Source organism: Myiozetetes cayanensis, unplaced genomic scaffold (genome assembly GCF_022539395.1).
Source record: "Myiozetetes cayanensis isolate MyiCay16 unplaced genomic scaffold, myiCay2020 scf15, whole genome shotgun sequence".
Lineage (NCBI taxonomy): Eukaryota > Metazoa > Chordata > Aves > Passeriformes > Tyrannidae > Myiozetetes > Myiozetetes cayanensis.
Window position 1 is genome coordinate 16,034,051 of NW_026087159.1, and position 60,948 is coordinate 16,094,998.

The window sequence follows — 60,948 nt, forward strand, 5'->3', positions numbered from 1 at the left end:
GCCTCAGGCTAAAGCCAAGGGCTTGTCCTTGGTGCCATCTCCTCTGTGCCACGGTGCCATCACCATCACCTCTGTTCGGAGGGACCCAAGGGCCGGGCTGAGGGCAATTTGTCAGAATGTTTCATCCCTCCAAACACTTCTCACTGTTACAACACAGCACCTGTGAGTGGACAAAAAGTCCTCAGATGTACTCAGTCTTGCCATCCTAGCCCACAGCGTGGGATTTCCCTCACGTGCCCCTGGGCAAAGCCAGCCAGGGCTGTACCCCATCTCCAGCCCCCACTCCTTCCCCTGCTCTGCTCTGGCCGTGCTGTGCCCCAAGGAATCCCCCCTGCAGGGGTCCAGGCACTGCCCCTCACTGCCTGCCCACCCTGACCCTGCTCCACACCGGACCAGGCCCTGCTCCCAGGGCACCTGCCTGTCTTGTGCTCCTCTGGAGACTCCTTCCCCAAAGCCTCCCTCCTCCTGGCCAGCCTTCCGCCATCCCTGCCCTCTACTGCTCTCCTGCTGGCCATAAAAATATATAGAATATAGAACATTATTTTATGACATACTATAAAAAAAAACCAACCTGGAACTAGGAGACACGTGCCAAACCTCAGCAGCACATGCAGGAATGCCTTTGTCCCAGCTGTTGCTGGATTGCCTGAGCTCTTCCCAGCAGAGCTGAAGGCTTTTAAGGACAGGAACCTTGTTTTCTTGATTTATTGATCTTTTTCCTGGCACGGGGCAGCAGCGGTGGCTGTGGCTGCACAGAGTCAGTGATGCCATCTGTCCTTTGGGTCCCATCTCCTGAGGTGCTGCCCAGGGCTCCCCAAACCAGGCATACAGAGAGCATGGAGAGTGGGTTTAGGTGGAGCTGGAAATCATGAGGAGGGCGAGAGGCAGAGGTCTCCCATTCCCCAAGAGAATGCTGCCTGCAGTTATTGCTCCTCAGCTCTTGTTCCTTCATCTGCCACAGCCCTCTCCCTCCTTCCCCAGGGCTGAGCCTCCCTGTGCCCATCCTGAATCCCTCAGTTCTTCCTAGAGTTTCACTGAGGCACTGGTTCCTGCACGGGCAGTTTGGGGAACCCAAGGGCAGGGAACTGTCTGTGTTCCCTATCAGGGCTGACATCAGATCCTTAAATCACCGAGGGATGCCATCCCACACCGGTACCCACAGCCCAGGGCACCAGTGCCCACACCCTGAGGTGCCAGCCCCTGGTCCTCCCTCATTTGCTTTCCCCTCCTGGGCTGGTGAAACTTCCCAACAGCCTTTCAGCCCCAGCTCCATAAAGCTCGCGATTCATTCCGCAGATATTTCCTGCGCTGGGGCTTTCCGCAGCATCTGCTGGTTTGAAGTGCTCCGTTTATTCGTCCTGGGGGCACCATTACTTTCTGCTTTAGCAGTTCTGCCTGTTCTGAAGTCTCTGCCAGGCTCCATCTACGGGAGAGAAAATTGGTGAAAGAATAATAATGATGATTGTTATAAATATATATTTCATTGCGGTGGCCCTTGGTGCACGTGTTTGTCGCTGACGAGGAGACCAGAGGGTGAGGGGGGAACACTCGGCTCCCAACAGGCTCCCAACAGCAGATGTGTGTCCTCACCCTGCTGCCTCCTCCTCCTCCTCCTCCTCCTCCTCCTCTTGCTCCTCCTCCTCCACCCAAGGCACTTGTCACTACACCCCCATCTCTTTTCCCCAGAAGGTTTCTGGTGGGTCAGGGGTCCAGAAGTCCTGGAGAGCTCTGGAGGTGGGTTCCTGTTGTTCCTGACTGTGAGGGATGTCCTGGGCAGGCTGGAGCCACTTCTGAGATCATCCATCCATTGGGATGGATGGAGAGAACAGCTGAGTGGGGAATAGTGTGCAAAGAGCTTTGCACAAGGGGCATGGCAAAGAGGTGCACAGCCGTGTCTCCCGGCTTCTGCTTCAGTTTCTCCATGGATTTTTGCTCTTGTCTGGCTGAGTGAAAACATAAATCACTGACAAATGATCCACATCAGCCCCAGCAGCACATTTCACCTCTCCTCAGGGGATTATCCAACCAGGGCCTTTGTGAGGGAGTGCAGAGGATCTTTGCCCTTGTTTCACCATCTGTGCTCCACCATCATGTGGATGATCCCCTTCCCTCATGTCCTCAGCCGCTGCAGCCTGAGGATGCTCCAGGCCTGTGTCCCAGCCCTCGAGGCCACTCAAACTCCTCCACTTCCATTTCCTGCTGCAGAGAGTTTCAGGTATTTCCTGTAGACACTTTAAAATTCCTCGAGGGCTTCTCCATTTCCCCCGCAGAGGGATGGCCTGGAAGCAGGACAGCAGGAGCCGTGCAGAGTGGGGTACCTGGGAAGACTTTGTACAGATCAGCATTCCTTGGCTCATTTTCCACTGGCCTTTCCACTTGGAGCAGCCCTCCCCTCCCTGCAGATCAGATCAGATAGTTGTACATGGGCCCTCCCGGGTCTGAAAATCAGTAAATGCAATTCCATCTGCCGTGAGGATAACGTTACCACTGCCAGATCATCCCTGCTCCTGGGCTGCAGCTCTGACCAGAAACCATCTGTATGGCAGGGGCTGTGCCGGGGACACACAGGGACCCATGGAGAGCACCAGCCCTGCACCAGTGGGTACTGTTACCTACAGATGGAAATTCGTCTCTGAGGTACTCGATCTTCCCTAAACTCCTTTGCTGTAACCCTTTCAGGGGACATCTGTTAAATCCCTCCAGGGATGGTCATTCCACCTCTGCCCTGGGGAGCTTCTTCCAGTGCCTCACCACCCTTTTGGGGAAGGTTTCCCTAATATTCAACCTCAGCCTCCCCTGGCACAGCTGGAGGCCGTTCCCTCTCCTCCTGTCCCTTGTTCCCTGGGAGCAGAGGCCGAACCCCTCTGCCCCCACCACTCCTGTCAGGGAGTTGCAGAGAGTGAGGAGGTCCCCCCTGAGCCTCCTTTTCTCCAGGCTGAGCCCTCCCAGCTCCCTCAGCTACTCCTGGTGCTCCAGACCCTTTCCCAGCTCCCTTGCTGGACAGGCTCCATCCCCTCAATGTCCTTCTTGTCTCTCCAACCCCACATTGGAGCCCAGGAAGGTGGGAGAAAGAGATGGAAGTACATCAACCACCAGAGCTCGTGCAACCATAAATGCAAAGTCTGGGACTTGTTTTTCCTTATTTGCTGTTAGATAGGCCATAATCTCTTCTGGAGCCTCCTCCCAGCTTGATCAGAGGTGGTAGAGCTCTCCTGTTCCCCCTGGAGTCACAGGATTCTTCCCTGCCTCCCATGCTGCAGCTCCCAGCAGAGCATCCTGCTACGGCCATCCCAGCCTCACACTTGCCAGGAGAGCCCTCCCAAACACCCCAAGATCTGTCTCCAAATGTAAACAGACATTTTCATGGAAAACCCACAGCTTGGCTCAAGCAGCAGGTCAGGGATGTTGGCTGACAGGCTGCTTTGGAGCCCAGAGAGACCAACACAGCCCAGAGGGTCTCGGTTTCCCTTTTTTGCTTACGAGGAAGTTGGTTCTTATGGCAATTTGTGCTTCAATAAACGTGAAATAAAATCCATTCTGCCCTTTCCCAGCTGGCGTCATCCCCCTTTCCCTCTGTTTATCACATCATATCCATTGCCCTGGCAACCACGGCAGCCAGGAGGGGATGCTGGTGGCAGGTGGGGCGTGCGCCGGCCCCGCACCCCGAAACAAAGATGCCGCTCTCACACGGGCGTCTCCAGCGAGACGGACCGGAGCGAGGGAGACTGGGAACAAACCCGAGATGGGGGCAAAACAGCTTCGGAAGGGGATGCTCTTGGCAGCAGCAAGAAGGGGATGCTCTTGGCGCTGGCCCCTGCAGCACCCACGAGGGTGACTCTGGAGGTGCCGTCCGTGGGATCTGCGGGCGGGGACGCCCATCCCGGCTCCGGCTCCGGGCAGGACACAAACAGGAGCCCCAGCTCGGAGCGGGAAGTCTGCGAACAGTCTGGGGACCTGGTCCCAGGGCAGGTTCCTCTCTGCACCCCCTCGTGGGCCCATCCTCCTCCTGCGCTTCCCCTGTCCCGTCACGCTCCCAGTTCCCCCCTTCACCCCCTCAGTGCGCTCAGAGCCCATTTCCGCCGCATTCCTTCCCTTTAGCCCCGCGTCGGTCCCACCGCTCCCCGGAGAGCCCCCGGCCCCTCCGAGGGGAGCGCAACCCGCGGGGCTCCCCCTGCTCCGCGTCCATCCCGGAGAGATTCCCGCAGGACCGGCAGCCCGGCCCCACGCGCCTCCCGCGGTCTCCGCCTGCCCCCGCGCGGCGGCTCCGGGCACGGACCCGCACCACGGACGGACACACGGACAGACCCACGGACGGACCGCACCGGGACCCGCACCACGGACGGACCGCACCGGGACCCGCACCACGGACGGACACACGGACAGACCCACGGACGGACCGCACCGGGACCCGCACCACGGACGGACCGCACCGGGACCCGCACCACGGACGGACACACGGACAGACCCACGGACGGACCGCACCGGGACCCGCACCACGGACGGACACACGGACAGACCCACGGACGGACCGAACCGGGACCCGCACCACGGACGGACACACGGACAGACCCACGGACGGACCGCACCGGGACCCGCATCCACGGACGGACCAGCACTGACCCGCACCACGGACGGACACACGGACAGACCCACGGACGGACCGCACCGGGACCCGCACCACGGACGGACACACGGACAGACCCACGGACGGACCGAACCGGGACCCGCACCACGGACGGACACACGGACAGACCCACGGACGGACCGCACCGGGACCCGCACCACGGACGGACCGCACCGGGACCCGCACCACGGACGGACACACGGACAGACCCACGGATGGATCCTCACCAGGACCCACGCCCACAGACAGACCCACACCCATGAAGGACCTACAGATGGCTCCACAACAGTTTGAGACAGATGAGGGACATGGGCAGGGAAACACAACGGGAAAGAACAGAAGGAAATCCTGAACCACCGGGGGAGATTTACTCAAGAGAGAAAACTGAGACTGCTCAGAGGGTGCTGAGGCCCTGGCACAGGTTACCCTGAGAAGCTGTGGCTGCCCCATCCCTGGAATTGTCCAAGGCCAGATTGGACAGGGCTTGGAGCAACCTGGGCTAGTGGAACGTGTCCTGCCTGTGGCAGATGATCTTTAAGGTCCCTTCCCAACCCAAACTATCCTGTGATTCCTTGATTCTGAGATGGGATGTAATCATCTTCAAAACCATGAACTTTGGGGCTTGTACCTTGTAACTTCCGCTACTTGTGGCAGTGGGGATGAGATGGGCCCTGTCTGTGCTGGGAATGGGATCTCCTGGAGTGTCCAGAGCCAGCCTCATCTGGGCTGGCCCTGCAGGCAGCTGCCTCCTCTCCCTGCCCCACACTCTCTGTGGGCACCAGAACCCCACTGCCATGTGGCCAGGAAGGACACAAGGACTGTCCAGCAGCCAGTGGAGGGGGTTGAATGCCGGGGGTCCCCAGGGGAGCCTTGTGCAAGACTCACTCTGGCACAGTCAGTGAATGAAGATTAAACAGCCCGGGGAAGTTGCTTCACCTCTTATCAGAGAGTTGCTCTCCCCTCTGCTGCAGTGACTCATGCTCTGCTGAGCCCTTCCCACCTCATCTGGGATGTGTTACAGCCCTGGACCCCACTCCCTCTCCCTACAGATGGGGATTCTCATGGATTGTCTGCCTCCTCTTCCTCTTTCTTCTCCTCTCCAGTGTTTTTGTTCCTCAGGTGTCCCCTGCCCACATAACACAGCTGTCCCCTAAACCAGGCTCCCTTTGGCTTGTCCCCAGCTCTGGAGCCAGCACTGGAAAGGGGATAGTCCCCAAAGGCTCCCATTTTTCCAGAAGTTGTCCCTGCCCACTTCTGCCTGCAGGCCCCAGCTTTGCCTGCCTGGGTTGGCTGCAGGTCCTCCCTCAGGCCAGTGTAACTCTGCCCTGGAAGGGGAAAGAGGCAGATATCCAGATTGCAGGGAGCGAGCCCAGACCCACTGGAATCCTCAGGACGAGCTGGCAGCTGACATTTCAGAGGGGACGAGCACGTGCGAGGTTGAATTTCTCTGTCTCAGAAGCACACACATCTCTCAGAGCCGGGGACAGCGGTGACTCGAGGAGGCAGCAGAGCTAAATCAGATGCCAAACACTGATTCCTCCGCACATCCCCAGGGACTGACAGCTGGAGTCACTCTCACCATCTGTCTTCCCACTGCAACCCCTGGAGAAGGTGCACTCCTCCAGCTAACGATGGAGACAGTGAGAGAACAAATGCATTCATTTCCTGGCCTATGGATTTTCCATTCAGGGACTGCAGAAACACACTGCACTGGGGAATGTGTTTTGCTCATCCCAGTAATGCAGCTCTTGTGCTTTACTGTGTAACAGGTGACACCGATGGACCAGCTCCTCCCCATCTCCTGTCCAGTGCATCCTTCAGGCAGATGTGTCCGGGCTTTCTGATCCTTGGAGGAAAAAATGTCTGAAAGACTGGATTTATTGTTCCTCATGATCTTGCCCTCATCCCAGGCAAGCTTGGAGACCAAGGGGTTGGCCAGAAATTTGGGACACATGATAAAAGCATTTTGTTTCCAGATAGGACAGATCTTCATGAGAACGAGCCCAGAATTAATAAACCATCAACCTGCAGCCAAGTGTGCTGTGTTAACTCAGAAGTAATGAGGTCGTGGTGAATCACTGGGAGTGGGGGACATGGGGGGAGAAACCAGCTCAGAGAAACACTGAATTAGACCAAACCTGGATATAAACCTCAATTCTTTCTTCATGGCTGAAACTACTGAACAGTTTGCCTTCCTCTCGTTAGAGCTCCACTGCAAACTCCCAGGAAAGTGGGAGGGGAAAACCGCAGGGAACCAGCCCAGCCCGGGGGGATGCAGGAGATGGGAGAGGGGGCGGGGGGCTTGGGCAGGTCTGGCATCTGGCCCCCTGGCAAAGCCCCCCAGGGGGATCCCAGAGCCCTGCCCTGGCTCTGCAGGGACCTGTCCCCGCGGCCGGGGCCGGGGGTGATGCTGCTGTGCCGGATAAGTCACGAGGGAGGGCTGTGGGCTCTGCCAGCCCAAATCACCCTGGAGACAGGGAGGAGGAAGAGGCTGGGGCACCTCAGCTGGTCCCCTCCACAGCAGCTGTTCCCAAAAGGGGTTCCATTCTTCAGTGGCAGAGCACTTACAAAATGTGGGCCTACATCCCTTTTAGAAGTTTCCGCTTCTCTTTGCAGAAGTTTTCCAGGTTACAGGGTCTGGGACTTTGGGAAGCTAGCTTGATGATGGAGTGACATCCAAGTCATAGTTCTCACATTGCGAGGGAGCTATGGTGGGAAAAACCCTTCTCCCCAGCTTTGCATATTAATTTATTATGATTTACAGGCTAATCCTGTGCCCCTCCCTGCACCCTGACAGCCTCAGCACCCACCAGCACTTGAATTACCTTTTTCCATGCAGAGTCTGGCTTAGACCACCAACGGGAGCACCAAGGCCTCCTCCACCCCCTGACCTCCCTGTCTCAGGGAACCCCCTTCCTCCCTGCATCACCCGAATGTGGCTGGGAGCAAACCCCAGCTCCCAACATGCCTGTGCTTGGGGGGCTCAGCCTCAAACCCCAACCATGGCCCAGGCACTGCTGCTCTCTGCTCTTCTGCCTTTACTCAGCTGTGGCCCTGCCATGCTCTTCCTCAGTCCTTCTTCCCCTGCTCATGTTCTGGCAGGTTTTCCTCACCCCAGACCTCTCTTCCTCAGCCCCTGCAGAGGTGCAGAGGCGTCTCTGTTTGCACAGGCACACCAGGCATGCTGGCACCTCATCTTCCTCCTGTCTTCCCTGCAGGTCCCCGACCTTCTCCTGCACTACCCCCATCCCAGTGGCTCTGCTCCCTGGGCCAACATTCCCACAATCCTCCACTACCAGCTGCTTGGCTCACTTCACACCTTAATCCCCACCTATACCTGTCTGACAACACTTGCCCTTTGGTATTTGCACACCCACACTCCCCACACCCGTATTTAGCTGTGCCATCAATGGTATCCATGAATCCCTCAGGCACTGCCTGCAGCAGGATCATCCCTAAGGCTGGTGGAAATTCCCAGAGGCTGCTGGACAGAGGGTTCCTGTGCTCATGCCTCGGAAACCCTCTGCCTTTCCTTGGGAAAAGCACTTGGGCAATCCCAGCACCGTGGTGGTTAATCCCCAGCTTCTTGGGGGTGAAAAACATGATGGGAGAAGGGATTTATCAGCTCTTCCAAGCTGCAAGAGACAGCAAACCTGTTGGATCAAGGGTTCAGACATGCCCCACTCAGACCAGCAATGTTTTATTTGGGGCTGATTTGCAAGTCTCTGCATTCCCAACGATATTGAAATGACTCTGGTTTGCAGCAATGGCAAAGCCAGGCTTAGGCAGGCCGGGAAGGAGCTCATCTGCTCCAGACTGCTCAGCTCTCCTGGCATTTTACACTAGAGCAGAGAATAGTTCTGCAAACAATGAGCTGAAAAGTGACATATCGCCCTCCCTTGTTTTCCCATCCATCAGCTGACTTTTGCCTTTTCCCTAATTCCTGAAAGGCTCTCCTTCTAATTCACTTCCCCGAGCACGTGAGCCCCACGGTGCTGGGAGATGCCTGGCCATGGAGGTGGATGAGCCGGTCAGTCCGTGGGGAGCTGCCCTGGGCTCTGGTAACTCCTGCCCACCCTGGCCAAGCCTGGCACTCCCCTCGCCCCAGCATCTCCCTGCAGGTGTGGACACAGCTGGGCTGTCGGGAAAGGGGCAGGGGCTGGGCTCCCCCACGACACTGCCCACCCCAAGCCCCGAGGACTTGTACCCGGGCAGCTCTGGCAGCTCCCTCATCCCGGGGCTGTTGTTCAGTCCAGATGCACTTTTTATTGGATTTTGTTAAATTAAATGTATGATCCCATATTATCTGACCCAGCTCCAAAGTCTCCCAGGCCCAGGCAAACTCTGCTGCCTCAGCTTTCCATTTCCATGTTTATTTACTGCCTTTCAGATTGCCTGGGCTGCACAGTGCAGCCTCTGATGAATAAATAACCGGTGCCCTTGCAGGCCAGATTGATTAGATGGATTTAATTAATGAGCCCAGCTCCCCTTGAGGACTCTCCCAACTAAAATACTGGAACCAGCCAGTGTGTGACAGCACCAGGACCCTTTGATTTACGGGAATATTAACGAGGGATCACTTAGTGACTTCATCGATGCTGTAACAAGGACACCCCTGAGGACGGGAGAGGCTGCCAGGGGTCAGGTCACGGCTGGTTCACCACACGGGGATTGTTCCCCTGGCTGCTCGGCCACCAACATCCTGCAAACGTTCATCTGTCCTCCCCATCCCAGCTGCACCCGTGTGGCCAGGGAGACAGGGAGCCAGAGCTGCCAGCTCGCTTCCAAGGGCACTGGGGGCACACGGGCACTGGAAACAACAGGGGAAAAGGCACAACCCTGAGAGGACACAGTGGGGGTTGCTCCACACCAAGGCCAACCCTGGGGGAATTCAGGAGAGGGGAAGCAAAGCAGGAGAATGAAGCCCACGCTGGGTCAGGATGAGGGGAGCTGGGCAGGGCCAGGGGAAGCTGCCAGGGCCAGGGGAAGCTGCCAGGGCCAACCTGAGCCCCCGTGTGCCAAAGGCCACCTCTCTAATGGAGACAGACGTGTGACAGGGTGCTCAGCCCAGCTGCCCCCCACTCCCCCGCTCCCAGAGCCATGGCAGATGGCAGCCCCCACACGGACCTCTCCCTGCCAGCCTCCGCAGCATCCCGAGAAGGTGCCGCATGGGTTTATTAATTAGTTCATTAAATTATTGCTGAAGTTAATTGAGACCCACATGTTCCCCCCTCCAGCTGCCTCCCAGCCGGCCGTGGCACGGGCAGGAGCTGTTGGTAGGGTCGGGAGCAGGTAAAGAGCTGCCACAGGGAGCATCCAGTGCTGAGCATGCCGTGCCACCTGCCCTGTCCCTGTGCCACCTGCCCTGTCCTTGTGCCACCTGCCCTGTCCCCCCTCTGCCTGGCACAGGCGGCTGCCGGACTCATCACAGTGATGATTGTCAAGTTTTAATTAGTCTCCAACACGATTCCTGTCACAAACACTCTGCTGGGGGTTGTTTGTTTTAATTTGATCAGGGACAGGCACAGAGAGGGGGAAGGCGGAAGGTAATTAAATTTGACTAAAAATCTTGGAATGCCATTAAAGCGGATGTCCTCATTTGCATAATCCGCTCCCCGCGGCGCCCAAAACTGCCACCAGTTTATTGTGGCTGATTTTCCCCCCAAGAGGACGCTGCCCACCCGCGGAACCTGCCGGCACGGCCGAGGGAGGGCGGGGATGTGCAGGGAGAGTGGAAGAAGTCCGTTGGGGAAAGGGAAAAATTCCTGGCTTGCTTCTAGCAATTCGGGGGGCTTGCAGGGGAAGTTGTTCGAGTACCGACAGCTGGGTTGGGTGGGTAAAACATCAGCACCTGGGGTGCTCCTGTACCGGAGCCTTCTGGGAATGGGGCTCCAAAGCTCTCCCAAAGTGCTCCAGAGCAGCCTGGTGTGCATGTTCGAGTGCCAGCCCAGGGACCAGGGGAGAAGCAGGGTGCCATGTCCTGCTGTGGACAGGACACCAAGAGCAGGGGCAGAGCACCAGGACAAACACAGCCGGCTGTGCCTGCGGATCCCAGCCTTGGGAATGCCGAGGCTCCCGGAGCTGGGGGTTCAGTCCCCTGCACGAGGCCAGACGAGCAGCAGGTGGGTGGGGTCAGAACGACTTCATTTTGTAGCTTAAGCAACAACTTTTGCGCTTTGGTGCTGCTTTTCCCTACTTGTGTTTCCCTGTTTAACATGGAGAAAACGCTGTTTGCATTTCCTCCTTGGCTGTCCGTGGAGTAATTACCTGGTAATTATTTCTGCTCGTTGGCAAGTTGGTTCTAATGATGTTTGCTAAAGGTTTGATTACTATTGCAAACGTTGTTTCCACATGTGGAGTTAGGGCTGGGATGCCAGGGGTGTTTCTGGGAAAAGCAGGTTTTCCAGGGAGGGGCTGTACTTTCTGGAGATATTACAGTCAGAGCCGGAGGTTGTGACGCTGTTGGGTTTCGGGATTTTATTGTTATATTGATAAAATAATGAAGATTCTAAACTGTCACCAGGTGACAAGCAGGGATTTGATAGTAAAAATCCTGGATAATTTGGAAAGGAACACAGAGAAGAAGAAGGGACAGGGGTGTTGCGGGAGCAGAGACAAGGAGGGACATCTGCTTGCTGTCCCTAGGATGTGTTTACAGCCAAGAAGAGTGCTCTGGCTGTTTACAGCAGGAGCAACCTGCCAGAAATAAAACCTTGGAATGAAGGAAGGGGAGAAACAATGCAGAAACAGAGCTTCCAGGTGCTGGGAAAGCCAAGGGGTCATCAGTGTCCATCCAGGTGCTGTTAGAATAGGAGAGGCTCTTGCAATATAAATACCACGCAAAGAAAGGACTAAAGAGAGCCAGGACTGGATAAAGAGGCTGAGCCACCACAGGGGCCCTGGAGGGGAAAAAGGGTCCTGAGGAAAGTGTTGGAAGCTTTTAGCAGCCAAGGGTGGCTAGACCAAGGTGGGGAAAGGGAAATGCCACCAACTCCCAGCTGGGCTCTAGAGTCAGCCCTTGGGAGGGCACCCATGGGAGAATTGCCTCTTGCAGTGGCACTGAGGAAGCTGTTCCTCTCCCTGCAGTGTGATGGCAGAGCGGGCTCAGGGCAGCAGGAGCCCGGCTGTGCCAGGAGCACACACACCTCTGTCAGGACTGGGTGTGCTCCTTCCCTGAAAGGAGGAACAGATTCGTGTGTCATGGCCCCAGCAGAAACAGGATGTCATAAAAATGGATTGCACTGGGGATGTGTTCTGTCACTCTGGCTGTGCCCCTGGGGAGCCGCCCCAGCTCTGGGCAGCGGCCACGTGTGCTGAGGATGGACCGGCTGGGGGATGGGGAGGATGGGATCCCCTCGTGGCTTCTGCAACACAGCGAGGGATCCACAGGGCTTGGGATCCCACTTAAAAACCATAGGACTGCCGTGTTGGTTGTAACTAAAAGGAGAACTGGAGCATCCTCTGAGCACCTTTCCCAAATGTTCTTGTAGTTGTGCTGCCTAAAACATATCCTATCTCCAAAGAAAGACTTGGTCTCCCATTTCTTCCAGTCCCCATGTCCTTCCCCTTCCCACAGGGACCATCTGGCTTCACTTACATGTTCTGATCAGATTTATGCAGTCTCTGTTTCGAGAGCGACTCTGCCCACGTTCCTATTTCACTTTCAAAGCACCAGTCAAAGCAGTGTTTTCTCCTATTTGCCCTCCTCCATCTCCTTTCTGCCTGGAGGAAGGATCCCCTGCTAGATCTGAAGACAGAAAAGGAATGCAGGGCCCAGCTGAGGTACTCCCAGCTGGGGGTTGCAGATGGGTAATCTGTGTTCTGAAGTGGGCTGATCCCTCAGGATTCCTGCTGGGACCACTCACTCTCCCACAGGAGGCCACGTGGCAGGCCCCTCTCTGATCCCATCCTGAGGAGCCGTGTCCATCCATCCCAGCCGTGCTGGGGCAGGGCTGGGAGCGCTGCACGGGTTCACAGCACTTTCTTTTATATGAAAATGACCACTTTTGCCCCAAACATCCCGTGGCTGGGGTCAGGCAGTGAGGATGCCTGAATTCCCATCTTGTCCTTGGACCAGACAATGTTTGTTCCACAGGGATGCTGGAACCAGTGTGCCTGTTTGCATGACTGCCATCCCAGGCAGGCAGCATGGGTTTCTTCCAGAGGAGGAAAAAGCACCAGGGAAGCCAGGCCTGGGTGAGAACCAAGGCATTATCCCACTGGAAAAGAAAGCAAAAGGGAAAAGCTGGCTTGGTTTGCTCAAACATAACACTGCCCAGGGGTGTGGCCCTGCGGGAGCTGGCGCTGCCCGGCACATGAGTGTGGAGCTCTGCCGTGGAGGTCACACCTCTGAAATCCCGGGATATAAATCTCTGCTACACGGCTGCACATCCCTTCCTGAGCCCCTGGGTCTGTACTGTAACATTGCAGGGCTGCACCGCCCAGGGACTGAGCCCGTGTGGGGAGGTGTCCAACACACAGCACCTGGGGCTTGGAGGGAGCCGTGATCCCAGGGTCTGGACAAGGATCGCTGCCAAAGGGTGGGAAATTTCTGGCCCATTAACAAAGCTCACATTAAGAAATACAAATGCGGTGTAAAGATGCTGTGACAGCGATTGTACTGGGTATCTTTTCATTAGTATTATTAGTTTGGGGTTTTTTAATTATTGAACTTCCATATCTCAACCCACAAGTTAAGAAATTCTCTTTCCCATTCTCCGCTCCTTGCTGGGGTTGTGGGAGAGAGTGGCTCTGAGCTGCTGGCTGGGGTTAAAACCAAAATGTGAGTGCAGGAAGGGAAATCAGTTCACTCCTAGTCCCTGAGAAAGTTATCCCAGCCCACTGAAAGGCCCCCAGCATGAGGACAATGCTTAAATCCCCTGGGACAAGAGGGTCTGTCCTGGCTGGGGCTGATTTAGGGTAAGGGAAGCATTGTGCCCATGTGGAGGGAGAAGTTGTGGAGCTGTGGGGGCCCATCCTGGTGCAGGTGTGATCAGAGTGATGGGTATTCCTGAAGGTGCATGTTGGATAGGTGGTGGGGGTCATGTCGATACTGGGTAGGTGATGGGGCCAGGTAGACTCCACCAGCCAAGACCCCTGGGTGCTGAGAGCCGTGGTTGAGCAACTCCATTAGAGATTCTTCTGCCTGGGCTGAGATAATGACCTGAGGACCCCAAGGGTGAGCAGGCAGACAGGCTGGACGGGCACCACTCCTGGGGTGGGGATGGCCCACACAGCTGTCTGTGAGGGCTACACTTCTCTTTGGAATGAGAAAAAAAATCAATTATTTTCCCCAGATACACATTTTCAAGGATGTGTAATGAAAGACAACTGTGTGTCTTCCTCCCTGTAATTGGGCTGTTTGCACTCTAAATACAGTACAGCTCCTACCTGACTGGCTAATAAGGAATGATTTTCTCTCCTTTTATCTCCAATTAAGCTGAACTGAGCCTGGCATCGCCGCTCTGCAGTCATTTCCCAGTGTAGAGGTTTGCTAAGTTGTGGGGGTTGGCTTTTAGAAGGCTTGAAAAGATTAATCTCAAATAATGTGCAAGGGAAAAAATGTGGATCTGTGTTAATGGGACTTGGAGGATTTCAGTAAGGAATTGATTTTTTAAATGTTAGTTTGTGCTAATCAGGGGTTGGAGGAAAACACTCTTGGACTGATCAGGTGCCGGTGCCGAGCAGAGGTGGATTTGGGAGCGTGGCTGGGGTATGTGAGCCCAGAAGCCCTGGCGTGCCTCCAGCTGGCTTTGCAGAGGCTCTTGGGTGTTATTTGATGTCTGCCCCCAGTGCAGCACTGTGTAGTGGGGAGAGCCCCTTTGTTCAGCTACGCTGGGGGCTTGGGAGCTGGGCACGGATGTGCAGCAGGACAGGGTTCCCTGTGGGAGTGCCCACACAGCCCTCTGTCTGCTCCAGGGACTGTGCCAGCACAAAGTGGTTCTTCATCATCTTCACTGTTGCTTGACTGATGCTGGATGCTCATCTTCCTCCTCAGGCTGCTCTCCCTACAGCAGATGGCAATGGCTGTGAACCCCAACCCCTGGAAAGACCCTGGAGCACAGCTGGATGTGGGAGCTGCTGGGTTTGGGTCCCTTCACCCACATGTGGGCAGCCCCAAGGACATGCATTGCTCAGCCCTGGGCTGCTCCAGTGCTGTTGAACCTCTGAGCACGAGGGTTTCTTCATCAGCCAGCAGATCTCATTAGTATTTTATTAATTGCACAGATGGGAAGAGCAGCCCCCATCCAAGTCAAACAATTGTTGAAGTTTTATATGATACAAAACAAGTCCCTTAAGTACAAAATATCTGGCTCTAAGTGAGCATCACCTGGTGCTGAGCTCTGCCACCAGTTATATATTAATATTCCACCTGTACAAGTATTTATAGATAGAAAAAAAGAAACACTTTAAAAAAATATCAGGAGAAAATTCACTCCCCCAAATGTTAGTTATATTTATATATACATGTATATATAAAATACATATATATAAAAACACAGAGGCTGATTTGTGCTTTTTTTCACCAAAAGACAGACAGGACATGTTAGGGCCAAACTGACACTGGGGGTCCCCAGCGCGTGGGTCGCGTTGCCTTCCAGTTGGAACAATGTCAGGGAATTTGAGTCCCTTCCTGAATGGAGAAACCAGGTCATCTCCCACGTGCTGACAGCTTCGGTAGGCAGTTTCTCCATGGAGGGAAGGGAGGGATGGGAAAGTTAATGGACATCTTTGTGGAAGGGAGAGGGCGTGGGCTCTGCCCCTGGGACTGCCTGAAGAGGTGATTCCCAGACAGCTCCATCTCCCACCACCCCTGGCAGCCAGGAGGGGACAGAGCTGGATCCAGTAGCTGGCACAGGGGTGACCCAGCCTGGGCAACCACGCTCTGCTGCACTATCCTCATGGTGCCTTCAGCCCCGGGCACTGCCGAGGAGCAGCGAGTGCTGCTCTGCCCTTCTCCCCTCTCGGGGCATGGCCCTGAACCCTGATGGCAGCAAAGAATGGGGAGCTGCTGTTCTGGTGTGACCCTCCCTCCCTGGGTCCTGCCTTCCAGGCATTGCCCCTTCTCCTTGTAGCCCCCTCAGGGACAGCTGCTCTGGGGCTCCAGACATGTCCTGCCCCATCCAAACAATGAGTTGGCTGGTTAAGAGGGATGGGCTTGGCTTGGAACATTGTTCATCCAGCCCCACTGAAACCAAGTGCACGAGAGGGCTTTTGGCCATGGAAGAGGGATGTCCAGGAGCACAGGGCTGCTTTGTCCATGAATTGAGCACCAAACCTGCAACAGGTTCCCTCTGCCCCTCAGCAGGGGCTGGCACTTGAGCTGTACCTATGTATCTACAGGGAGCCTCCCTCCTCCCAGAACAGCAGCCTCTTTCACTACCAAACCGTGGCTCCCTGGCTGTGCCTGCTGGGTAACACCACAAACACACTCCACCCCTCGCTGCCCGCCCTCCACTTCCCCACACAGCTCTGCCACCTGCAGACACGGCCTGTCCTCTCTGCTCTGTCCTACTGCGTCCTCCCACCTCGCTCCACACTCCTTCACCCCCACCATTGCTCCCAGCTGGTGTTGGGGGACCCAGCTCCTGCCACAGGCTCCCTTCCTGGGGCCACCCCACAGCGCCTCTTCCATCCGCTCCCCACCCCTCCTGTGGGGCAGGGGCATGGCTTTTCCTCTGTGGACCCTCTGCCCTGCAGCGCTTCAGGGCTGGTGGGACGGGGACTGCCCAGCCCGGGGTGAAAGGACGATTATAAATATGTGCCTCTGCCTCCCCTCCACGGGCACTGCCCACGCTGTGCTCCCTGCCGAGAGCCCCAGTCCAGATCCACGGCGAGTCCACGTTAGACAGGACAGAGCATCCTCCTGGCGCCTCAGATCTTCGTCTCAGGGCCACTGGGACTCAGGGCTGGGAAGGAGTCACGGATCCTCGCCAGCTCCATGGCACAGAGGTGGCCAAAGACCCTGTTGTACCACTCGGGAGAGCGGCCCCTGGAGAAGGGAAGAGGCGGGAGAGGGATGAGCAGGCAGGAGGGAGGCTGGCACCCCAGCTGGTGCCCCTTGCTGGGGACAGGCGCTCGGCACAGCTCCCACGGCGAGGGACAAGGAGGTGACGAGCGAGCACCATGTGCCAGGACAGGGACCTGCCTCCCCTGTCCACGAAGTGGGGGAATATCTGCCACCCAACCGGCCCACCCTCGCACCCCGAACCCCAGCATGGCTCAGCAGCACCAAGGCCACGCTCCAGACCCACAGGGAACTCCAGGTGCTCTGCAGAAGCTTCCAGGGACTTGCTGCCACCATGGGAGGAACTGCCAGCACTGACTGAGCTGGTGACTCCTTGTCCAGTCCCCACGTGGCAGGAAAACCCTGGCCCCATCCCAGCACCCCTCCCCTCGGGGCAGGCAGGGACTGTGGGGCAGGAGCCAGGCCAGGCCCATGGAGGGGTGGGCAGCTCTGGTGCCCCACCATGACCTGGTGTTCCGTCCCCGTTACCTGAGGTCGGCCCTGCAGATGTGGGTCACTCGGGAGCGGCCCATGGCGCTGGGCTCGATGAGGTACTGGGACGTCAGCACGACGGCCTTGACGCCTCCCTCCACCGGCACCTTGTCGTGCTCCACCGACAGGGCCATGAGCAGGCAGGCTCCCCGCGGCAGGTCCGTGCGCCAGCGCCTGCGGGACGGGCAGGGGTCACCCTGTGCCCACCCAGCGGGTCCACAGCGGGATCGGAGGGGAGGGGGACCCCCACAAAAGGGAGGAGGAGATGGGGCTGGAGCAGGTGGGACCCACCAGACCAAGACCAAACCCTGCCGGGGTCCCTGCCCGCCCTCACCGGAGCACCATGCAGTCCCTGCGCGGGTGGGGGGCCATGCTGTCCGTCACGTAGTGATACACCTCCATGTCCTGGTCCAGGGCCTCCACCACCTTGCTCTGCAGCAGGTCCTCGTCCCACAGGTGACGCTCCCGCAGCACCCGGTGCAGCACTGCGGCAGGAGGGGCCTCGACCTCCGTGGAGACCTTCCACAGGCGCAGAGGGTTCCCGTCCCCAACCTAGGGGACAACGTGAGGGTCAGGCAGGCTGACTGGGGATGGGATTGGATGGGATGGGATGGGATGGGATGGGATGGGATGGGATGGGATGGGATGGAATCTGCTTTGGCTGCTGGAGGAGCACTGGATGGCAACAGCCAGCTTCTCTGCTAACGTAGTGGGCTCTCTGCCAGGACTGCTGGGCACAGAGCAACCTCCATCCCTCGGTCCCCTCTCTGGCCAGGGAAAGGGTTACTGATCCCACCTTGCACAAGAGAACAAGCACCAAGGGGTTGGCAGCAGGTCCGAAGGTGGCTGGACAACCCCATGGTCACCCCATACACATTTTCCCCATGTCCCCAAGTCCCTCCACACAGTGGCATTTACCTTTTTGCAGGACAGCTCTGTGTTCAGGGGCCCTGGGCTGCTCAGCCACCCCTTGAATTTCTCTGATGACTCTTTGAGCAGGTTCTGGATGCTCTGCTCGAAGTAGGAGTGTAGATCCTTGCTCTCCCCCTGGCATACCAAGTCAGTCAGGGGGTGTGGATAAGCATCTGCAGCCATATAGGAGCTGCTCAGCTGCAGCAAGATGTCATGGGAGACCTGTGAACCAAGAGCACGCATCTTCAGCGAGCCAAATGAACCCTGCAGGGACTTTGTGAGTGTCCTGGGCAGCTAAAGAACCACAAGTCATCCCAGCAAGGAGGGGGAAGGATGGACAAAGCCCTCTTGGACATACAGCCTACACCAGCAGGAGATGAAACGGGGCTCTGCCCTGGGGTCACCAGTCAGGGGCAGCTGCCCCACTTAGGGCTGGGTGCCCTCATCTCGCCCCAGGACTGGCACCCACCAGTGAGGTCACACTGGGCACACACACACATGGGCAGTGCTGGGCTGGACACCACTGCCACCTACCTGGAAGAGCTTCTTGCAGTCGGTGATCATGTGGGAGAGGCCCTGCGTCGCAGCCATGTTCTCGTTAAGGTCCTTCTGGTCCGGCTTCCCCATGGTGCCCCTCTTGTGTATGGCCCTGTTGGGGGGGCAGGTGGTGCTGGGACCAGTGGGCACTGCACGGCTCTAGCCCCCCACGGCTCTGATTTATGTCACAGAGCGGGGAGCCCCAGCCTGCAGGGCAGAGCGATGGGCTGTGCCAAGAGCATCCGTGTCCCAGCATCAGCTCACCCTGCTGGCGTCCTCCCGCAGCAGGCAGGGAGGGCTGATGGGGAGGTGCCCTTACCTGGGCGAGGTGCTTTCCTTCTTGGACACATTGAGGTGGAAGATGGAGGGAGCCAGGCACACGGCCAGGTTCCCAGCAGTCATCTGGTTCTCCTCGGCCGAGGCGATGTCGCTCAGGAAGTAGAGCAGGGTCTGCAGCACCTCGCGGTTCTCGTCAGGCATGAGGATGATGGCGGCCTGCACCGCCTGCAGCCGCTGCTCCTTGGACACGACTGCGGCACGGGGCAATGCCAGCGTCAGCCACCGCCTGCTCCCACCGCCCCCACCCACGGGAACAGAGGGACCCCTCCTCCCCGGCAGAGCCCCAGCTCCCCGGCCCTTACACTGGTAGATCTGCAGGAAGGTGTCCGTCAGCTTGCTGGTGAAGATGGGCTCGGGCAGGTCGCGGAAGTATTGCTTCAGCAGGTCGGCCACGTCGTACGCCGACTGTCCCGCGTAGCTGACGTTGTCAGGGCTGCTCTCGTTCATGTGCCGGAGTGCCTGGATCCGGGACTTCACCCCTGACTTACGGAAAATGCCAACCTGAGGGGGCAAAGGGGGGTGAGCAGGCACCGGCCCGGGTGGGCACCCATGGGACAGGCAAAGACAACGTCCCCCAGAGGGCTCCTTCCCCAGACCCAGAGGAGAAACTGAGGGATGGCCAAGGGGACACCGGTGGGTGTGGGATTCCCACAAACAATCCCACCGTCCCACCTCACCACCCACCACAGGAGGTGAACAAAGGGACCCCCAAAGCTATTTTTTCTGTCCCCAAATCCCAGCACTGCTGCCCAGCAGTCGCAGCATCACCTGGTCCAGGCACTGGCTGCGCAGGTAGCGCATGGCCTGCTGGATGCTCTGGGGCAGGGGCTGCCCTGTGCGCTGCACGTTGACGATGGGTGGCACCCCAAAAACCATCTTGTCCCTGTAGTCAGGGACTTTACTCCTCTTCATGAACTTGGGGACGGTCCTGCAGAGTAGAAGAGAGAGAAATCAGTGCAATAATCAGTGCCCTCCACAACCCCTCACAGGGGGAGTAGGACCCTGGGAACACAGAAGCAAACACACAAACACACACACAAACACACACACACACAAACACACACAAACACACACACAAACACACACACACACAAACACACACACAAACACACACACACACAAACACACACACACACACACACAAACACACACACACACAAACACACACACACAAACACACAACACACACACAAACACACACACACACACACACACACACAAACACACACACACACACAAACACACACACACAAACACACACACAAACATGAACACACACACACACAAACACACACACAAACACACACACACATCTTTTATTAAGCCAAAATGCTTTGATAGTTGGCTATTTTACTGTCCCACTGTCTTATGCAGCATTTTTAATGCCCCACAAGCACCTGCAGCCCCCATGGCTGCAGATGATGCCAGGAGCCCCCTGGATGCAGACAATGCCAGGAGCCTGGGGGTCAGCCCCAGCTTACACTTGGCAGAGCAAAGCCATCCCTTGTTTGGCTCTTCCACTTCCCTCTCCACCATATCCATGCCCCAAAGCTGCCCTGGGCTGGGGGCAATGTGCTGCATAGCACAAGCTGCAGTTTGGGGGCACCATCCTGATCCCCTCCCTGCCCACTCACCATGTCCAGGCTTGCTTGTGGGGCACCGAGTACTTCTCCATGATGGCAGTGAGCCGGAGCAGGGAGCACTTCTGGAGCAGGTTGAGCTGGGCCGAGGACTGGCGGTTGATCTCCAGCGAGGCTGAGTTCAGGCTGGGCCGGTGCGAGTTCTGGAAGCTATGCCAACGCAGTTTTCTGGATGGAAAAAGTGGATGTGAGAGCTGGTGAGTAGGGAAGAGCCTGTCCCTGCCAAGGGCACCCCTGGTTGTGGGGAAGGGTGAGAAAAGCCACAGAACTCAGCAACGGCCGGAGTCCTGCAGGGGAAAGCACCCAGGGGCTCTGGCACAGGGGAGGCACGTGTCTCCTGCATTTACACTTGGTTTTAGTTAATGAGGAACCTTTTACCGACGGGCCTGTGCAGATGGAGAGGGCTGGCAGCAGTGGCAGTGGTGTCCTGCTGCCGCCAGAGCGCACCAGCACCCTGTGCTGCACTCCCCTGCCCACGGCTCCTCCAGCAGCATCTCCCTCCCTCCGCCAGCTCCCGCCTCCTGGCAAGGGGCGATCAGCCAGCCCCTCGAGGATGAGATCGGGTGCTGCTCCTCCAAGCCATGGGCTGTGCACCCCTCCCTGCTGCCCCATCCCTGGAAGTGTTCAAAGCCAGGCTGGACGGGGCTTGGAGCAACCCTGTCTGGAGGAAGGTGTCCCTGGCCGTAGCAGGGGGGTGGAAAGAGATGGTCTCTGTCCCTTCCCACCCACAACATCCCAGGATTCTATGATACCTGCAGGGCCTCGTGAGCGACGCTCCCACCCCCGAATCCCGGCGCTCCCGCGTCTCAATCTCTTCAGCCTCGTTGAGGGAGTTCCCCGTGCTGTCAAAGTCACTGGCAGAGGTGCCTACGTCCGACATGGATTGCTCTTCGAAGTGCAGGTTGGAGGGTTCCCCTCCCGAGTCCGACTCCTCCTCATCCTCCTCTTCCTCACCCCCTTCCTCCCCATCCAGGCCAGGGGCGATGGCTTTACACCAGAGCTCCACCTTCTGCTGTAGCCCCCACATGTGCTGCAGAATGTCGTCGAGGTTCTCGTAGGTAACCTCCCCGTCCTTGCAGAAATCCTCGCTGCTGCCAAAGTCTGGCACGTTGTCGTAGACGCTGACCCGGCTGCCCAGGGAGCTGCAGGAGCCACGGCGCCGGCGGGCAAAGCCGCGGGGCGAGGATGAGCCCTCCGTGCTGCTGCTGCTGCCACCCCTGCCACCCGCCCCCAGCCCCGCGGCCACACTCCCCGGGTCCCAGGGGGTCAGGGAACTGCCGCCCAGGGGACACAAGCTCTCGATGGAGAGGGATTTGGGGAAGGTGCCAGGCTTGTGGTCACAGGGGATGTAGACCAGGCAGTCCCCACGGCGAGCCCGCCGGCGCTGGCACGCAGAGGCGGCAGCCCAGGTGCTGCTGGCTGTGGCAGCCGTGTCAAAGTCCTCCAGGGAGACTCCGCTGCAGTTCGGGTCAGAGCCCTCCTTGGTGCCTGCGGCGCCGAGTGGGCGGTTAGTCCTGTACGACACTGAGAAGAAGTGTTTTTTGCCATGGAAAGAGGTGGGTATCCCTCTGTTAGAGGAGTTGGTCCTGGTGGCTGCGAGGTCCCCATTACTCTTCAGGGGGCCCCATCCGGGTGGGAGGGTTTTGCTGCTGTGCAGGGCTACCCTCCTGTCTGGGCTGGCTTTGTCCTTGTCCTTCCTCCGCAGGGACTCGATCCGCTTCAGGAAACTGCGAGACCGTCGTTTCTTTGGCTTCTCCTTGGAGCCCTCTCTGCGGCTCGGGGGCTGCTCCAGTGAGGAATGCTCGCTCCGGCTGCAGCTGGTGGCGCTGGCAGCGGCACGGAGCGGGGACGGGGGCTCGGAGGGCGCGGCTGCGGTGCCTGGCGTGCCACGCGTGCCACCCGCGCTGCCCACGCTGCCCGTGCTGTGCAGGGACGCGGCCTCCGGGTTGGTGCTGAGGTCCGTGAGGACGCTCTCGCGGCTGGACACCGGCCTCATGCTGCAGCTCAGGGCCTCCGAGCCCTGCGAGAGGACGTCGGCTGACCCTACCCGGGACCACCTCTTGCTGTCCCTCTGGAAAGCCCATCGGTTGCTGATGGCACACAGGTCTTCCTCCTCAGAGTCTTCATTCTGTGAGTGGTTGAGAACAGGGCATGATCAATCAGTTGGAGTCACGGAGGATCAGCGTGTTCCCCCTGCCCAGGGGACAGGCACCCCAGAGAGGGGCATGGTCCCAGGTGTGTTCACCCCCTTAAACCAGCTCCAGTCCCATTTGGTGGCAGAGGGCTCCAGGAACCACTCTGTACCCAGGATCATCATGGAACACCCCAGGACACTGCCCCACCACTGAGCATGTGATCCCCCACACCCTCCAGTCCCCTCACTTGCCCTGAGCACCCAGGACCTACTTGTTTACGCTGAAAGTGAACATCCAGCTTCATGGAGGCACAAGTGTTCAGGGTCATCAGCCTCCTGCAAGAAACACAGAGGCTTTACCCTGGTCCCAGCCCCGGTCCTGGCCCCGCTGCTGTCACAGAGCTGGCTTTGGCTTCTTTTCACTTTCCTGCCTTAGAGCCCTGACTGTGCCTGTCACTTGTCACATGTCAGCTGCAGCTGTGGCTCCAGGGGCCAAAGGGACACCCAGCTACTGAGGGGATGATGCCAGCAGATGGTAGCCCAAGCCAGGCCACACACATGCCAGCAGCTGGAGCCACTGGTCCTGTGAGTGAGCAGGGATGGCCTGCTCCAAGTTATTAGAGCAAAACCAACTCAAAAGCTCCCTTGGCTAGACCAGGGAATGACTAAAGGACCCAGAAAAGGCTCAAAAGCTCAGACAGGGCAGGACAGGCAAAGACCTCCCGCCACCTCCCACCCTGTTGCACCCAGGAAGTGCTGTGGGGATCGCCTCCTGCCCAGCACAGCCACCTCTCTGTCGGGAAAACAAGTAACAGACTCTGTTCCTGCTCCTTGTCTGTTCTGGGTGGGAGGGAGGCGCGGAGTCAGTGCGGGGGCACGGCTGTGATGATGTGTCCCAAGAGCCAAGGCAAGGCTGAGTCACCCACAAACCGGTGACACACGGCCCGTCCAGACACACGGACTCTCCAGTCAGCTCCTCCCTTTGGGTGTCAGCTTCTGCCCTGGCAGAGTCCCCCCAGCACACACTGCTCCCGGAACAGCACACCCAGCAGCAGCTCCCTCAGCTCTTCCCAGCCCCGCTGATCCAGCAGCACCCTCAGCTCTTCCCAGCCCCGCTGATCCAGTGTGTCCTGGTGGAAAACACATGGCTGGGTTGTGCTGCCTGGCACCAGGACAGCCAACGTCACACAGAGTATCATCACACGGAGCCAGAGAACACTTGGAAAGGCAGAAAGCCCAGCTCAGAGCAGCTGACAATGAGGTGTGCCAGGGATGGAGGGTCCCACCGGCACAGACACACCCGCGCTCGGCAAAGCCCCGTGTGAGCCACCAGGTCCCGCCCCACCAGGAGCCCCTGCAGTTCCTCACCACAAGACAAGACATCCCCCTCTGATGCACAGATCTGGCTTCCATACCAGGCTTTAGTTCTGGCTTTAGCTCTCAGAGATGTTACACAGCATTCTCACAACATAGCCCTGGCAGTGCTGGACAGTGGTTGGATTCGATGATCTTAGAGGTCTTTTACAACCTAAATGATTCCGTGAGTCTCTGGTGAAGGTGCCCTGGGTAGACATGGCTCCCTGCCCTGGGGATCACTGCCAAAGGATGCCACCTGGGGTGGTGGGAGGGGGCAGGGGAGTAGGACAGCAGGGACAACACACCTCTGCTCAGTTTGACGGCTCAGCTCTAACCAACCCAATTCTAGCCGAGCTCTACAGTCTAGTTACCCAAGCCTGAAATTAAAGCCCAGCCCAAAAGCCCCACAAAGAGAAGAATTATTCCTGGGAAATGTTTCTGTTCTCTAGCAGCTCTGGATGTTCATAAAAAAGCTATTGTTTCCCTGGAACCACCCAACACCAGCAGTGCTGCCCAATCCAACTGACACATGCAGAGTCCTCACTGCAGAGGGAGCAACAGCAGCAGAGCACGATCTGAGCCCGGCTGAGGTACGAGGTGGGCACCCCACAGCACCCACCACCCCATCAGCCCAGGACAGCTGCCCCAGGCCTTGCCTGGAGCACATGCCCATGCTGGTTCCATGGCCTGCACTGTGCAGGGATTTGAGGGAGCATTACCTGCACAGGGATTTGAGGGAATCCTGATCCAGGAAGCTGTGGTCCTTCTTCACAGCGCCGATGTCGAGAGGGAACAAGGAGTCTGGGGAGGAAAGCGAGAGGGACATCAGCCAGCTGCTCCATCGGGCAACAGTGGGCATGGGAGGAGGGAAAGGCTGCGAGGAGCAAGCGAAGGAGAGACCTGAGTGGCTGGAGAGCACTCAGAGGTGATACACGCCCAGGGTCCCTGGGCACAGCTCCCAGGTGTGTTAGGTGAGGGTGACGAGGTGCCTGACGGTATCCATCCAGTTCCCTGCTCTGCTGGGATCATGCATGTGGGACCCTCAACCCCACGGGTCAACCCAGCTCTTCACTAAGCCATGGAGTGCAATCACCAAGGGAAGGGAAAAAGAGTGAATGTGGGAAGTTCTGTGGAGAGAGGCTGGAAAGGCACTGGTTCATTCACAGACTCCAGCAGTAGCACCGCTCCTCAGTGCACAGCTGTGAGCGCTCTGGGGCCAGTACCTGGGGCTGGGGGTCTCCCAGCAGGAACCCAGCCTGTCCTTGCACGTGGTGCCTGGCCCCCCAAAATAGACACCAGCAGCAAACAGGCAGCCCATAAAGCCATCCCCGGGGGCTGCTGCTGCGGGGCCGGTGGAAGTGCCCGGCCGAACAATGGCCACAGCCGGCAGATCCCGCTTCCCGCCATTGTCCGGCCAGCCGGGCCGGCTGCAGCCACCGCTCCCCACATCGACCCCCGGCCAGGACCAGAGCCCCACTGCGGGTTCCAAGTAAACACAGCTGAGCCTAAGATGAGGCCCACTGGCACAGCCACCCTGTGACCTGCCCTGGGCACCTGGCACAGGCGCTGGGAGCGGGGATGCTGGGGGTGTGCCCCTGCCCCACACCTGGGGATGCTGGGGTGTGCCCCTGCCCCACACCTGGGGATGCTGGGGGTGTGCCCCTGCCCCACACCCAGGGACGCTGGGGGTGTGCCCCTGCCCCACACCCGGGAATGCTGGGGGTGTGCCCCTGCCCCACACCCAGGGATGCTGGGGGTGTGCCCGTGCCCCTGCCCCACACCTGGGGAGCCATGCGGACCGGATCTGCCCCAGGCTGGGCTCACTGAGCACTCATGAAGGGCAAGCTGGAGCAGGGCAGGGGCTGCAGGATGGTCAGCAGGGAGGGAGGGAAGGAGGAAAGGAGGGAGAACATTTTTGCTCTCAGTGTTACCTACACTGGCTGCCTCTGCACTCCCACCCATGGCAAACACTCACTGAACCTCTCCCAAGCTGATGGCTCTCCAAAGCCTGGTTACCCTTGGCTGGAGCAGCCACCCTGGGACTCCTTGTAGCCCTGCCTGAAGGGGAAAAGTTCAGGAATGCAGGAAAGTTAATTGTGGCTGGCTCTCCAGGCCACAGCCAAGGGCACGGCCAAGTTTTACACAAGATCATACAGTCAGTGAACAATCCTCTCCATCCCCTCCTGTTCCTGGAGCTGTGGGCACTCTCCCTGCAGCTCTCCTCGGAATCTGCATGAGATATGGGCTCTGAGCCCAGGTACAGAGCAGGGGGCAGCAGGAGGAGGCAGCTCTCACCTTCGTACAGCTGGGCATACTGGGGGAATCCCGCCGCCCGCAGCCAGTCACAGGCTTTCTTGGCTTCGATTTCTGGAAGAAAGCAAAGAACCGGCTTGAGCATCCCAGTGGAAGCAGCAACGCTCCCTGGATCACAGCCCACTCCCCCAGAGGCCGGCACCAAGCCCCTGTTCCATGTGCACAGAGCAGAGGAGATGCCCAGCTGTGGAACTGAGAGCCAGGGGTCCCACGGGCAGCAATGCCAGGCACAGCGAGGGGTCTCGAGCAGACACAGCTCAGCTGCACCTCTCCAACAGCACCAGGCAAAGATCAGGAAGTGACAGGAATGACAGGGCCACAAGACACAGTTTTAACCTTCAAGTGAAATGTTTTCTTTCTGAACCTACCAAGCCAACTACAGTTCTTGGCCAGGCAGGAGAGGAAGATCTTTATTTGTAATAATGAGTTCAGAGCTCATCAAAGCTCAGGGCTGGTCGCTTCTGCAAACATCCTCCAGACAATCCTGCCAAAGGAGGCCTTCCTCCCCACCTCCTTCCCACCGCCTGACCCTCCCCACCTCTTCTTTCAGGCTGGTGTTTGTCCCAGTGGGCACCAAACCCCTGATGCGGTTCTACTCCCCTCACCCAGCCAGTTCCCACCCCTCACACAGGCATCAGCCATCGCCCGGATGAACTCATCCAGCAAGCAGCACTATTTCCTGGGAAATTCCTCAAATTTAGAGAACTTGAGAGAAAACAGCTCAAAATTCCTGCAGCCCCAGTAAGTCATTGCTAGGTGTTGGCACAGCTGGTCCAATGGCTTTCTTACTGCTGAGGGTGACAATGTTTGACCTCAAGAGTAGAAAATGCCTTGGCATCTTCAGGGTCTGTCCCATCTCTCCCAGAGGCACCACCAGGTACAGTGGGCTGAGGCTGGACCCACCCAGCTCTGGAACACCCCGATTCCATCCCCATCCACCCACTGCCTTGACCCAGATTCCCCAGTCCAAACCTACAGCAGGGGAAAAAGAAAAGCTCTAAACAAGCAGCTCAGTTCAGGACAGGACCAAGCCAAAACCCTGGACCCAAATACTTGGGAAGTTTTGGGAAGAAGTTTTGGAACGAGCATCTGCATCTAGGTCCAAAGCTCACAGCTGTCCTTGGCCGTGCTGCGAGCCCAGCCAAAACCCGGGGCTGACCCCTCCTGCCCCTACAAGGGCTCAGCCCCAGCAATCCCAGGGGAGAACTCAGCCCAGCCGCTGTCCCGGGGCGGCTGGTCCATGTGGAGCACTGTATCCCTCCCAAAGACTCTGACACTCCCGGGGGATGGCACCCCATGGCTGTGGCCATCCAGCAGGAGGGCACCAAGCCTGACGGTCACTGATGGCTGCAGCTCTGGGCGCCCCCAGCCACGAGCAGAAACACCAACCTCCCACCTGCCGCTGCCCCACGGATCCTGCCCCAGGGATGGGTCTGGCATCTCCCGTGGAGGGGCCGGCGGAGGGAAGGGCAGCAGGAGCAGAGTCAGCCGAGCTTACCCGTGCCCTCGGCGGGGCTGAGCTGGTAGAAGAGCACGACTGGGCACCAACCGGGACACGCCGGAGCCCGGGGACACCCAGCGTGGCCACGGCCGCGGGAGCAGCGGCCGGGACAGGATGTTCCACGTGGGACCGGGCTCTGCCGCCCATCGCTCCGCTGGAAACGCGGAGTCACAGCACGACATTTCCTTCCCCTCTGCCGCCTCCCCCGCGCAGGGGCTGGCGGGGGGCCAGGGCCCCGCACCTCCCCCTCTCCTCGCCGCTTTGGGAGCCGGGTTCAAGTCCTGCATCCCCCGGAGCCCCTCGAACAGCGAGTAGCCCCCCATGGGCAGGGGTGCTCTGCTCAGCCCAGGTTAAACCCTCCCCACGCTGCAGCGCTGGCACAGAGAGAGTTTCTAAGTGTCCTGTCCCAGAGGGAGCCAGCAGCCAGCTTCCTCCTCCTCCCGCCCTTCCCACGGACGTGCTTTCCCAGGGAGGCACAGGAAAGGTCGGGCAGGCAAACGCTCCTGCCGTGGGGGCACAGCCCCACACCGGGCACAGGGTTACCCATTTCAGCCCCGGCAGCAGTGACAGAAATGGGTTTCCAATGGGGACAGGCTCATCAAACACTACACCCACCCTCAGCAGGGCACAAAGAGGGTCTCGTTGCCTCCTCTGGTCAGCAAACAATTTCCAGGAGCTTGTAACAACTCAGTATCTTTGAGATCTCCAGTTTAAATGGGCCGGAAATTATCCCATTCAAGTTGCATCGCAGGAGGAGCAGGCACAGGCAGACAGGCAGGGAAACACGCCCAGCAGAGCCCACACAGCCCTGAGAAACCAGGGGATAAATCCCACCAGCTTCCTGACTGCAGGCAGGGAAGATAGACCAGTGCTCCCAGTATGCCTCATGCTCCCGAAGAAGGTCTCCGTGGGAGATAAGCCCTTGGGAAACACCTGGACAGCCCCATAGGGTGAACCAGCACCAATACCCTCACTGGAAAAGTCTCCCAATGGTGCATAACCCCCACGAGCCACCAGAGAATCCCCCCAGGCAAAGGCTCTGCCCTTCTCTGGCACCTGCTGAGGCTGGATGGCATTTCCCAAGCAAAAGGCATCCACAGATGCTCTCCCCTGCCCTGCACCCAGCAAGGGGCACACCCAGGGGCCACTGTGGGCCATCAGAAATGCCCCGAGTGGGTCCAGCACCCCCAGCCTGGGGTCACTAACCTGGTCCCCCCAAGATGAGGAACACAGACCCTCCAGCACCCCTCAGCACACCAGGGTAAGGGGCAGAAAGCAAAAATGAAGGAAGAGAAGAGGCTCCCATTGTGCCAGAAGAAAGGGATAAAAACTAACATGGAAGCGAAAAAAAAAGGACAAAATTCCCCAATCCCCTTCCTGCAGTCACTGCACCACAGCATTTCCCCAGACATAATGCCCTGACAGCTCCAAGACAAATGGTTCTGGCTGTGGGGTGCCTGGAGTGTGACATCTCTGCCCTGAGTGCTTCTGGGGTTCCATCGACCCCGCCCTGATCTGGAACAGGTGTGGACAGGGAAAAGCCCAGGACCATAAAACTCTAAAACCAGCAACCTAGAACACCAGAGCCAGTAGAATTGCAGGCAGGAAAGCCACTTCCCAGAACCCTGGCTCTGCACTTTCCCTTTAACAATCAAAACTAAGAAGGGAGAAATCCCAGCCCAGGCTCCCAGCTTCCCACAGCAAGGCTCCAAATCCCCACAAAACATCCCACACAGCCAATTAGTGTCTGAGGAGAAAACCCTGCCACGAAATCGCCTGCGCGTTACCTCATGGAAAGCTGGAAACAGCTGCCTGGCACTGCGGGGGAAGCTCCAACTCCAGCACCAGGGGGGGAAATTTCTGGTTTTTCTTTCTTTTTGGTGAGCTTTCTTTCCATCCCACCTGAAACTAAAACTCTGCCTACTACAGGGACTTCCCTTTCCCAGCTGGAAGCAGAAGTTCTTGCCTGATTTTTACAGGAATGACAGAAACTCCCAACACCTCTCCCAAGCCAGGGGATGTGCCTTCACTGGTTGAAAATGTGAGGAGCTGAAGCAGGTTTCCCATGGGAAAGGTGTATGTACCCTACTGCTGCTGAGGGTACTGGGGCCAGCATGGCCAGGGAAAGAGGCACTGACTCTGCCTGCAGCACCCAGTGCTGTGCCTGCAGAAATTAGGGCTGCCTCCCTGAGGGGCATTACTCAAACACAGCCAAAGGCCAAGCCTGGACCCTCCGTGCCCACTGGAGACACCCATCCCCTCCCAGTGTGCTTGGGAGGAAACCCCATACTGCCCCCCAGGCACTGGGCATGCCTGGGGCTCCATGTCCACCAAGCTGGCCTCTTGGAGCAGGAGGCAGACAGAGCTTCACACAGCCACGGGCATTCCCCATCCACGGGTATCTCCTGTCCATGGGCATCCCCAATCCACAGGTACCCTCTATTCCCGGGCAGCTTCCCACAGGGCACCAATGAACACCACCTATCTGCTTCCAGCTCCCAGCACCATCCAGCAAAGTGCAGAGACTTCAGAGCCACCAGCACGGACAGGGCACATGGGCAGGAATGAGGAATGCTCTTGGATGTTCTCCCAGACATGGTGTGTTTCCATAATTAACCTCCATGCAGTAAATAGGTCTCATAAGTTTTGGGAACTGCTCCTTTCTATGTCACCAAACAGAAGTATCACCTCTAGCCCTGAAATATCTGGCCCAAGGGCAACACTCCCTGGGGCTGGCACCTGGCAGGGGGGACAGCACTGCAGGGGCACCAGAGCCCTGTGCCACCCAGCTTCAGTCCCAGACAGCTGCTGTGTGGTGCAGATGAACACGAGGGACATCCAGGGGTAAAAACATTTCCAGAGGCAGCACAGAAATTGCTGGATGGTGTCTGTGTGGGGGCCAGTACCTGAGCACCGGCTGGTACAGCCTGGACAGGAATCCCTCTGGCCAGCACGGAGCAGGGAGACTGGAGCCATTGAGTTTGTGGATCAGAATCCATGTGGCATGGGTGTGGAGGCCCCAGCAGCACCACTGCAGCCCCCAGAGCGCTCCCCCCACCTTATCTCTGCCCCGCTCAGCCCTCGGCTCCGCTCCAGGGCCGCCTGTAACCGCCCTTATCGGCTGGAGGGATGAGGCAGCTCTGGTTTCCTCTCCTCAAACGAGCCCAACAGCAGCTCGGGTCTGCTTACTGTGTTCTGAAAGCTCAAACCAGCCCTGTACCCAAAGCCCCAGAGCCTGGTGCTGCGAGGTGCAGGCAGGCAGCTGTGAGGAAACCCAGGTGCTGCTGGAGCACCGTGCCCAGCCAAAAAGCAGCTCCTGCCCTTGCAGGTTGGCACCTGGGACAGGAGCTGCATCCCATATGCACAGGGAACATCACTGCTTCCCCAAACATCACTTGGAGCAACTTGGTTTGCAACCTGTGCTGTTTCTATTAAAGATGAGAAGAAAGCACTGAAGCAGCTACATCAGCCCCAAACACCTGAGGCTTAGGATGATGGAATGGTTTAGGTTGGGAAAGCCCTTTAAGATCATCAAGTTCAGCACTGCCAAGGCCACCACTAACCCATGTCCCTTCTTCACACCAACACCTTCACAGACCCCACAGGGCAGGGTTGAACAGCAGATGCCACGCTCAGGGACACAGGGAAGGACCCCTCCAGGAGGGAAGGATCCAGAGGGCTGTGGGCCACACCACTCAGTAGATTTGGTAGCAGGATGCAGTGGTGAGGCAGAGATGGACCTGGAACTGCCACGATGGCTACGGGAGTGTCCCACAGCATATTACAGATTCTTGCTCCCACAGGATGCCTCCTCCTGGCCCTTGGCTCCAGAGAGCCCAGGAGTGCTGTGGCAGCTCAGGGGTTACACATCCCCCTCGAGCGCTGCAGCTGCAGAGCAGATGTCTGGGGTGAACAAGGGATGGAAAGAGAGAGGAACAGGAACAAAGGGCCAGGAAGGTGAGGACCCTGATCTGTCCTTGCCTTCTCCACCTGCATTTCTGCAGCTGCTCTGACCCCAGAGGAACAACCAAGAGGGCAGGACCATCCCCCTGTGCTGGGAAATGCAGCAGTGACAGCCCCCCATGTCAAAGGGAAGGCCCAGGAGTAACCTGGGCTTCTATCTCTGAAAAAGCAACAGAGAAGCAATTTCATGGCAGAGAGGGCCCCTGGCTCCAGCCCACCCCGTGCACCACCCCAAGAAGGTCTCCATCAGCACCGCCACAGCCACTGGCTGCCTCTGTCAGATCTATCCTTGGGGTGAATTCCTGCCTTGTCTTTGGCACTGGTTCGCCATTCCCTTCCTCACTGGTGTTCGCTGAGCCCAGAAAGAGAAATCCAGAAGAGAATCCCAGAATAGTTTGGTTTGGAAGGGACCTAGAAATCATCTAGACCCCTGCCATGGGTAGAGGCACTTTCCATTAGACCAGGTTGATTCAAGCCCTGTCCAAACTGGCCTTGGACACTTCCAGGGATGGAACATCCACAAGGAGCAAGATCAAAATAGCTACTCAGATGCTGAAAAAAATAATCCATCTTGCCCATCCTGTATCCCACCCTTTCTAAAATTGCCCTGCTGTTTTCCTGTTGGATATCCCATGGATCTCACACACACTTTGTTTGGACTAGTGGGCGCCGTCCCTCCGGGGGCAGCCAGTGGTGCCGGAGCTTGGGCACGGATCCCCCACTGCAGGTACTGGCCTAACCACACCTCCCCCGTGAGGAGGGAGTGCATCCCCCATTTCTTAACAGGGACAACAACAAAAGTCCAGTTTGGACTGCTTGGAAGAGCAGATCCAGCACAGACAGCATAACCCTCCACAGCCTATCCTGCCTCTGGCACGGCTGAGGTGAACACCCAGAGCGCTGCATGCCAGTGCTGCTCTCAGCACAGCACTCACACCACAGGCAGCACGAGACCCAACACCAGCCTCCACCAAGGCAAAGGAAAACACCAACAGTTCTGCTAAGAAAACAGGACCAGCAGCAGCTCTGACTTTGCAGGGAGTTGTCAGTTCCAGTTGCAGCACCCACAAGCAGATACCCATCTGCATCTCCTGCTTCAGCTGCTCTCCTGCATCCCACCCCAAGGAGCAACCCTATGCTCCTACTGCTAAATCCAGACACCAAAAAACAGTTACTCCCTTAATACATGAGGGAATTCCCTCCAACTGTTATGCGTTTATTTAGCACAAACACGTGCGTGTTACCAGAGGAACCCACGGAGCAGCATTCCCTCGTGGTCTTGCTGCAGTTTTTCCATGCTGTACAGAATCACAAACCCAGCTGAGGAATGCTCAGGCTCTGGTGGTTTTGGTGGGAGCCCTGCAAGCCCCTGGGGACAGGGAGCCCAAAGCACAGCTGTCACACCTGGCCAGTGGGCACTGCCACAGCCCTGGAGCAAAAATGTGCCCTCACAGGAAGAAACAGGCACTGAATTCCCGGCAGAGGCACGAAGGGCTCTCTTCTTCCCTTTTTAAAGGCTGCAATACAAAAATAACCCCAAATCAAGTGTTTCCCAGCTCTGTGCAATGACCTGCCTCCTTCCCCTGCCTTCCCCATTCCCCAGTGCAGTGTGACTCCAAAACCACCTCCCTCTGCCTGTGGCCACCAGCCTTGGCACTGGTTTATCAACTGGTCCCTGCCATCTGGGGAGCAACAAACTCAAACCCTGAGTTTCACAAAGCAGCCACAGAACATTTCTCCGGGGGACACAGGTCTGTGTGTGCCAAGGCAGGGCTGTCACCTGCCCATGGGGCTCTCCCATCAGGACCCCCTCCTGCTGCACCCAGTGTCCACTGGCACCACTCGGGCATCACTCACCTGACTCCAGGGGGCATTTTCCTCCCCACACCACAGCTCCAAAGCCTGTTCCCTTCTCATTCCTTGCTGTCCTCTTTCTTAATACTGCTTTTAAGTCAGTGAACTGGTGTCAGCAGGTGATGCCACATCTCACGGCACAGCTGGTACTGGCACCATCATGCTCCTAGTCCTGCCAGCTGCCATCCCACCACCCTCACTGCCTGGCAGGAGGTGGAGGTCAGGCTCACAGTAAGGCATTTTGGCTCGAGCTCAGGAAAAAAACCAGAGATCAAGAGGACCTGGCACATTCACTGTGCTCTTACCAGCTCAGCTGCCTCTGTCAGAAATAAACCCAAATATTACCAAGGTTGTACCTTCCCTGGGGAGCAGAAGGGGGAGGAAAAGCCCCACATGGTGTGACTGAGGCCAGCCCGTGCTCTGTCACTTCCATTGCCCCCTCATCTCTCTCCCACACAGCTGTAGCTGCGGTGCCAGGGCTGTGTCCCACCACAGCGTGGGGCTCCCTGCACACCCCCTGCATCCCACTCCAGGCACACACAGGGCAGCAGCTACAGATCACTTCAAGGGGAAAAAAAGGCAAAGGAAAATCTGTTTGTCAAGAAAATATAAAAAAATCCCCAACTTAAAAACAACACAACCAACACCTCTGAACCCTTCCCTCACCCCGCTGTGCGAAAGCCAGAGCGAACCACCCTGCTGCAGAGGAAATGCTGCTTCCAAGAAATCTCTGACAAGAGAAAAGGTCATTTTACAGCCTTTCCCACCTCCCCTGAGAGCGTTTTCTGGCTGGAGCCTACCAATCCAAACACAGAGCCCGGACACGAGCAGACTCACCATGGCAGGAGCTGTTAATCCCGGCTTTGTTCATTGGAAACCGTGGATTAAATGCAGAAAAAAGTATCAGCATGACCCCCGGCCTCCTTCATCCCCTCCTTGGCCACCCAGCACCGTCCACCGGCGGTTGGAGACCTTCCGACAGGCACCCCACGGGAGCGCCGCGACCTTTCCCCGCGGTGCCGATCCGACCCGATCCGCTGTGCCCCGCAGCTGCCGCGCTGCTCGTCACCAGCAAACAGGACATCCCGGCCGCGCAGGGCTGAGCCGCGGGGCGGGGGTGGGAGCAGCGGGGAGGGCTCCATCCGGAGCGCCGGGGAGCGCTGAGCCGCTCCCAGCTCCGGGACAGCCGCCCGAGCGGGCACAGCCCCCGTTCCCGCAGCACCGACACCCGGGGCTGCCCTGCCCTGCCCTGCCAGGGGTGCCCGGGCCAGCCCGGAGAGCCGCAGCTTTCAATTCCAGCTGGAAAAAATGAGGGAATGAGAGTGAAGCTTCCCACAGGGCGGCATCGTGCCAGCTCCAGGCGCAGGGAGCGGCGCTGGATGGGAGCGTGGCACTGCCCTGCAGTACTCCAGGAGGGAGGAGAGGGATGGGCACCCCAAAGCCCCCTTTGCCATCCCATCAGACATGGACTACTCAAGCCACTGACTGTGATCTCCAACTGAGGCTCCTCTCGGCTGCCAGCATCTGCCAGGAATGCAGCTTTCTCTGTGCCAGGGATGACAAGGCTGGGGAAAGAGAAAGCCAAGGCTGACCCATCATAAATTTCCCAGTCCCTCAAGATACCAAAGAGGACTAAATGCTCAAAAAGATGGTTCAGGGACAACCCCAGGGGTGCCTGCAACCCAAGATATCCAGACCTAATTGCCCAATTCCCTGCAAAGTCACAGTTTATGCTCAGCCCAGTTTGCTCCACCTGCCCTGGGAGTGCTCCTTCCCCATACAGCAGGACTCCCCTCACCTCTCAGCAGCCCAAAGCAGAGGGGTCAGCACAGCCCACGTGAGAAGCTGTGGTTGACACTGGATTAGTCTCCACAATGAAAAGCACATTTCCGGCAACTGCACTTCCCAAGCCGGTCCTTTGGCACAAATCATTCCCAAAACAAGCTGTGAGATGCCCTCAGCACTGAGCATCATCTCGCCTGTTTCTGACTCCCAGTGAGAAACGTGATAGGTCTCTCATCCCTGTCCAGGGATGCGGCATCAGAAAACATCCTGCCCACCCCCCAGCTTCCTTACACCGGGCAGGGCAGACAGAAGAGAGCAGGAAGAGGCAGGACACGGACCTGGGGGCCACTGTGGTGCCTTCTGCCTTCTCCAAACACAGGCCCCTCCAGACCACGCTGTCCCAACAGGCAGTGGACACTCAGACAACAGCCCCTGTGTCATAACAAAAATGTGGGGGGCAGTGAAACCTGAGGACAAAGGTGGAAGCAAACAGCACAGACCTCAGGTTAGGGAGGTCACCAAGCCAAACAGGAACCCACAACCTGCCTTGCTCTTTTTTCCCTTTCTCCCCACTGGAAGGAGATGCTGTTGAGGCTGGATTTGAAGCTCAAGGCTCCCTGTTCTTTATGAGCCAACAGGAGATGCTGGGACAGCAGGACAACAGCCTTTTGGAGAAGTCTTCAAGGATGTCATAGTTTTGCAAGGAGACAAAGGAACATTTCAAAAAAATACAGAAGTCTCCTTGCCAGGAATGTGGGGAATGTCAGGGAATATTACAAAACAGGATACAAAAGCTGGCCTCAAGCGATGTTAGAGACACATACACTGGTCTGACAGTCAAGATGCTGAATCCCAGTGGAAGACCAACCATGGGAATGGCAGAGGCAGTTTACATGGTCCCATCTGTTTGTCTCCCACCAGTGAATCCAGCACAGCCAGCTCTGCCAGACATCCCTGTGCCCCTTCCCACAGCTAAGCCGACCCTGCACCAGGACACAGGTCAAAACAGAGGCCTTCACATAAAACACAGCATTTCTGAGGAGCTGAGGCAAGCAAAGCCTGCCAGGACACGGTGAAGAGCCATGAGTCAGGGAGAATCTGAGGATGCACAAAGAACTGGGCTGATCTGTGGCTGAAGGCCATGAATCCCAGACCTTTGCTGTAAACAATGAGGAAAAGAGGTGGTTCAAACTATTTTTCTTCAGTTTGGTTAATTAACCAAGCACTTCCTGGCCTTCCAAGGGATTTCCAGGCACAGGAGCTCCCACCCCCTCACATAGCTATTCCGACTCTTGGGAAGTTATGACGCCGAAGGCATCAGAGCCAGAGAGGTGGCTGCCAACAGCAGGGTCAGGAGCAGAGGAACAGCTCCTGGGGTCAGGCCAAGGAGAAGTGCAGGGGTCAGGAGGCATCAGGAAGACCCAATTCCACACAGCAAGCGCTTGCAATAGGAAACAGAGGCCACTTACTGGCAGAGCAGTGCCTTTGGCAGGAATGGGCATGTTTGTTCCAGCTTCCCTTCCATGTGAAACCCCCTCTGTAAGGAAAAGATTTGTCACAGCAAGACCCACTTGGGGTTTTCTTGCCCAGCCCTGATAGCACAACAGCTCTGCTGGAGCTCACAGCCAGACAAGGTGAAGATGGAGCAGCTGCTTGAGGGAGACAGATCCCCTCCTGATGGCAGCATGATGCCAGGGCTGGCAAAGGCTCCAGCCCACGTCCACTGCTTTCCAGGGCTGATGCAAGGAACACTTTGGCCTAACGACAGTCATTCTGAAATACCCACTATGATCACACAGGGAGGAACCTCTCCAGCCAAACCTCCACTGCAGTGGCTGTGCCTGGCAGGGAAGTCCCTCTCTCCCCACAGCTTCACGGCAGGAGGGACGAGTGCTGTCCCAGAGCTCTTTGGCTAATGGAAAACCAGCCAGGAGGAGCCTCCACAGGGCTTGAAGCCTGTCTGTCCATGTGTCACAGCGTGAGGGACCCTGGCAGGTCCTGCACCTCAGAGGGGCTGCCCAACCCAGAGGCACCCAGGGCTGTTGCAGTATAAAACTTGGCACAGCAGTATTTTACTGTGTACATCCCAAGTAGCCAGTGTTGTGTCCTTCAGAACAACACTCTAAAATGCTCATCTCTTCCCAAGTAAGAGTTCCTTCCCAGTCCCACCAGTGTGCAGGGGTTGCCCCGCTGGTGTTTCTGAGGAAGCCTTTTCCTCAGCAAAGCTCTCCCTCAGCGCTGCAGATCGACATGTTTGTGGTCTATCAATCAGCTCACACCCTTCTAGAACTCTGCCATGTCTATTTTTATGAGCCACTAATTTTTGACTCTGGTGCCTGTTTTTGGAAGGGACCCAAGGCCCAGCACAGCTCAGCAACCTCAGCATCCTCGGGGCCGAGCTGCTCCTGCCCCGCCCCACGGCCAGGCGCTGACCAGCCCACCCGAGACAGCCCACGCCTCTGCCCAGAGCCCCGAGCCCCAGTGCCCGCACTCGTGGCTGCACGGCTGCTCACCCAGTGCCCACCTGAGCGAGCCACAGCCACGGGCACTGGGCAGGGAACTGGCACTGCCCTGCCCGGCACGTGACAGGGGACACTGACCCGTGACGGCCGCGCACAAGGACTCGCTGCTCTGCCCGCTGGCTGCTCACTGAGCGTGTCATTCCCACCTGCCCACAGGACTGCAGAGCGTCACGAGGTGCCTCTGGGCCAAGAGCACTGAGTGGGGCCAGGGGAGCCGATCTTTGCTCTCCCTGGGTCTCCAGAGCATTCCCAGAGAAAGCCGTGGGACAGGGCATCTCCTCCCACTTCCACTGCACAGCACCCCTGTGAGCTGGAGATGAAGGGGAGTAGTGAGGAAAAGCAGGGAAAGCACTGACAAAGGCATTCAGTGCTCTGACGGGCTGAGGAACCCGGCCAAGAAACACAAGCTCTCAAAAATGCATGGAACACAGCCTTACACACCGAGGCACATCCCCCTGCGCTGCCAGGAGCCCTTCACGGCACAGCTCCTGCTCAAGGAGCGGCACGAACCACCTGAGAGCAGGTAACTCCCCCGTGAAGCAGCCAGGCAGGTGACTGGTTCCTACAGCACAGGTGAAGAGCAGCCCAAGGACAGTCAAGATCTCCACAGGCAGTGGCAGTAAGGAGAGACTGAGATCTCTGAGGATTCAGGTCCCATCTCAAGCCAGCACCAGACACTTGGGGGACCTGGCTCTGCCAAGGCAGATGTTCTTAACACACCACATTTCCTCTTCTCCATGAAAACCACAGATAAAATATCAGTGAACCTTATCAAACACTAATCATTGAAGCTCCTGATCTCATTATCCCCTGCCTTCTCTGACGGGTGTGGCCATAGGAACAGAGACTTGAGGAGGACCTCAAACCGAGAAGAGCCAACCCAAAGCAGAAGGGGAGCAGGGGCCAAGGTGGGGCTGTCTCAGTGCTGCAGAGGGCTTGCGCAGATTTGTGTGTCTGAGAAGGGCAGGAAGGAAAAGCGTCAAACCACGGAGCTCAGCCAAGGGCCCGGCGCCGCTTCCGGCCGCAGTTCTGCAGAACTCCATTAATGAGCCAACAGCTGCAGCTCCCCAGCCTTCACAGAAACAAAAAATTAATGAGAAAACAATCCCTGCTGCTCGAGCAGGTGGGAAAGCCGTGGAGAGCAGGAGAGGCAGCAGCACAGTGTGGCTGCAGCAGCAGCAGGACAGCGGTGCCGAGGCTCCGGGGACAGCGTGACCCCCAGCATGGCTTCTTCCATCAGAGGGAGAGGCACACCCAGCTCCTCTCATGGGTGGAGAAAGGTGATCCACGCAAAACTCAGTGGGTCCCAGCCTGCTCCTGCTGCACCTTTCTGTGCCCAGGATCCTCCAGCCACCCAGAGCCGGCTGGAGCCGCAGCTGCCACTGCTCAAGGTCAGGCTGACAGCATCCATGTGCCCAGGGAGCAGTGTGAGGCACCAAGCTCTGGCTCACCAGCATGCTCTGACTGTCCTCTTTGTTACCACTTCAATCCCATACCACATTCCTGCCACCACCACAGGGATCATAGAATCATGGAATCACATTATGGTTTGGGTGGGAAGGGACCCTAAAACTCATTTCATTCCACCCCGTGCCATGGGCAGGGACACTTTCCACTAGCCTCATCCAACCTGGCCTTGAACACTCCAAGGTATGGGGCAGCCACAGCTTCTCTGGGCAACCTGTGCCAGGGCCTCCCCACCCTCACAGGGAGAATTTCTTCCCAGTGCCTCAGCAGCAACTGAGGGTATTCTCCAAACCCTCTTTCTGCATTTGAACATTTTGTGCTGGAAACAGAGCTCACCACACCAACCAGCACCATCCACTCCCTCTTCCCTGCCTCCTGCCACCCGGACACCAGCCATCAGACCAGAGCTACTGTGTCCTGACCCAGCACATGGCAATCCCAGCTTGCAGGTGATGTTTGCAGGTGATGTTTGCAGGAGCAGTGCCATGGTGTCACTGCTCTGTGCTGTGTCCCAGCTCCGGACAGGACAGCTCCAGCAGCAGGACTCTGGTCATAGCCTCGTGCTCTGAATCCCTTTTTAAACTCCTGGGATCCCAGGGGTGAATGTCATCAAGGAGGGCATTTGGAGAGCACACCTGGGTGACTACGAATAGAAATGGCATCAGCTGGTTCCCCCCAAACAGAACCTTGTGGGAAGAGTGGACACAGGCTGGAAAACTTGAGCATCTGTGGCTGGAGCAGCAGGGAGCAGAGCCCACACCCTGCCAGCAGTGCCTCTAACCAAGGCAGCCCCAGGGAGCCCCCCAGCTCTTTCAGAGGCTGTGAACAGAACACCAGTGCTCCCAGTCCAGCCATTCCATGGCTGGGACCCCCACTCCCCGGGCTGCCAGAGCAGCGACACCCCAGCACTGCCGGGGCTGGGAGCCAAGGTGAAACAATGGGAGCCATTTACAGGGCAGGAAGCTGCATCTGCTGGATGAAACGCTATCTTCAAACAAGACGTGTTTGGATAACTCCAGTTTCATAACTCGCCTCTTCCGATGTTAGGAAATCACGGTAATAAAAAAAAAACAAAATGGAGGAGAAGAAACCTGGCACGGGGAACAAGGGGGCAACAGCTCGAGCCCCAGCGCTGCCTGGGGGAGCCCAGCCTGGGGTGTCAGGGCCCAGCTGCAGCCCCTGCACCAGGACCAAGTTCTGATCAAATATCCATGGGTGTTAAATGTGCACTACAGACAGCGGGGGCACAGTGAACTTTGATGATCTGGTATATTAGCACGTTTGTTTGATTGTTTGTCTTTTCAAGGGAAATCAGAGCCATCCTGGGGGAGGGAAAAGAATCAGACTGAGCAGTAGGATGTGGGGTCCAGCAGCTCTTCTCTTCAGCACCTTAAAGGTAACGGAAGGGATGGTCTGAAAGCATCCTGCACACTCTGTGGATGCCAGCTCAGCCCCACTGAGGGGCAGCAGTGCTGGGGGCACACACGGGGCCCCCCGGGACTCCACTCCTCCTGCTGCAACAGCCAGCCATTCCTGCAGCTCCCGCAGCTGCCACCTCCACAATTCGGGACAAGGAGCCAAAAGCTGAGGTCACCCGGCTCAGCCACAGACCCTCCCCAGCACCCACCTCCTCTCCCCACCCTCCCCAGGCCAAATATAAACTTGCTTACAGGAAATGCCTTAAAGAAAAGGCACCTCCCTGTGTCCTGAAGAAAATAAACTGTCTCTGGACATGAAGGAAATGGCTTTTTAAAAAAAATTACACTGCAAAGCAACTTTAACCCCTTCAGTCCCTGCTGCAAACGCAGCCCCCACGTGCCTCAGGGAATTTCAAGGTGTCTGGGCTCCAGACCAGTGACATGAGAGGAGCCTCCTGCCAGAGGCAGGCCCTGCAGCATCGCCAGGTCCTGAGCAAAAATGGCACAAAATCCAGAATCCAAACACAAACTCTCTGTCTGGCAAGGAAAGCATAGGACTCTCAAAAAGGGCTCATAGGTGGGGACCCACGCTTGGTTCCACAAAAGCACTGGCTCCATTCCCAGAGCCATGGGGCAGAGTGGGAGCTCACACAGCTGTTGACACTGCTGGAGGTCCTGCACTGCAGCCAGGGGTGCTGCACTTGTGCTCCCCTCCCCATCCCCACCCCTTCTCCGAGGGCCCTGAGTGTGGGCATCAGTGCCCCCTCCCCTCCGAGGGTCCCTCAGAAGGTGTGCTGGGATCTCCAGCAGCTGGAAATGTGGCTCCCCAGCTTCCCAAAGAGGGCAGGGAGGGGGTACCCCAGTGATGCAGCCTCCCACAGTCTCCCACAGCCCCCCCCAGCCCCGCAGTTCCTGTCCCGTGCTGGCCCAGCTCAGCAGCTGCTCCAGCCCAGCAGGGCAACATATGGAGGCTTAAGAAGCGCAAACATTGCCCTGACACCAATGTCCCAACACAAGGCACAAGAAAGAAAAAAGATAAGAAGTCCAGGAAATCCAGGATGTGGAGAGGCAGCTGCCTCAGAACGGTCAAGGACAGCCCAAAGCCAACAGCCCAGTGTGGAGAGGGGAGAGCTCACCCTCCCCAGTCCCTCCACGGGCACCACGTGGGCACAAGCACTGCCAGGCCTGCTGGAGAGGAACTTCCATGGGCCAGGACAATAAACTCAATGCCAGGATCCAGCAGCATCCCTGTGCACTCCCAGGTCACAGCTGCAGAGAAAGGGATTCCATTCTCCCCACAGAGGAGGATGCTGAGGCAGAGCCTCTCCTGAAGCCAAGGCAGGAACAAGGCACAACCAAAGCTCTTCCCATGTCACTAGCCCCCAGTGCCTCTCTAAAAGTCCCCTTAAAAACTGGGCACTCGGGGCTCTCAGCCTTGAGCAGAATGTGGTTTGATCCAATTCAGCTGCTGAGAAACACCCTCGGTGCCTGCTGTGGTTTGGGATTTCTCGGAGCACAGTGGCGCGGGCAGGGACGTGTGGAGGTGAGGCCAGGCGTGGGAAAGGGAAGCGTAGGGTCAGCTGCCACTTGGCGGGGAAGTGAGTGTCCATCTGGAGCAGCAGCCAGGACTCAGAGTTCAGCAGGAGATCACGCCTGCCCTCAGAAGGGAGGCAATTTCAGCCCTGTCCCTGATTTTTCACGTTGTGTACAGAGGTTCCCAGCACAACCAAACCTGGTCCCAGTGGACCAGAGCCTACCCGAGCTGCAGCTATCCCAGCAAGGGGAAACAAGTGCCTGGGGCAGCTCCAGAGCAGAGGGATGCTCCTGCCATGGCCAAACAGTGTCCAGAGAGCAGGGCTGTTCCTCTGGCCTTTTGGAGACGAGCTGTACAGGGAAAGCCAGAGATCAAGGAGGCATTTTGGTACCTACAGCCTCTGGAGATGCCCACAGGGAAAGTGCTAAGGGAGAGGAGACCATGCACAAGGCCAACAGATGCTGGCAGTTCCATCTTCAGCAGCTGAAGTCCTCAACAATGTCTGCTGGACAAACCATGGCAGTCCCCAGCACTCCCAGTGCCACCCTGTCCTGGGGAACAGCAGTTAACTCCTCCAAACATTTGGGTTTGTTTTTTAGAAGCCCATTATTTTTAGCTGGGGAAGGACCACTGCTTCCAACATCCTTGCTGCTTTCAAGACAGCAGCACCACAGCTGCCAGCACTTCATCTCAGGAGAAATCACACAGCCACCAGCGTGGTGCTCCTGGTGCATATCCATGCCCGGGGATCTTGTGCCAGTGGCTCTTGCCACGGAACAGCCATCCTGGGATTTACTCAGGAAGGTGTCCAGGGGCCTCGGGGCCATTCTTTGCCTGGGACAACAGAGCTGGAGCAGCGGCTTTGGCTGCCCAGATGTCCTGCTCTTGCCCAATGACACTGATGAAACAAGGTCAAGTGCTCTCTGTGTCACTGCTGTGGGCACTGTCCCACAGCCTCGTGACACCTCTGCCTGCCACTGCCCACGGCCAGTTCCAGTTTCACCAGGAGCAGCAGAGGGAACCAGCCCCAGCTGACCCTTGTGAGCCCCCCAGAACAAACCTGGCACTCCTCCCCCCTCCCCCCCAGCCTTCAGCCCAGCAATCACAGCAAAGCCTCCTGTTCACTCCTTTTACTTTCTATTTCTTTTTCCTTTAAATGCCAGCTTTCTGGCCCTCTCTGCCTGCAGGGCAGGAAATCCCCTGGCTCACCCAGGCTGGGTGCACTGGGCCCCTCAGGTTCGGTGCCGGGACACCCTGGGAGGAGCTGCCAGCTCCTGCTCCCAGTTAAGCAATGGCACGGCCAAGCCTTGGCTGCAGCACCCACGGAAATCCAGAAGTTCCCCATGCCAGAAACAGCTTTCCCAGGACATATCCAGACAGCCTCGTGCCCCCTGCACCCCCAGGCTGTGACACTGCACACCCCTGTCCCCCGAGGCAGGGGCAGAGCCAGCACTGCACCAGGTTGAGCAGGGACCCCCAGCCTGCCCTGCAGGGCTCAGGGGCTCTGTCCCTCTCACACAAGGTGTGCTCCCAAGCCTGGCCAGCGGGTTTTGGTAACCCCTTGTCCAATTCCCGGCAGACCAGGGATGGCTCAGTGGGACCTGTGACATGGGCACTGAAGGGACAGCTGAGCCTGGCCATGGGACAGCAAAGGGACTCAAGCTGGACATGGCAGGGGGGTGGAACTGGATGGTCTTTAAGGTCCCTTCCAACCCAAACCAGCCTAGTATTCCATGAGCCCCCAGTGCAATGAGAAACGAACAGGCTGAGCCCCAGGGAAGGTCCCCTGAGCTGTTAGAGCTGCTCCCAACACCGGCCGTTATTACTCTGCCTGTAACTGGCAGGGGGTGACAAGTGCCCTGTGCTGATAAGGGCTCAGCAAACAGCCCCACGAAGGGCCAGTGTGCCCAGGCAATGATTAACCAAGCGGAGGGAAGAGCAATGGACTGGGTAGACGGTCACCCACAGATGTCACAGCACCCAGAGACAGGGACCCAGCAGCAGTCACATCCCAAGGGCTCAGGGCTGGCACTCTGGGGAAGCACCAGGCACAGAGAGAGGGGCACAGAGTAGGGCAGAGCGAGGCCAGTGCAGCTCCACCCCAGTAACAGCTCCTCGCTCGGAACATGCAGGTAATTGTGCCCAGTTAATCAGAAAGCAAACAGACAACAAAACCCCACAAGCCATCGCCCCCAGCACCAGAAAAATAATCTCTTGCTGGAAATGCAGGGACAGACCCTGCCTCTGTAAATCCCCACATCCACCCCCACAGCCTGGAAAGGTTCACATCTTTCTGAGGTGCCTCTCTAAACAGCAGGAACCAAAGGGCCATTGCAGCTCAATCATTAACTGGGAGGGAGACCCCCGGCCTCGCTGGAATGTGCAGCCGCTGCTGGTCCCCTCTGGAGCTCGGAGCTCAGCACAAAGGTTCACGGACGCTCCTCAGCCCTGACCACCGGCCCCTGCAGGCTCCGGCAGCTTTCCAGCACAGCTTTCCTCCAGCGCTAAATCCCACCAAACACTTCCATCACACATCCCAGGGGGCTGGAAGAACATGTGCATGAAGGGAAGCTGAGAAACAAGAAAACCTGACTGCCAGGCAGACATTACCATGCTCACCTCACCTGGGCAGTGCCACCAGCACTCATGGTTTGGGGAGCTGCTACTCCCCATGGCTCCGCTTGCCTTGAAGGCAGGACTGGCATGGGCGCAGCATGAGATGGAAGGCCTGGCAGGAGAAATGGTATCCTAGCCCCCACACTTCTCTTAAAGCCTTTTTGACATGCACAAAATCAGCTCAGCTTTCATCCCTGGGCTCTGGCAATCCATGCCACCAAATCCAGAGGGACTGAGCACCATCTCTGCTCTGGAGCTGGTGGAGGGAAGGAGACCCCCATGTTAAGCGATGCTCTGCTGGGCCGGGGAGATGAGCATTGGCACAGGGTAGGGGTCCTGCTGTACCATGGGACCCCCAGCTCCCCACACAGTCAGGGTCACAGTGATGACACCAGAGGCATTCCCTGCCCTGCAGCCCTGCTGCCTGAATTTGGCAGGGCAAAAAAGGATGAGGCAAAAAAACTCCCACAGACACCAAATGCAAAAGCCCACACCAAGGGCAAAGGCAAGTCCCAAACCCCTGTGACAGGCAATCTGTCTCAGGCTCTTCACAGACCCATCAGTTGCAGGAAGCAGACTCAGTTCTCCTCTGTGCTGGGGATGATTTACCCTTTTCCCCAGGAGGGCAAAGCCAGGGAATTGCCTGGCTCCAGTGGCTCCCCCTGGCTCCTCATGGCTGAAGCACAGAGAGGCCAGGCACCCTTGGCATTCCCCACACCCCTTGGTGCCAGCCAACTTCCCAGATTGTTCCTTTGGCCCAAAGTCACACAGCAACCTCTGCATGCCCTCAGGGAAAGGGCAACCTTTCGTTCCTGCACTCGACTTCAATTGACTTTGAGAACCTTCAAATCTTTTTGAAATTAGTACAAAACCGAGGGGAAGTACTGACGTGCCCTTGGGCACAACCACATTTTGTTCTCTTACGAAACTGAGCCGCTGGCAGCCTGTCCCCTGCACACGCTGGGGTTTGGGCATTGGAGGCGAGGCAGGCAAGGAATGCTCAAAGGAAGCATGACTGGATTTATGCAGCCAGTCTTTTATCAGACAAGGATTTCTCGGAGGAAGTGCGGCCACATGGCGTGAACGTGAGCTGCTCTTCAGAAGCAGCTTTGATACCTGCGCTGGGGCTCGGTGTTTTCCCACATACGGAAAATGCTGACAAGTTTTCGGGATAAGGCTGGGAGCTAATTTTCCCCTGCAGGAATGGAGGGAGGCTGACAGGGTCTGAGCAGATCTGTGGCCCTGCTCCTGCTGGCACACGAGTGCAGAGTGCGGTGACGGGCGGCTGCGCAGCCACCTCCCCAGCTGGGCTTCAGTTAGAGTGCAAACAGAAAAAGGCACAGCCACTGATAAGAGTTCACGTATGCACATGGAAAAGAACGTGGATATCTGCCAATAACTCATGATGTGTGCTCCGACACCCCGGGACTGTACAAAGGCCTTTAGTAGAAGAGGCTTCGCTGCCCTCAGCACACAGAGCTGTTCCAGAACACAAACCACAAATCCAAACACACAAAGAGCTGGTGTTTGAGCTCACCACGATCAAACAGCCCCTGGGGAAGCAGCCTCCTCCAGAGCAGCATTGGGTCACAACGTGACAAACGACACACACATGGCAAACCTGTCTGTCCCTAACAATGACAAAGGGCTCCAAAGGAGCTGATCCGCTGGGAACACGTGCCCATGCCACTGAAAACCAGGACACAGAGCCCAGCCTTCCCCACCACAGCGCGAGGGCCTGATCTGGAGTATCCTGACATCAGCACAGTTCTTCCAAGAACTCATTGACTCTCTGGATCAGATGGCAAATCTGTGCTTTCCCAGCCACCGCTAATGCCAGGTAGAGGAGGGTGAGGAGGAGCTCTGAGAAAACCCAAGCAGCTTAAACCCCTCAGCCAACCCCTCAGGTCCCTCGCTAGGTCTGCTGGCAGCACACGGGTCAGCACAGCAGAGCAGGAGCCGAACACGCTGAACGGCCGCTCCGACAGCAGCAGCGGAGCCTCATCCCACACACTGCCATGACTCAGCCTGGCAGTGACAGAGGGGATCCAGTTACAGCTCGAGCAAGTCAGGAGACAAGTACCAGCTCCAAGCTTCTCATCATCCCCAGCTGCAGGAACAAGCACCTCGTACAGACACCATGTCCATCCATACACGGACACCAGTGCCAGACCACCCACATCCCACCTGGCGGCATTCTGGTGCTGCTGGGGGCAGCGGGGGCTGAGCAGCACCCTCCAGAGCCACAGGTGAATCACACAACTATTCAGGTTGGAAAAGCCCTCTGAGACCACCAAGCCCAACAGTTTCCCCAGCACTGCCAAGGCCACCACTGCCCATGTCCTGCAGTACCACATCCACATGGCTGTTAAATCCCTTCAGGGACAGTGACTCCACCACCGCCTTGGGCAGTCTGTGCCAGGGCTGGACAGTCCTTTCCAGGAAGAAATTTTTCTTAATATCCAACTAAACCTCCCTTGGCATAACTTGAAGTCACTGTATCTCTGTCACCTCCCGGCTACCTATTCTGTTACACACAGAGTTGCAAGTGATTTCAGGAATGGGCTCTCTCATACGTGTGTGCCAACGTTCCAGGCACAGCACAGCCCGAGACCAGGAACAAAGCCCGGAGGTTTAGCGCATTGCTGGATGCTCTCTACGGAAATCCGCCCCCTCCTCTCCCCTCAAACCCCGCACACAACCGCAGGTTCCTGATTTACCTTCAGGCTGTGCCTCGTCCAGCCGCGCTCTCGGGGGACCCGCGGGGAGGAGGAGGGTGGGTGCTGGAGGAGGACGGAGGGTGCAGGAGGTGCCCGGGCCCCGCGGGCGGGCTCGGGCAGTGCCAGCCGAGCTCCGGCTGTTGTCGGTGTGAGCGCGGCCGCGGCAGGTGCGGGATCCACGGCCGGGATCCGCCCCACCCACTCCCGGGATCCGCCTCCCGATCCCTGGGATCGCCCGCCCCGGGACCGCCCCGCTCCGCTCCCGGAGCTCCGGGGGCTGCGCGACCCGAGCGGCGGAGCCGCAGCAGGGACACAGGAGGGACGTGAGATGGTCCGAGGGCTGGAACCCCTCTGCCACGGAGCCAGGCTGGGAGAGCTGGGGGTGTTCAGTCTCGAGAAGAGAAGGCTCCAAGGACACCTGAGAGCCCCTTCCAGAGTCAAAGGGGCTCCAGTAGAGCTGGAGAGGGACCTGGGACAAGCACCTGGAGTGCTAGGAAAAGGGGGAATGGCAGAGGAAGAAATCCTTCCCTGTGAGGGTGGGGAGACCCTGGCACAGGTTGCCCAGAGAAGCTGTGACTGCCCCATCCCTGGAAGTGTCCAAGGCCAGGTTGGACGGGGCTTGGAGCAACCTGGGCTAGTGGAAGATGTCCCTGCCCATGGCAGAGGATGGATTGAGATGAGCTTTAAGGTCCCTTCCCACCCAAACCAGGCTGTGTTTCTGTGACACATGTGAAGTCCAGTCTGACCCCAGACCCATCTGTGTCCCACACTGCCCCAGCTCCCCATCCCCTCCACTCAGCCACCCCTCTCCCTCTGCTCCCAGACTGGCAGCAGCAACTGCAGGGCCTGGCCTGGCCCATGGGCTGGAGCCGGCGGCTGTGACACCAACAGCTGCCACCTCCCCCCGAGCTGAGCCCCCACAGGGGTCCCTCAGCCCCCACAGGTCCCCAAAGAAGAGAAGTCCCAGGACAGTTTCTGGACAGGTGCCTGGCTGTCCTCAGCTCTTCTATCCATCAGACCCAGTGGATGGAACAGCTGGGGTGGGAGCAGCAGCGAGGCACTGAGAGGAGCGGGGCTGCTCTTAAGGTTTTGTGTCCCCAGAAATCCCCCTCACTCTGCAGGGGATTTACCTGCTCCATAGCTACTCCTCCAACAGCACAGGGTGAGGAGGACCTCTCTTCATGGCACACACGCCTCACAACCTGGCTCTGGACCCCAGACCTGTATCACACCGGAGAGGACCAGCCACAGGTGATTTGCAAGAGGGTGAGGGAGAAAAGGGTAGGCAGAGTTTGGAATAGGAGGCTAAAAGGGGTTAAAAAAGCATTCAAAGTGGACCTGAAGGAGGAATTTTGTTGTGAGAAATGGGAGGCAAAAGGGTTGGAGGACAGCAAGCACCAACCTAAGCATGGAGAGAGACTCAGAGGAGGCAGAGCATGAGCTGGAGGCAACAGGACCTTGGGCACGAGGCCTGAGACAAACACTGGGCCCAGACACAGGGCAAGGAAAGGCAGGTGGCAATTTGGGGGGCGATCATCAGAAAAGCAGGAGAGAGACCAGGTACATTGCAGGGATGCCACCAAACAGCTTTTCTCTTGAAATCACTGCTTGGAGGGATGCCCAAGCTCCTGAAGTGGGAGGATCAAGTTAAAACCCAAGATTTTTCCCCCATTGTTTTCATAGTCTGAGAGGCTTTTGATGCACATCTCCTTCCTTCCTTCCCAAGCTCCTGACCCTCCTCCCACCAAGCTCCTGCCTGCCTCTACCCCTCGCCGTGGAGGGAAGGGGCTCCAGCACAGGCTGCTCAATGCAGCCCTTGTTGGCTACAAAGTCCTCCCGCAGCTCTGTGTGTGGGAGCCCCTTGCCAGCTGGAGCCCAGGAGAGGGCAGAGGGATGGCAGGGGGGTGACTGCAGGCAGCCAGTGCCCCCCCAGGGTCAGCCCCAGCAAAGGGAGCAGCTGTTGATCCAGGGGGATCAGTGCAAAGTCTCTCAGAGGCAAGGAGCGATGGGCTGTCAGCGCCCATGGGCAGACAAGGGGTCAGAGGGGCTTGGGGTGTCAGGACCCAGCCAAGCCTTGACCCCCACAAGTACCAACCCCCACAAAGCACAGGTCTCTGGCTCCTAGGGAGGGGACAGAAAGGGACAAAGGGTGAGCAAAGCCCCTGGAAACGTGATGGGTGCAGGGCCTGAGGGTACTGACCAGCTCCATGCCAGCACCCCGAGGATGGCCAGGATGGACATTTCACTAGGGTAGTCCCAGCACGGTGACAGCCAGTGGAAAAGTGCTGGGCTCAGAGGATTTCAAGCATTTTTCTGCTCATTTCTTGTGTGAAGCAGGAACAGGGAGGGTGTGGGGGTAGAGAGCAGGAAATCTCCCGGGGATGCCGAGCTAGAAAGAGGCGCGGGCAGAGCAGAGCGGCCGGTCCCACACTGAGCCCGTGGGCACTCACACACACCGGGTTCCCCCACGCGTGACCCCCTCACAGTCCTTTTGTGTCCCCCGACACATCACCCCTCCAGGGTCCTTGCACACCCCCCTGACGTGTGACTCTCCCACATGGTTCTTGTGGGCCCCCCTCACACGAGACCCCTCACGGTCCCTCCGGGTCCTCCCCAAGTTTGACCCCACCCAGGGCCCCTTTGGGTTCTCCCCCCGATCCCGTGTCCCTGTGCCCCCCCGGCAGTGCAGCAGGACAGGGCGTCCTCTGGTGGCCCCGACACGCAACACCCCTCGCCAAATGAAAACCCCCTGGAAAGGCCAAACAAGGAAACGGCGTAAAAAAGGGACAAAAAACTACTCTGAATCCATGGCAAAAACACCTTCTCTCCAACTGAGTACCCCCAGCAGAAGGCAAACCCACACACCCCAGTGGACACATCCTGCACTCCCTGCCATGGCCATTCACTGCTGCTCTTTCCCAACCATCAAAATAAACATAGAGAAAAAAGGTTACGGTTTTCTTTCAGGTGTACAAATACAAAGACACTGTACTGGGGTATGTGTGTCACACAGAGATGCTCAGGGACTCCTGCTCTGCTAATACATTATCCACAGCTCCTATTTTTCCACTCCTGTGGATGGAGAACAGGAGAAAACTGTGGTTTTCACACGAAGCAGCTTCACCTGGGTGTCACCCCCTGGCAGAGCTGGCCCAGCCTGCAGTGGCTGTCCTCGCCTGCCCTGGGGTGCCCCATTTATTTCTCTGTCTGGCTTCCCAGATGCAGAACACTTGTTGGCTTTTCCCAATTCACAGCCATAAAAGCAGCACCCAGGTGCTGCCACCACAGCCCTTCCAACCTCTGGGTACCCAGCAAACACCACAAGGAGCCCCAGGCCCACAGGGCATCACTGACACCACTGCAAGTGGTGAATCTGCAGCACAGAGAACCCAGAAACTGCCTCTACCTCATCTACCTGGAGTTCCAGGGCCGTGGGGATGCTCCAGCACCAGCCTCACACCAGTGGGAAGTGGGAAAGCCAGCTCCAGCCAAGAGGAGGAGGATGGCTTCAATATCCTTGTTTAGGAGAGGAAAATGGCACCCGAAATGGCAGCTGGAGCCGTGTCACCAGCTGCACAAGTACAGCAGGAGAGATCTCACCAGCACCGAATTCCCTGGCTTCCAGGGGAGGAGGGAGAGAGGGAGGAAAAGAGAAGCTCAGAGACACACACAACAGCATCATTCATGGGAACTGAGTTTGTGCAACAAGGGTCCTGTGTCTGGCCCAGAGCTCCGGGTAATTAAAACAGCAGCCACAGATCTCTGAGAAACAGCAGGAATTTATCCAAGGAATCCGGATTATGTGGCCACTGCTGAAGCAGGGCAGAAAGTCCCCAGCTGCTGGAAGGCAAAATGCTGGCGAGAGATGAGCAACCAGCTTCGTGACCCAACTGTTCCTGCCTTACCAACATGTGCCAGAGCCTCCTCCTGCCACATCGTGGGGGATGGGGGGAGTGGCCCTCCCTCCACACAGTCCCACTGAGGGGACAGGGAGGACCCTGGCCTCAGCTCACATGTGGACTTTGCTGCAGCAGGCAGAGGTGATGACATCGTGCCTGCTCTTGGGGGCACACAGGGGGAAAATGAGGGGCTCACAGCTGATCCAGGGGCACATGGCACCGAGCAGTCTGTGGTGCCAAAGGTAACAGTGCTGGTTTGCAGCTCTAAGAACAGGGTTTTCCATTCTGGTCCTGCCTTGGAAGCATACATGGGGTTTCCAACACAAGTGGAAAGAGGCAGGATGCTGAGCAATCTCTTGAAATTCTTACCAGCACAGTTGTCTTCTGGGAGTAGCTGTGGACCCTCTGGGGCACCCCCAGAGAGGATCCGTGTGCTCCCTGTTCTCACGTGGATCATCCCAAAACAACCTCCTGCCCCCCCTGTCCCTGGGGGCCAACAGTCCCTGGCTACAACTCATCCCACGTGCCAGCACCGAGGGGAGCAATGTCACTGCCACAGGTCCGGCAGCAGGAGCTCTGTGGAAAACTCCACTTCCCCCTGCCTACGGCAAACTAACCTGATCTCCTCGTCCCTGAGGAATAAACCCTGCCCACCCAGCATGTTTTGGGCCTTTTCTGAAGGGATCAGTTATCAGTAGGAGGAAAGAGTCTCTGACATGAGTGTTGGGCCAGGTATGAGATGGAATTCTTCACTGAGCACCACAGCTGACAGAGCCCAGAGCCACAGTGTTTCCTCTTTCACACAACCCAAAAGAAATGGCTTTCAAGATGTTACCCACACCCTGTTATCACAGGCATCTTTACAAGCCACATCAAGCCAAGTTTAGCACTGGAGTTCTAAATGAACAAAAACTCCTTGAGCATTTTCACAGCCTTGATAAAATGACTGATACAAGCATTATCAAGATATGATCAAATACAATATAATGCCCTTTCTTTTCTTTGAAAAGTGGGGGTTCTTTTCACTTTATGGCCTCTTGGGCCAGGGATGTGCTTCACCAGTCGGCCCAGGACAGTCACCCCTTGGCTTTGGGAGTGGGATCACCCACACTCAGACACAGTGGGCAGCCGGGCACGGCGCAGAACACCAGCAAAATCGCTCGGGTTTAGAAGGAAAGCAGAGCCTGAGCCGCTCAGCCGCGTCCCCTGCCCTTTGCATCCCACCGCGCTGATCCGCATAGAGCCCATCCTGCACCAGCCCCTCAGCTCTTCCCATCGCTGAGCAGCAAACGCGACCTTCTCTCTCTCGTCGCAGCCCCGCACCGGGTTCACCCAGCCCGCAGCCCCAGCCCCGCACTCACCTGCCCGCCCGCGCCGTCCCGCCCCGCAGGGAGCCGCGGCCGCGGCGCGGCGGAGCCGCAGCCCCAGGGAGCGCCCGCAGCTCCAGCGCGGCCCCGCGGCCCCGGCCCCGGCCCGGACATCCATCGCTCGCTCCGGCGGGACGGGCGGGAGCGGCGGCTCCTCCCCCGCCGGGATTCGTGGACGGGACCGGGGCCGCTCGCGGGGAACGCCCGCTCCCCTTCCGCCCGTTCCCCCCTCCCCGGCGGAGCCTCCCCAGCCGCGCCTCCGGCCGACGGAGCCGCTCTCCCGCAGCATTCCCGGGACGCGCCGCCTGGGACCCCGCTCAGCCCGGGCCGGGCTCAGTCGTCACCAGGGGCCGAGGTCAAGGTGATGCTGAGCCGCGGGTTCCACCTGCATCCTCCCCAAACTGAGTCACCCCCGCCCCGGTCCCACACCGCGCCCGGGCGCGCTCGCTGCCGCCTCCGCTCCCGGGGGCGGGCGGGCGTTCAAAGCCCTGCGGACACTCCGGGCAGGGCTCAGAGGCTCTTCATTAAGGGGAGAAGGAATTAACGTGATCAGACTGGCCTGCGAACACCTCTCACCGCTTTTTCCCCATTTGACCTCTCAGGCTTTGAAAACAAACCCCCGTGAGCATCACACAGCCCCAAGAGGCTCCCTGCCTGCTCCTTTACACCACGTTCTCCCCAGGAGGACAGAGGGGCAATTTCAGATGCAGGAAACATTACTGTCCTGTGCATGTTTAAGGAGCTTGCACGTCAAAGCTCCAACCAAAGCAAAACCATTGTCAGCTGAACCTTTCTGCCAGTTTTCAGTGTATTCTCTCATTATCATTTCAGGGAAGTGACCACACTTGGAACTTCTCTCTCAACCCCTTCCATCTCGTGCAAACCACCCCAAGGATGCAGCTAGAACTTAACAATCGGTCTCAATCTCTCCTTGCTGACGAAGGAAAAACTTGGTAACACTGTGGGCACTGGGTGGCCAAAGGGGCCTTTTCCCAGCTTATTCCCTGCACTTCCCACATGCCACACAGCTCACTACCAGAGAAAAACCTTCTCTCTAACCCAGGCTCTTCCTTTCTGGCCTTCAAAGAAAATTCCCCAACCCATGAGTGGATCCTGCTGTCCAGAGCAGGGGATCTGCATTTTGTTAGCTACAGGAAACAAGAAAATTTCCATCCCTGAAATTAAAGCTGCAGAAGGACGGAGCTAAGCTGGGGGAGGGGGCTCTGTCACTGCAGCAGTTGCCGGGGGGTCAGAACTACAGACATTTTATGGGCAGAGGGGCACAGGGATGAGAACTGGCCTCATTCGGGGGCTGGGGGGGCTCCAGTTTCTGACAATGTTTCCCCACAATTGTTTATCATGGGGAAAAAGCAAAATGTGACCAAGTTGGTTTTGATTTTCTTTTTAAGTGTTTTTTGTTGTTTCCCATTTTCACTGGTTCCTCAGGAGCCAGGCACAGCAGCATGGGTGCTCCACAGGCTGCCTGACCCTCGGGGAGATGGTTCGGAGAGGGCTGGGAGGCGGGGCCAGCATCCTGCATGATCTAAAGAACACAAAGGTGACATGGGAACAAACAAAATGTGTTTAAAATTGCTGTAGTCAAGGCACCCTCTGCAGGGGCACAAACTGCTCTGGCAGGGTGAATTTTAGTGTATAAAGTCTTGCTTAGGAATTATCTCATTATTTTTTTAAAAAACTTTTTTACTGATAAGAGTTAAATCTCAAAGCACATGCACTGACCATGCAGGGATCCATTCCTAGTGAGAGGAAGGTGCAGGAGTAAGGCCACAGAGACTGCAATTAAGGGAAGATGAGAGTATTTGAGAAACATCTCCCTTCCTTCATGAGGAATAAGCCAAGGAGTGGCACAGCTCGTCCCTGGGGCTGTGCAGAGCCAGGAGGGACCCAGTATTGGTTTGGGATGGAGGTCGGTGTTTCAGTGTGAGTCACCAGCTGAGCCTGAGCCTGGGCAGGCAGGAAAGAGGAAGAGGAAGGAGCAGCAGCACAGAATCCCCTCATCACATGTCCCACCAAAACCACTAATAATCACATTCGGTTCAGCTTTTCTACTTCCCACCTCTCCGACCCACACCCAGCCCTGTGACTGCCTTTTCCACCATGGAACAGCAGTGGTTTCTCAGCAAGTTCCAAAATTGCCCATAACAGGTCCCTGCTGCCATGTCCAGCATCCCACCCACCCCAGGAGTCCCCACAGATCTCCCTGGCTCCGATGCCACAGTGCAGCCCCAGTGCCGAGGGCAGTGCTGCAGCCCCTGCACACCCACCACTCCTGGCAGCCCATGTCCCTTCCAGCCCATCCAGGCAGTGACAAAACCAGACCCCAGTCCCCATTTTCCCCCCAGAACACAGGGAATCAAACACATGGGCACAGGTCAGGAGAGGAGCAGGGGCCTCGTGCTCAGGCCACAAACCCACCGAGCCAGCGCAGGAGATTTGCGTGTGAGGAGAGAAGAACAGCTCAGCTGTGACAACACATCAACAACAGCTAAATTTAGAGGGTTATTTTCAGCAGTCCAGATGCTGGGTAAATACAACCTTATTATTTCATGCAGGGGCAAAAGTTCAACCGGGTCCCTTGCGCTGCTTTTCCCCATTAGTTCACCACGTCCAGCCAGAGGAGCCCACCCTGAAATGCTGCAGTGTCACCACTGCCTGGCTGTGCTGCCAGGAGCCACCAGCTTCATCCCTGTCCCTCAGCCTTGAGAGGAGCCACTGCTCAGTGACATCTGCAGAGGGACACCAGTCCCTTTTGAGGGTCCTGGTGCTGCTACTGGCAGGCATTTATTGTGAGGATGCAGTTTTCATGTGCACGGCCAGCCTGTGAGCCTTTCCTTTCTGCTCTGTCCAGAACAATACATGGGAAGTGAATGCTGGAGAGGAAGCAGAGGGTTAGGAAATCTATGGAAACTTGACTCTGCTGAGACTGCTCCAGCAGGACAGTTTGGGGCTGTGCAGGGGCACTGTGTCCCACCCAGCCAGGGGTGCTGCTGGAGGGGACCACAGGGTGGGCCAGAGGGGGTCCTGCCACGGGCAGGGCAGTGGGAGGGAGAGCAGGGACATGAGAGTCCCTGTGTGCTGTGGCTGAAAAGTCACCTCTGAGAAGGCAGATGAAATCCAAGTTGTTTTCCATCGTGGCTGCTGCAGGAGCTGCCAGGGCACACCCGGATATTTTGCTTTCAGGGGGAAGCCACACTGACCTTGTCCAGCTGGTGTTCAGGGAAGGGGATGTGGCAGCACAGCCACAGCTCCAAGGATGGTGCTGGAGCTGGGAACAGGTCCTGGGAGCTGGGAACAGGTCCATCCATACCTGGAAAGCAGCTCAGCTTGCCAGGTGTGCGGGGAGAGCAGCAGTGCTGCAGGGGGATAATTACAGGCAGTCTCCAGGAAATGATGGAAGAGCCAGGAGGGGCACTTTGCCAACAGCTACTGGGATAAACCACAACCAACTGTACCCTGCCTCCTGCTGCTGTGCCGGCAGCTGAGCTCCTCATGCTGCCCATCTAAAGAGACTAAAAATCATCAGGGAAGGGAATGGTGTTCCCTGAGCCATGGCCTGAATATCTCCTTAAGTGCCCCCTTTGTACCAACACCTTCTGGGGACGATCAGCAAAGAGGACAGGGTGGACCTGCTCTGGCCCCTTCCCAGAGCTTTAAAACTGGCTTTAAAACTGTCCAGTGGAGGACACAAACCCCCCATCCAGCGTAATCCACGGGAAAGCCAGAACAACCCTGCACCAGGCACTGGGCTGCTGCAGGCCACAGTGACAGGAGCCACCACAGCTCCATCAGCATCGAGTCACAGGTGACAAATCCCACAGTGAGAGACTGTGCATCTGCTCGGGGACACGAGGGTCCTGCTCCTCCTGCCCCCAGAGCTCACAGCAGCCCAGCGTCCCTCCAGCAGCCAGGGCTGGGACAGGGACATGGGACAGGCAGGTATCAGCTGGCATGGTGTGAGCATCATTGAGCCTTCACCAGGAGAGACCTGGATTCTCCAGGCAGCTTTAACCAAGGGGAAAACACCTATAAACGTTCTTCCCCCAAAAATCCCAGTCACAGTGTGATCTGTAGGAGTCTTCCCTGCCTCTTCCTTTCCACAGAGCTCTTTAACCCTTTTTTAAAAGTGCTTGACATTCATGCTCTTAATGTCGCCCATGAAAGGGCAAGAGACCACCCAGGATACCTCTGGGGCTTCCTCACAAAATACCTTTTGTTGCCCAGAGCTCTCCTGTGCTCCTGGGCTCTCTCCAGCTGGGCTCAGAGCTCACCTGACCCTTACCTGGATGAAAACAAGAGGTCCCTGGGCATTGCCCTCCAGTCAGGGAACTGGCTGGAGACCCCCTAGCACATCTCATGGGCTCCCTGCATGGCAGGTTTCCCTTTTCATGGCTCCAAGGCTCTGGCCAACAGTGTGGGCAGCCACGCTCCCCCTGTCTCAGGTGCTAGAACCACCCTCCACAGGGCCTGTCCTGAGCCCTCTGCCAAAAGCAGCAGAGCCACCCTGGGCTCCAGGTTCCCCCACTTCCAGGGCTGCCAGAGCCAATGTCCACAGGCTGCCCATGGGATGGAATGGGTTTGATCTGGGGGTGTCACTGTGCAGAGACCCCCATGGCGCTGACCAGGGTGTGATGATGAAAGCCAGGACCTCGACCCTCCTGTCCACAGCCCCATCTCCATCTCTGGTTCCCAGCCCTGCAGGCACAACCCCCCTTCTCCTCCTCCTCCTCCTTCTCCCACCAGCCTTCCCAGCGCTCATGAACCCCCCAGGGTAGGGCAGCCCCAAACCCCAGGCTGTGCCCCCACCTTGGCAGAGGTTTGGTGGAGCTGCACAATCCCCGTGGGTCAGCCTGGAGCTGCACCTCGAGTCCCTGCTCCCCCACAGCACAGGTGAGACACCTCAGCCACACAAAGCTGGGGGGCTCCGAGCCAGGAGAACCCTCCTGGGTCACAGCAGTGCCAAGGCTCTGAACTCCCAGTGAGTTTATCTGCAGAGCACAAAGCTGTTCACCACAAAGAGAAGAACTGAAAAGGTACCAAGGCCCTTTTGCAAATATATCCCTCTGAAAATAACGGTTTGGGGGTAAAATCACACTGCTGACAGATGAACCCAGGAGCCCAGCAAGGGGACTGTTCTCTTACCATGACCCCAGCCTATCCCACAGCAACAACATTCCTGCCCCAAAAAACATTGTCGCAGCTTACCTGCATCTTTCTTATCTTCTAGAAGTGTGAAACTCTGCGAAAAGAAAGAAAAAAGAACAGAAATAATTTTGTTATAGATTTGATTCTCATATTCATGCACACTCCCCTTGTGTCTGGGATCAGGCACCCCTCCAGCCTGTTCCCTGCCCAGAGAGAAGCTGGGACCAGAAGTGCTGCTCTGACCCTGAGGACAAGCAGAGTTCTGGCAAAGGCTTCTCCCCAGGGCATCAGCCCCATTGGTTTTAAAACACCAGCACCACCCACAACCCTGAGTGCTGGGCAAACACGGTGTGCTCAGCGCATGCCCACCATCCCGGCTCCCAAAAAGAACCGAGAGAAATGGGATTCAGGGCAGTGGAGCCTCAGCAGCACTTGGGAGATGGCAGCAATCTGCAGAGGTGGAGCTGAGGGTCCCCCACTCCCCGGTCCTGAGGCAGGCACAGAGCCCGGGACCCCGCACCCACTCTGGGTGCGGAGCAGCCTCCAGCGCTGCTGCAGGATCGCTGCAGGATCGCTGCAGGAATGCCGAGCGCTGCTGAGCCGGCCTTTCCCACGGACCCCCGGCAACCCTCTTCCTGCCGGGGCAGCAGGGCTGGGGATGACCCGGGAGAGATGGGTTTAACCATGTCCCTGCTGCCGGGCTTCCCTCAGCAGCACCTGCCCAAGAGGTGCCATCAGCGGGGCCAGAGACATCACTGCGACCTCACAGAGAGCCCACGTCCACGGGGGAGGTCACTGGGCTCCTCCAGCTCCTTTGGCACTGCCCAGTCTGTTCCCACACCTTCCTTTTAACACAGAAAATCTTCTACCAGCCACAGCTCCACCTCATTTAACCTGGAAAGCTTTAATCCCACAGACAGAGCCCAGCACCTTTCTCCCTCTTCAAGAAATTCCTCGGCTGTTCGTGTTGAGCAGAGCAGCTGAGCAGCACCAGCACGGAGGGAGAGGGGCCAGACTGATGCAGAAGCCTCAGCCCACACAGGACCATCAGCGCACACCAAGGGCCCCCAGGAAGGTGGTGCCCTGGCCAGCTGGGCCACCAGACCCCACGTCAAGCTGAAGTGACCAGCAGTCTGCTGGCTGCTTCCAGCATCACTGAAGGCCCCAGGCACCAGAGCCAGCATGGGCTGGGCTGGAGGCCTTGGGATCTGCAGCTCTGCTAGGGGGATGCAGGAGCCGGTGTCCATCTCTCTGCCACCACGATTACGATGGCAATGCCAACACGCAGCACGCGGGGACAAGCAGGGTTAAAGAGGACAGCTGAGCTCTCTGGAGACAGCAGGGACAAGACAGTCACTAATATTACTAATGAATTTCACAAATGTCATTTTTAGACTCAACTATTTTAAGCATTGCACTGAAAGCCCGGGGGACAGTGTGCATTCCACATCCATTTCACTGCAGCAGATCCACTCGCCCGGCACAGCCTGGTGTACAGCTCTGCCTGTAAAGGGGTTTTATGCTTTTCCCAATCTGAAGCTCCCAAAATCCACACTAGCCATATTTCTACAATCTTCCTAGCTCACCTCTCACCACACTGCGCAGGCTGGGACACAATACAGTATCACAATACAGTGATCAGAGGCAGGCAGGGAGATTTGCTTGTTATTAAGGTGACAGATGAAGAATTAAAGCCCAATGAAAAATCCCAGATGCCACGAGAGCCGCTGCTGCAGGAAATTAAAAACTGGGGGCCCCCGGCCTCGTTGCTCCTTTGTCATCTCCCTCGCAGCCACCCCAGCTCTGCAGGTCGGCCAAGGCAGCCGTGCTCCCGCAGCCTCACCGGAGCAATCCGAGCCTCTGAGCTCGGAGGGGTGTCCCAGCCCAGCCGCATCACCCGAGTATGGCAGGACCACCTCGGGGGGTCAAGAGCACACCCAGACACACACAGCCCCCGAGCCCACGGCCGCTCTCAGCGGGCACAGCACCCTGCCCAGCCGGGGCTGCCGGCGCAGGGCCGTGGTGACCGGTGATGGGCAGTGGGCGAGCACAGGGACAGGGACCAGTGCACCCACATGCGGCCCAGCCAAAATTAACCTCCCACGTGCACGTGGGGCACGGGCACAACAGCCCCCAGAGCAGACGCTGACACCCTGAGCAAAGCGAGCGCCGCCGGGGACGCCTCCCCGTCGTCCCTTCCAGAGGCTTCTCCTGAAACCGGAGGGTGCCAGGGACGGACACCAGCCCGCAGCGGTCCCTTACCTTGGCTCTTCTGAAGCAAGACCAGAAAAAGTCCAGCAATGGCATGATGGGCAGGCGAAGGGCCGGCAGAGCCCCCCTAGACCGCGGCGCTGCCCCCGGCGGGGAGGGCACCCCCCGGCACCCCCATGGCAGCGCCTGCGGCAGCGGAGCCGGGCAGAGCCCAGAGCGGGCAGGAGCGGCCGGCGGGCGGAGGGAGGAGGAGGCAGCGGCGGAGGCGGGCCAGCATTCAAACCCTGCACCGTTATTCAGTTGGTTGTGAACAGGCTTGGACGCGATTGAAATTCCCTGAAGATTGCGAGTTTTAAACAGCTCCAGGCTTTCCTTCCTGCCTGGAACGCACCGCCCGCTCCCATTCCCAGGCAGCGGGAAGGGGCGAGGGGAGACAGACACTCTGGAATGGGAGAAAGGCACTTGGAGCTGTCAAAGGCACATGTAGGACGCTGAAAAACGGACGGTTCAGATTGTCACGCCAGTGCTGCCCAAACTGACTGACAGCTCCCGCTGCTCTCCCCTCCGAGGGACA

The 60,948-nt window shown here is 57.6% G+C and overlaps 2 protein-coding genes across 6 annotated transcripts; one reads left to right on the forward strand and one right to left on the reverse strand.

The window, feature by feature from the left end:
- The first annotated feature begins 3,795 nt into the window (after positions 1-3,795).
- On the forward strand, positions 3,796-4,918 carry LOC126637540 (filaggrin-2-like). Its single transcript, XM_050310887.1, has 2 exons — positions 3,796-3,944; positions 4,099-4,918. Exons 1-2 carry the CDS (start codon positions 3,796-3,798, stop codon positions 4,916-4,918), a joined length of 969 nt encoding a protein of 322 aa, XP_050166844.1.
- A 9,905-nt stretch (positions 4,919-14,823) lies between these two features.
- Positions 14,824-60,558, reverse strand: STARD8 (StAR related lipid transfer domain containing 8). 5 transcript variants are annotated; one of them, XM_050310729.1, is made up of 15 exons: positions 60,426-60,558; positions 58,224-58,257; positions 26,337-26,408; positions 24,761-24,842; positions 22,958-23,021; positions 21,304-22,679; positions 20,546-20,719; positions 19,680-19,839; positions 19,214-19,412; positions 18,892-19,102; positions 18,570-18,684; positions 18,042-18,257; positions 17,458-17,675; positions 17,121-17,297; positions 14,824-16,616 (listed from the first exon to the last, which is right to left on the reverse strand). In XM_050310729.1, the coding sequence occupies exons 1-15, from the start codon at positions 60,468-60,470 to the stop codon at positions 16,499-16,501; spliced, it is 3,261 nt and encodes a 1,086-aa protein (XP_050166686.1). In that variant the 5' UTR covers positions 60,471-60,558; the 3' UTR covers positions 14,824-16,498. The 5 variants fall into 5 exon arrangements, with proteins under 5 accessions (XP_050166686.1, XP_050166690.1, XP_050166688.1 ...); XM_050310733.1 differs by lacking the exons at positions 58,224-58,257; positions 60,426-60,558 and adding an exon at positions 52,995-53,100; XM_050310731.1 differs by lacking the exons at positions 58,224-58,257; positions 60,426-60,558 and adding an exon at positions 47,735-47,890.
- Between the last annotated feature and the right edge of the window lie 390 nt (positions 60,559-60,948).

Excerpts from the sequence above, each read along its gene's own strand:
- STARD8 (XM_050310729.1), bottom strand. The coding sequence starts at position 60,470 with ATGCCATTGCTGGACTTTTTCTGGTCTTGCTTCAGAAGAGCCAAG. Across the intron at positions 24,843-26,336 it reads GTATGCCCAGCTGTACGAAG|ACTCCTTGTTCCCTCTCGAC; the intron begins GTGAGAGCTGCC and ends TTTCCTCCCCAG. Across the intron at positions 17,676-18,041 it reads CAGAGCTGTCCTGCAAAAAG|GTTGGGGACGGGAACCCTCT; the intron begins GTAAATGCCACT and ends GTTGTCCCCTAG.
- LOC126637540 (XM_050310887.1), top strand. The coding sequence starts at position 3,796 with ATGCTCTTGGCGCTGGCCCCTGCAGCACCCACGAGGGTGACTCTGGAG. Across the intron at positions 3,945-4,098 it reads GAGCGGGAAGTCTGCGAACA|CCCCGCGTCGGTCCCACCGC; the intron begins GTCTGGGGACCT and ends CCTTCCCTTTAG.